At 39.0% G+C, this 72,089-nt stretch overlaps 1 pseudogene; it reads right to left on the minus strand.

Annotated features, from left to right (window-relative positions):
- Window positions 1-23,064: 23,064 nt before the first annotated feature.
- LOC149174248 ((E,E)-alpha-farnesene synthase-like) lies at window positions 23,065-42,914 on the minus strand (annotated as a pseudogene).
- Between the last annotated feature and the right edge of the window lie 29,175 nt (window positions 42,915-72,089).

Below are 72,089 nucleotides of genomic sequence, written 5' to 3' on the forward strand. Positions count from 1 at the left end.
CCAAATAGTTACAATCTTCATAGAAAGGCTCAAACTCCTAATATTTTACTGCCAGCCAAAGGAAAGTATTTGCTTAGATAGGTGTTCCCCCCAAACTAATATCAATATTTTTAAGTCTACTTCCAAAGTAGATCCTAGTTCCTCAAATAGCACTAAACAACCTATAGCTCTTCCACAGTGCACCAAGCCATCCACCTCAACACAAAGTAGTCAGCCTCCAACCTCTACTAATGGTAACTCTCTGGAATACAATATGATTGAGGACATGAAGAAGACTCGGGCTAACGTTCCTATTTACAATATTTGCAATTTACCATGCCAATGAGAACTTATCATGAAAACTTTCAGTCTTATTCTGAATCAAAGCCATCATTGAATTCTGAAACTTCAGGGAAATCTAATACTCCAACTCAGAGTGGAATAAATGTTGTCAAATTTGCTATGAATCTTGATAGTATTGGAAGTCATTAAAATTCCTAGGCTTTACCTTTCCTCTTAATGTTCAAGATTTTCAATCATAATGTTTACAATTGGCTCATTAATTCTGGAGTCTTATTTAATGTGATGTCATACTTTGTATGTAAAAATATTAATGCTAACCTAGCAAACACATATAACAATATTATTCAGTTGGACTCGAATAAAACTAAAGTCATTTGCAAGGTCAAGGATGTATTGGTAAAATTATCTTTTGCCCCTGGGGTACACCAAGTAATTAATATTATAGTGGTTGATATACATGAGGCATATGGTTTGTTGTTGAGAATAGATTGGTCACAAAAGTTACACATATATTTTGTTTTAGATTGGTCTAACCTTTGGCTAGCTTACAAAGGAAATAGCAACAAAATAAAGGTAGATATTGAACCACATGAAATATAAGGTGACAGAGATAGAGAGGCCGCGTGAACTAATTAATTTTGCACACTCCACTTTGGGAAATTTATTTTTGGAAGTTGATATTGGTTATTATCAAGCCCATCCATCTCTTTTTTCATCAAAAACCTAGTTTGATCTCCTTTAATGTTCACAGACTAATGAAAATTAATTAGTTGTAAATAAGAAATTTATACTAACCTAGGTGTAAATACTCACAATTTTATTGAGTTAGAATTTGATACTAACATTTCTACATTGTTTTTTGATTATTTTGAAACACAAGGTAATAATATAGCTATACTAACCTAGGTGTAAATGCTGACAATTTTATTTGATGGCGTTCCTCGCTGCCTGCTTTGTTGCACTTGAATAGGGGTAGAGGGAGTCACTATTGTTATAGCTCCAAATCTCACTCTTATGGTTTGTGATGTTTCACTCATGGCCTAGGGCAACCCCTCCTTCTAGACATGGTCCAAAAATTTAAAAAACAGTGTTTTATCCCTTATACGCGACATTGCCCTGAGTTAAACACGTGTATACGCGGGTAGGTGCATACCCAACCCACGTATATGTATTAAAACACTTAAAAAAATATAAAACTCCTTAATTTTGGGCGAGATCGTGGGTTTTACCTGTTGATCACCTATTAGTGCCCGTGGCCCAATTGTTCCCAACCAATTCCCAACTAAAAAACTACTTTGGGAGAAGTATAAAAAGGCTTCAATGGGAAGGCCTAAAGGAAGAGAGAAGAGAGAGAAAGGTTATTATCTGAGATTTCCCTGACCAGGTCTGAAGATCCTTGTGCCTCCTGCACTTCCCCTATTTTTACAGGAAACCCTTGTTTCCTTGTCTGTTGATGTCCATCCACTACTTGTGATATCATGGAGTAAGTCATGGAAGGAGTTTGTTAAAGGCTTGAGACTGGACGAATCCGGAGGAAGGCTTCACTTGGAGCCTGCGAAAGGACGACTCAGGTGAAATTATTCCTTTCTGTACTTTATTTGTCTATAATAAAAGAAACACATGTCTTTGTTCCTGATATAAATCTTCTTCATGTTTATGATATTCATGCTAGAATTCAAATGTGAATGGTTGTTTAATTGCATAACTAACTACCTTTCTTTATAATATGAAGATGGTTTCTTTATAATGTTTAGTCCATATACTGTTGTACTTTCTTGAATTGGTTGTTTTGCAGGTCAAAGGAGCAAAAGGAACTCCAAGAAGGGTTTGGACCCTAAAGGACCTTCTCAAATTTAGGACCTTAGGTGCGCCCCTTATCATAGAATTTGCTTATATTAGCATAATGGCTGTGTGGAATGTGTGTTTCTCTATATAGACAACTTTCAGTCTGCTAAGGTTTCAACCCAAAAGCCCTAGGGGAACATTTTCCTTAACAAAATTGGCGACTCCACTGGGGAAAACACTATTGTTGTTCCTAGTTTGGGTGTTTTCAAGCCAATCAGGGCTTAGCTGCCTGTTTGCTTGCTGTTGCTGTGTAGTCTGTTCTTGAATTGAAAGTTTTGTTAGTTTCTTCAGACTGTTTTTTGTTTTTCTTGAAATCTTTTATAAACGTTGTTTTTATTGCTTACAAAGGTGTATATACGCATGTTTCCTTAAGTTAACCCGCGTATACGTAGGTTTCCTTGGGCACAGTCACGTATACACGCAATCTGTACATCAGTACAGTCGCGTATACCTTGCAATTTTCAAGATTTTTTAAATCTTTTTGTCTCTGAAGGTTCGTCTGCTGGTTTGATTCAGTCCTGCACAATTATTTTCCAGTTTCAATTGTTAGTTTTACAGCGAGTATCTGATTTCAAATTCTCTCTGATTGTGAGAAGTGTTGGTCTTGTTTTTTTTTTCCAAGCGTCATCATTTTTTGCTTAAGCATGCAAGATTTCTTGCTGGGAATCTTGGCTGCTCTGATTCATCAAGGCAGGAAGATTGATCTCAATCTTTGTGTTAAATCTTGTTTTTGGTGACTTTTTGTTTGCTTGACAAAACCGCTTTTGTGACCATCTACTTTTCTTGTTTCATGAAAGTTGTTGATTGACACTTTCTTGAAATTTGTATTTTTGATCTTTTGGTCTTTGTTGCCAAAGCTTTCATTGCTGCTTTTGATTGTTAAGAGCATCTTTAAACACATTTCTTTTTGCTGAGTTTTCATCCAATGTGTGTTGTCAACTTGCAAAAGTGTTTGTTTCCTATTCTTCAATCACAAAGTTTCAGTCTTGTTGAGAGCATTTTTGAAAAGACATTTTTGTTTTTGCTTGTGAATAAAACTTTTTGAAAAACTTGGTTTTGCTTTCTTGAACTTTGTTTTGATTTGGTTTCCTTTTAGTCAATGGAAGTGCATTTTTGTTTGTCTTGAAACTTGTTTTTAGTTAGACGAAATGAATGGTAGCATCTCATATTCCATCTAAACATTTTAAGTGGCAATAAAAATTGATAAGCAAAGAAACTTTCATTTCTTGATTTAAGAGTAGTTTTGAGTCTTGCATCAGCATGTACTTGTTGCATTAGGATAGATTTGCACATGTTTTTAGGTATCCATAGCTTTGTTAACTTTTGCGAGTGTGAAGCGTGAATTAAAGAAAAGAAAAGAAAATTTGTTGTTTTCCTTGAAGTTCCTCTGAACCCTGCAGAAATTTATTTTCATCTAAAAACGAAAACAAGTGCATTTGCATGTAGTTTGGTTTTTATTAATTTCTTTTGCATCAAAACACCACTAGTTTCACTTCTGCTTATCCCGTGACTTAAAGAACAAACTATTTTAAAATCAAGCGCTAATTAAAATTCACTAAAACTTTTTATTATTAAGTTAGATACACCAACAAGTTTTAGGATTTTAGGGCCTTGGATTAGGCGAGTGGAGAGATAACTCTCCAAGGCCATTTAAACTGTCAAACATAGGAGTCTGAATAGTGAGTGAAAATCCAATAGCGTTAGGAAGACCAGGAAAGCTCCAAATCTAGGAGTTAAGCACGAGGGTCTGTGAAGAGAGGGAAGAGAGATACCCCCTCTCCTACTTGTCCGAACTTACCTCACGACTGTTTCGCCTGGCTTCTGCGACGAGTTGGTATCCATAGTTGCTACTCCTAGGGATCTACACAGGTGGCTGTGAAGGGGAATCCCGTGGCACCTGAGGTCAACGTTGCATCACTCTCAACGATACTACTGGAGGGCACCCTTGCGAAGCTTGGGGGCTTGCACCGGTGCAGGATGTTGTTAGGAGGTCAGCGTAACTTCCTCTGTTACCTTCGCTGATAGGACTAGGCAGTAATTATCCCAGACTATTTTCAGAGGGCCCCTTAATTCACTTTCTTGTATTTTGGTGTCCGGTCCTAAGCACCCGGAGCAGAAATACTTGGAAGTTGTTTGACTGGCTGATATCTTTAGGGACTTTATAGTGTGTGCTCTGTGCTCTTATTTGGCCTAGCTTTCAATTTTTTGAGTCTTTAGTTAGATCTTAACAAAAAATTCAAAGTGGCTGACCGATCACCTAGACGGTCTCGAAGACTTCGTGGTCTTTCACCACCAAGTTTAGAGCCTTCTCCTAGAAGGCGCAGAGGTAATACTGCCAGTGGATTTCGTTCCATGGCAGCTGACACATCGGGGATTGATCCTCCCCTCGGGGGCATTAGTGTTCAAGCAAGGCCTGGCACTTCCATAGAACAAGAGAGGAACACTCCAGTTCTTTCTCGAGTTCTCTTTCAAACAGAGAATAATATAGAGGTAGAAGAACTCTCAAAGTCGTTAGCGGCTCTGAATTCTCCCCTACCATCTAGCCATTCGGAAGTATTACAATATGTTGGGACTCCGACGCATAGACTGTCAAGTCCAGGTCACTTTACGCACTTACCATCGATGACCACTACTGGAAGCATGGCTTCTACTACAAGTGCTACAATTATGCAAACTCCAACATCGGTACAAGGGGGAGGAACGATTTCCATCTCCTCTGCTTCTTTGTTTGGGTCTTTTGCTAGCATGTCTTTAGTTGGGTCTCCCTCCATTCCTTCCACAAGTGGAAATTCCCAAACCAATGCTTTTAATTCTGGGTTCTTCCCATTTGGCACCCATTCACAGGGTATTCCGTCAGTTCTGTTTAGTGCCGCCACATCCATGATGGGTGGATCGGCTTCATTCCAGGGTTTTCCTTTCGGAAGTGGTCATATACCACATTCCAACCCAAAAATAGGATCTATGCCTTTTTCTTCTACAGGACAAAGCAGCAATCCTTTCCAAGGTTGGACTAACCTTGCGGTTAGTGGCATGGGAACTAGGAATCTGTTTTTTGGCCAACAAGGGAATAGGCCGTACTCCACAGTTAGTTCATTTCAAAGTATTCCTCCCTTAGCTTCTGCTTGGAATCTGTATCAGGGGTTATCAACTCCTTATAATCTTTTAGGAGGAAGCTTTACTGGTTATGGAGGTTTTGCGGCCGGAGTTGGTCAAACTCTGAATTTTGCTGGATCACAAGGCTTGCCTTTTGGTTCAGCTGGTTCTGCTAGTTATTTCAGGCAGCCTGGTGCCTTCCAAAATCTAGTCCAATCTTTTCAGAACTTTGGGAGCTCCGCCCAGTCTGGGTGGAATCCCCAAGGTCCTCCTAGGCTTCCGTTTCTGGTAACTTTGAACTTGCCAGATCTCACTAAGTTAACAAACAATCCAATCAAATACAATTCGGCCTGGACTCCAGTCCCAACCAAACTCCCTTCGGACATGCCAAAATTAGAAGGCAAGAGCGGTGAAGACCCAGGCGACCATGTAACCACATTCCATTTGTGGTGCTCATCTAACTCCCTTATCGATGACTCGATTAGGTTGAGACTTTTTCAACACACCTTGACTGGTAATGCGGCCAAATGGTATATAGAGTTTCCAGGGGGCAGCTTTACATCTTTCCCTGACTTAGCTAATATTTTCTTAAATCATTTCCAGTTGCCTGTTCGTTATGATGTCAGAACTGAATTTCTGGCCACTTTTCGTCAGGATAACTCACATTTTTGACCATATTCAGGAATGGAGACGAAGAAAGAGGCTCATTAAAGCCGAAATCCATCCAGAGTACCGTCTCTAATGGTTTTTGAAATCTTTACAACCTGAGATCTCTAAGGATGTCTCCATGTCTGGAGTTTATTTTGAGGAGCAAGCCATTTTTAGGGCCCAACAATTAGAATTGATCTACTCTCAGTCTGGGATCCTACAAAAATACTTTCCAGATGCTCTTGGATCTAAGGTTGATATAGCCAAGTCGAAGCCAGGTCCCCATGCGGATGGTATCGTTGGATCGGTAGACACAAATGCGGTGAACTTGTTGAGCCAATTGCAGCAGTTGTCTTTGAAAACTGCTTTTAACAACCAAGTCACATCGTCTAACCCTCCGCCTTCCCAAACCTCTTTGATTAATGCCGTCCAATCTGATAACCCTAAAGGAAATCAAAATTCCAATGGGAAAAAGAAAGGACGAGGTAAGAAAAAGAACCAGGATGGGAAGGCTGATGCAAATAAATCCGGCAATAATGCTGGTGGTGGTAGAAATGAGTCTAGAAAGAAAGTCAAGTTTCCATGCAAGCTATGCAGTGGAGACCATTTAACTCATCTTTGCCCAAATATTGAAGATGCTCAGTGCTTGTTAGGGCAGCAAGAGACTTCTAGTTCTTAGGCTGTGTTAACCAACCCTTTTCCCCAAGGGCAACAACTTCTTGCTCGCGCGAGTTCAAACCCTGGAACCTCCGCAGGGGGCAACCAGGAAGGAGAAAAATCATCAAATGTTTTCATGATGGGTTCTAACGTCCATGTGGCTACTCGGTCACATGATTACAGTGAAGCCGAAACTTCCAAGGACAAGACTGCTCCCGGAAATACCGACCTTCATGTTGAGTGACCCCCTGTCGAGACTATACCATGGATACCGAAAGGTTCCGCTAAACGCGCGACTATTAACCCTAATGCTAGGGCCGCCCAGAACTACTCCATTGTTGAGGATCTGGCTCAGAGTCCATGCACTATGTCCGCTTTAGAGGTTCTCCAGTCATGTTCGGCTCAGCGAAGTGCTTTACTTTCCGCGATTGGGGCAGTTGATCCAACTAACTCTTTAGTGCTCACTTTTGACATGTTAAATGTCAAAAAGCGACTCCTCATCATATGGCTTTCCAAATAAAGTCTACATACTGGAAAATTAACATTTTCGCACCGTTATTGATGAAGGAGCTTCCACGTGCATCATGTCGATGTCATGCTGGAAGGCTATTGGATCCCCTTCGGCTGTTCCTTCACCTACCATCCTGATTGCGTTTGATGGCCATTCTCATAAGCTGCATGGGATTATCCCGGCCATTCCTATATGTGTTGGGGGGAAGGTCGTCAATATTGAAGTAGAAGTCATAGATGATAACCTAGACTATAATCTCCTCTTAGGAAGGAACTGGGTATACGAAATGGACGCCGTTGTTTTGACTCTGTTTTGTATCATTTGCTTTCCTCATGAGGGGAAAATCGTTAAGGTTGATCAATTGGATTATTGTCCAGTCGATCCTCAAGCAATCTCTGACTCTACTGTTCCCTTAGTGGATAACCCTCATCCGTCGATTGAGAATTTAGGAGTTGGGATGTATTCCTCACTAATGGGTACCTTTGATCCTCCCTCTCCTATCGCTAGAATCAATGTCGTTTCATCATCTAAGGAGTCTCCTCGAGAAGAGTTCTTCCGAACTCATTATTTTTCAGACCATTGGACCTTGCCTTCACCTACAACCACATTAGCTAAAGGAAAAGTAAATGGAATGGAATTCCCTATGTCTACAGCTGAGCTTAGATATCATTCTATCGTTAACTCTGCAGACAACCAATCTACTCCTTTTTCCAAAGAGGAGTTAGATGGTGATGTGGCTCCGGCCTGGAGCCTTGATTCTACCTCTGCCTTGGACTGCTTAGATTCGGTTTTACCTTCTGAAGAAGCAATCCTCAAAGCAATGATGGGTATAGATCGACCTTGGGAAGACTTACACCATCGTTCATACTTTCTTCCTCCATTGCAGGAAGTAGAATCTAGGTTCTCAGAACTCTTTACTAGTGATGTTTGTACGGTCTCAAATTCTTTGGCTCCAGCACACTTTTGTGCCGAAGGTAATATGTCGGTGATTTCAAAAATGATACCTATAAACATCTCTAGGGACCCTAACGTGATCTAGAATCTCTTCGTCAGAATCGAATGTTCCCCTGAAGAAATTCAAGTTTACACTGACCTTTTCAAGGAATTTCAAGACGTATTCACTTGGTCTTATGAAGAAATGCCTGGCATTGATCCTTCTATAGTTCAACATGAGATCAAGACGTATGAAAACGCCAAACCGGTCTGTCAAAGGCTTCAACCGGCTAACCCTAGGAAGGCAGCAGCAATTAAAGCTGAAGTTGAGAAGCTACTCAAAGCGGGTTTTATATACCCTGTTCCTCTTATGGATTGGGTTTCGAATCCAGTCCCTGTGGATAAAAAGCAAGGAACAATCCGAGTATGCATCGATTTTAGGGACCTAAACAAGGCTTGTCACAAAGATAATTAACCCATGCCATTCATTGATCAGATTATCGACGAGTGTGCGGATAATGAGATTTTTTCCTTCATGGATGGTTTTTCCGGTTATAATCAAATTTCTATCCGTCCGGAAGATCAACATAAGACAACCTTTATATGTCCCTGGGGTACCTTTGCATACAGAAAGATACCTTTTGGTATTAAAAATGTTGGAGCCACTTTTCAGTGAGCCATGTCATATGCTTTCCACGACATTAAACATATCATCGAAGCATACTTGGATGATCTCGCTACTAGTTCTCGAAGAGAACTAATCACCCTAGTCATCTTCGAATGGTTTTTGAGCGATGTCATTTTTATAAAATCCGGTTGAATCCCAACAAGTTCGTTTTCGCGGTTACGTCTGGTCGGTTGTTAAGGTTCATCGTGTCAAATGAAGGGATTAGGGTTGATCCCTTCAAGGTTGAGGCAATAGTTCAGTTGCCTCCCCCGTCCTCAATTCGAAAACTTCAAAGTCTTCAGGGGAAGGCTAATTTCTTAAGACGGTTTATAGCGAACTATGCCGAGATCACTAAAGGGTTCATGCATTTGCTACGGAAAGGAGTTCCATTTGTGTGGGACGTTTTTGCGCAGCGGTCGTACAATGCTTTGAAAAAGGCATTAGTCTCTGCCCCGCTTTTGAGTCCACCGGATTATAGTAGGGACTTCCTTTTATATCTTGCTGCAGCAGAATCAACCATTTGTATGGTTCTCGTTCAGGAGGATGATGCTCTCACCGAGCATGTGATTTATTATTTGAGCCAAGGCTTAATAGGTCCTGAACTTCGCTACTCTCCAGTTGAGAAGTTGGCCTTGGCAGCTATCCATGTTGTCCAACGGCTCCGTCATTATATCCTACTACGCAAAACTTTTGTCTTAGCGGCGGTCAATCCATTTCAATTTTTCCTCAGTAGGCGAGTGATTGGGGGCAAATATAATCGATGGATAGTCATTTTGCAAGAATTTGATCTTGAGTTCTTGTCTGCCAAGTCTAAGAAATCCATGGTTTTTGCTGAGTTAATTTCTGAGCTGCCTTGTGGAGAGGATATTGTTTATGAGGAAAGTTTTATCAACCAACATTTATTCCTCATCTCTTCACTCGACCCTTGGTATGGAGATATCATTTTCTATCTCCAGACTTCAAATTTTCCCTCTACTTTATCCAAGGATGAACGTCAAAAATTACGTCACCTGGCTAAAAATTATGTTATCATTGGTGACACATTATACCGTCGAGGGGTTGATTCAATCATTCGGCGCTGTTTAACCTTAGAGGAAGCAGAGTCAGTGCTAAATGACTACCACAGTGGAGCTTGTGGTGGTCATCTATCAGGGCTTACTATAGCCCAGCGCATCTTGCGTGCCAGCTATTTTTGGCCTTCACTCTTTAAAGACTGTGTTGAAGCGATCAAACGCTTTCACCCCTGTCAAATTTATACTCGGAAGATGCGCGCACATCCAGCTCCTCTTTTTCCCATTGTCACCGTCGGTCCCTTTACTAAGTGGGGTATTGATTTTACAACTTGTAATCCGCCTTCAGAGGCGAATCACAGGTACATCGTGGCTCTAGACTACTTTACGAAGTGGGCAGAGGCCATGCCCACTTATAAAAATGATAGTGACACGGGAGCATTGTTCCTTTTTAATCAGATTATCTCAAGATTCGGTATCCCAAAAGAGATTGTCACTGATCATGGCAATCATTTCCAAAATCAACTGATGTCCGAATTGGCTCTCAAATTGGGTTTCTGGTAGGAGCATTCGTCTCCTTATTGTCCTCAGGCCAATGGACAGGTCGAGGCAGTCAATAAAACTCTTAAGACGATCCTCCAACAGACAATCGACAAAAATCGGTCCAATTGGAATCTTATGTTGTATCCGGCTCTTTGGGCATACTGGACCTCCGTAAAGACTGCTACTCGTTTTATAGTTGGTTTATGGGATGGAATCTATCTTTCCGGTTGAATGTGAAATTCCATCTCTTAAGTTAGCTATTGAGCTCCTTCCAGAGACTTCAAGTCTCGAAGAGCACCTCCTTCACTTGGAACATCTCGATGAGCAGCGTCGAGATGCTGCCACGATGAATGAGGCTCATAAGAAAAGGGTTAAAATGCAGTATGATAAAGCTGTCCGTCCTCAAGTCTTTTCTGAAGGTGACCTTGTCTTGGTCTATGACCAAGATAAGGACACCTTGGGGGTAGGCAAGTTTAAGCCTAGTGGTAAGGTCCTTTCATTATTAAACGAGTTTTAGAAAAAGGGTCGTATGAGTTAATCGATTTTGAGGGAAACAAGCTGGCGAAGCCCCGAAACAGGCTCTACCTAAAGAAGTAGTTTTCTTAAGTAGGAATTAGGCAATGGCTTCTTTGTACATTATGTATATTTGTACATATCTCATCGAGAGTTTTTTGATATCAACACTTTTTGGTCTGTTGTGGCAGGTGTTGATGGACGATTTGGTCTATTTTGGGTTCATCGATGGTGCTAGTCAGCACACTTGGAATCTTGCTTTCGCAGCTTGGGTACTCTATTATCCAACTGGTCAATTGATAGTATCAAGGGGAGTATGCATTGGTCCCGCTTCAAACAATATGGCTGAGTATACTGCCGTTATTAATTTACTATCCGAGGCAATTTCTCACGAAATCGACTCATTGGTAGTTTATCTTGATCCTCAATTGATAGTGTCACAATTAAACAACATTTATTAGGTAAGGGATCCATGTTTATATCGCCAGTATTTAAGGGTGAGGTTTTTGCAAAGATCATTCACTTATATTAATTATTTGCACATTCCAATATCTCATAACTGGTTAGCAGATTCTATCGCTAATCAAGCATTAGACTGGCACATCAATCATTCATCACAATAAAATCAAGCATCAAAAAGTCAAACTATATATATCTATCTATCTATATATATATATATATATATATAGATAGATAGATATATCATAAAACATCTCGAGTGTACATAACTTTGTCCAAAAAATATACAAAATTGGGACTCAAATGCCCATAATCATGTCCGGCATATCTAATGCCCCGGCTCAGGATGAGCGTCTAAGTAGGCAACTACTGCATTGGCCACACGCTGAAAAGTGCGAACCCAGTCACGTGGCATGCCAACCACATGATGCTGCATATCCTCAGGAAGGTCCTCTACGGCAGCCATCGGTACTCGGTGAGTCAGTCTCACCAAGTGTCACTGAACGGTATGTAGAAGTCGTTTTGTATCAGCAGCCGCCTCTTCAGCTCCTCGGCCGCACCGTCCATGCCGTGGGAACCCATCTGGTCGTACCGGCCCAATATCTGGAACATGATCATCATATTAGTCATTTGAATCCCATCAAAAATATTTTTCAAAATTCATTATTATATTTGAAAAATCCAAAAAAATCATAAAATCAAAAAATACTTACCAATGTCGCTCCATGCTGTGGTCGGTGGTAATGCTAGATCAGGATCTCCTCGGAAATCCAATCCAGCATAGGGGTAGTCATCTATGGCGATGATCTGTTGATCCCACCAGGTAAAGAAGTCATCGTCAAATGCAGTCCGTGAGACGTCCCCACCCCCTAGACGTTTCATCATATCGGCCCACCTGCCCATGCGTGGATCTCGTGGGGTGCTGATGGAAACTGCTACCTTAGGGTGGTGTGCTGGGACCCTCTCAAAAAAGAAAGAACACAGAATAGTCCCATATCCAAAGTTTTTGGTCTGTCCCCTCTTGAGAGAAGTGAGTTGGCTCTTCATGCTGGCCAGAAGAGGAGTACACCAGTCAAATACAGTGGTGAGACAATCAACTGCCACGCTCATGGTTAGTCGTGGGGCCTGGTGCAGAGAAGCTGATCCGTTCAATCGAGCTATGGTGAACAAGATTATCCTGAGCAGTAAACTCGCCACATGTGTGATGAAATCTGACTCCCAACCTTCTTTGGATGTCTCGGGAAATATATCTGTACGTAGTCCTTGATCGAGAGACTACTCCGTGTCCTGCCCCAGGAATGTACTACCTGTCCCCTTCGAGAAAGGCTCGTGACGAAATAGATATCTTCCACTTCTATCCTGAGCGGCATCTGGTCGATCATAAAGGCATCCTCCTCGATATTCCAGTAATCAATGAGCATCTCAAGCAGACATGTGTTTGCTTTCATATTCGGTAGTTTGAAGAATTTCAGAAAACCACATCCCCGTAGGGCATCCAAAGCATCAGGATCGTTCATGACCTCATCATCTACCGCGGCATGCTCTATTTCTCGCCAAGTGACCGACATCCTGAAGAAAAAATGATTTTCAACCGTTAGTTTTATGTTTAAAAATGTTCGCGGTGTACACACGGGTCCCTATGCACACAGTCGCGTATAGGGCCCGCGTGTACGTGGGTTTCATATTACCAACCCGCGTATACGTCGCAGTGAAATTTCTGGCAAAAAATTCAACGATAAAACATTAATGAAAAATTCTAAAACTAGTCACAATCAATTGCAAGACAAGTATAAGAGTTACCTGGAGGTTTTTGAAGAATCTGAACGGTTGAATTTGGCATATGGGAACTCCAATCTTTTGCTCTCAAACTCAAATGGTGAAAATGGTGAGTCCAAAACCTATTTTATAGGTTTTGAAAATGCAAAATTTTTTCAAAAATTTTATTTTGTTTGGCCTCATGTGACTTTTAACTTGGGAGCTTAGAATGTCGAGAACGGTGTGATTTTCAGGACATTTTGGACATTTTTCTGATAGTTTCGAGACAGTTCCATGACTGTTGACCCGTCATGGTAGGTATCGTTTTCTCACTGGCATATAGGTTAGGGAAGCCATTTTTCCGTTGCATTATGCATACTAGCCTCCATCTGTCGATGCACTAGCCATAGGGTCGATCCCATCGTGTTATGGTTCATAAGCCATCTTCACTCGCCATTTTTTTAAATCATGACACGATGGTAGAGCCATCCTTTACATGGGCATCGTAGTTAGCACCTCACTGACATTTGTTGCCCATGCTGCTCCGATTTGAGTAGGCTCGGGAGTCCTCTGTAGTCCCGCCATGACTTATGCATTGAAGACTCATTCCTCTCAGCTTCTTCGCTTCATTATAGCCTTATACCCTAGAGGCTCCTTTGTGTTGAGTTGTACTACTGCATTGCATGTCGACTACTTGCACCTTTTGGCCTAGAGCCGGCTTCACTTGGACTCGTGTTTAATCCAACTTTTGACCATAACGACTGCAAAATCAACCTTGCATACCTTTGACTTCTGTAGCTTGACAAACCTTGACGCATGGAAGGAACGCACCTTTCAGTGTCATTGACCAGTTTTCACCTCCTTGCATTGAGCATAGGAACGTTCCAATCCCAGGAACTAGATCATCTGTTTCACCGACACTCGTTTTTTCCGCTGTACTATATCATTCTTTTATTCTTTTTCCAGCTTAAAGAAAAATAGAAAAAAATTATATATTCCAAAAAGAGCGGGAACAGGACAGTGTTTCCATTTATTGTTGGCAGCTAGAGTCAGTCGTGTTGCCCTTGAACAAAGCACTCAAAGCAAAGTCTCCTTCGTTTGGGTGGGATTTAGTTTGACTTAGGTACGCCTTAACCTTGTTATTGAGTCAGTTCTCCCCCGATTGGTTATCTCTTCCAATCATATGGAGGGTTCGTTCGTGCCTCCTGCATGACGAACTTATACAGAGTCATCATATGCTGCCACATAGTCACATTGAGTCGTGCTTTTGTTCAAGGAAAGTTAGCCTAAGTCAGCCTCTCTGCAGTGTCTCTTGACTCATCTTTCAGTCGGTCATCCCTGGTTGTCACTGTCATGTCTATCATCACATCAGCTATATTGGTCCTTTACTCGTGCCGGTTTGAGAAGGTCTCCATTGAATTCTTGCTGGCGGGTCTTGTCCTTATCAATGACGACATCTTGCTCTGAGGAAAGGCCTAGAGCTGCACCCTGGCCCTATTTTCATTATTGATAGGTCACCTTGTGCTCAGCATCGATCAGTATCATGGGTCTTTGATTGAGTGGTTTCCCTTGTGTTCGACATCATCTTACATTATCACACATTGGGATTCATGCAATACCTTGGTTTCCATTTGACCCTATTGGTGGATACCTCGCCTCTGTGTCAGCTTCCATTATTGGTTGGTTCAGAGGGTTTCTGTCATGCGCTAGCCATATTTTGTGTACGCCGGAAACGTACATTGGTTGGGTTACTACATCTCTTTCATCCGATTCCTTCCACATTATTTGCCTACGGGTTACACTCGCGCTATATTGATGAAGGATGCCTTAATGCCTTCCTTCTAGCGGATCTTTCCCTGTCGACTCCGACTCATTGCTCTGGGGCAAAGATCTAGAGTCCATTTGGCAGTACCTTGGGGTTTGCAGTCATTAGTGGTAGATCCTTCGCTATCGACAGTGGGAAACCATCATTGTCTCCTGATCAATAGATTCTTACAAGTGTTCGACTCCCGCTCATCTATTCATACTTGTTAGATTGTACTGGGTACCTTGACGCTCATTATCATTATCGGTGAGTAGTCTCACATTTGTTAACGGTATACATAAATGACCGGTAATCAAACGATTTCTCACATGGTCGACTTCAGATCATTTATTCCCATGGTGTAGAAATGTACCACGACGGTTGGTGAAGACCTCAAGTTGTATCAACATTCATTCGTTCACTTGACAGTTGCTCCTGTTGCTGCTAGTTGATACCATTCCACCTTATATGTTGCAGTCAGTCATGGCGACATTCTATATGCTGGCACCTGAGTTTGCAGTGTAGTACCATCCTATTCCATCATGTTCAGTTGGTACCTTTTGGGATCAGTCTTTGATATCAGTGATCCGTTGCATCTTTCAGCATCAATGACAGTCTTATATGTGATATTCAGACATGTACTTGTTCGATCATGATCAGATGATCCATCATGTATTTTCCAGTCATTTATACTTGCATACTTAGTAGATCTGCTTGTACTTGATATGCAGACATGCTTTACTTTTTCTGAGCATGGGTATGCCCTCCTCAGATAGTGTTTCTTTCTGATCTCCTTTTGTGGCTTGGCAGGCTGAACTCTGGTGAAGTCCTTCTCGGTTTTTGATAGATTTCCTTTCTATGTACTTGCTTAATACATTTCGGCCATCATGTACCCCTTCTGACCTCATATATTAGGGGGCATCTGTTATAGCTCCAAATCTCACTCTTATGGTTTGTGATGTTGCACTCATGGCCTAGGGCAACCCCTCCTTCCAGACCTGGTCCAAAAATTTAAAAAACAGTGTTTTATCCCTTATACACGACATTTCCCTAAGTTAAACGTGTGTATACGCAGGTAGGTGTATACCCAACCTGCATATATGTATTAAAAAACTTAAAAAAATATAAAACTCCTTAATTTCGGGTGGAGATCGCGGGTTTTACCTGTTGACCACCTGTTAGTGCCCGTGGCCCAACTGTTCCCAACCAATTCCAAACTAAAAAACTACTTTGGGAGAAGTATAAAAAGGCTTCAATGGGAAGGCCTAAAGGAAGAGAGAAGAGAGAGAAAGTTTATTATGTGACATTTCCCTGACCAGGTCTGAAGATCCTTGTGCCTCCTGCACTTCCCCCATTTTTACAGGAAACCCTTGTTTCCTTGTGTGTTGATGTCCATCCACTACTTGTGATATCATGGAGTAAGTCATGGAAGGAGTTTGTTAAAGGCTTGAGACTGGACGAATATGGAGGAAGGCTTCGCTTGTAGCCTGCGAAAGGACGACTCAGGTGAAATTATTCCTTTCTGTACTTTATTTGTCTATAATAAAAGAAACACGTCTTTGTTCCCGATATAAATCTTCTTCATGTTTATGATATTCATGTTAGAATTCATATGTGAATGGTTGTTTAATTGCATAACTAACTACCTTTCTTTATAATATGAAGATGGTTTCTTTATAATGTTTAGTCCATATATTGTTGTACTTTCTTGAATTGGTTGTTGTGCAGGTCAAAGGAGCAAAAGGAACTCCAAGAAGGGTTTGGACCCTAAAGGACCTTCTCAAACGTAGGACCTTAGGTACGCCCCTTATCATAGAATTTGCTTATATTAGCATAATGGCTGTGTGGAATGTGTGTTTCTCTGTATAGAAAAATTTCATTCTGCTAGGGTTTCAACCCAAAAGCCCTAGGGGAACATTTCCCTTAACAATTGTTGAGGAATCACTTGTTTCTATTACTTCCTCTTTGTCCTCATGTGGTATATATGCTTTCACATTGACTGTCTTCTCTAAAATTCCATCCCATGCTTCCTCTTTTATGAACTGCACATCTCTGTTGATTATGACCTTCTTGGTTGATGGATTGTAGAGCTTGTATGCCTTGGATTCATCACTATATCCAAAAAATATAAATTTCTCCCACTTGTTTTCCAACTTCTTCCTCAACTCATCGAGGACATGTGCATAAGCCACACATCCAAAAACTCTCATGTGAGTGACACTATGTTTTCTTCCACTCCATGCCTCTTCAGGAACTACGTTCTGGATGCTTTTGGTTGGACATCTATTCAAGATATATGCTGCACAAGCGACAACTTCAGCCCAATAATCATTTGGCAAATGATTTGCCTTCAACATACTCCTTGCCATTTCCATAATGGTCTTATTCTTCCTTTCCGCCACACCATTTTGCTGAGGTGTATACCTTGTTGTAAATTTCTTGTGAATTCCATGCTCCCTACAAAATCGAAGGAAGTCATTTGAGATGTATTCGCCACCTCTGTCAGTCCTGAGGACTTTGATGTAGTGTCCGCTTTGCTTCTCAACAAGAGCCTTCTATTGGCGAAAGCGCTCAAACACTTCACTTTTCTGTTTTAGGAGATAGACCCATGTCTTCCTTGTGTAGTCATCTATGAAGGTCAATACATAGTTGCTGCCACCAATTGATGGTGTCTGCATTGATCCACATAAATCTGAGTGGACGATCTCCAAAGGTGTCTTTGCCCTTACTGACTTTCCTGCTGGAAATGTCTCTCTATGTTTCTTGCCCAAGGTACATCCTTCACATAGGCTGTTTGGTTTTTCTATGAGTGGCAAACCCTTCACCATGCCTTTCATATGCATCAAATTCAAACCTCAAAAGTTGAGATGTCCAAATCTCAAGTGCCATAACCAATTTTCATCTTTGACCTCTGACTGAAATTTCATTTGTGTGACAACTGCCCCTTTTCTTCCATCCTCTTGTGAGTTCATTGAGAGTTTTGCTTATGCACCTTCTTCCTTCAAATCCGATCTTATCTTTAGGGGAAACATTCTATTGTTTGTCATTTGAACCTTTGCAATCAGTTGTCTGCTTGGAGGCCTATCCAAAATTATGCACACATCATTTTTGAAGAAGACATTATAACCCTTTTGCATGAGTTGTCCAATGCTTATGAGGTTATGCTTCAGACCAGGGACAAAGTTAACATCTAAGATGTACTTCTTCTCCCCCTTCTTTGTTAGGATATTAACTCTTCCTTTTCCCATGACAGAGGCTTTTCTATTAGTCCCTAATGTCACTTCAAATTTCCCACTTTCATCTAGATTAGAAAATATTTCTATGTTTCCTGACATGTGGTTACTGCACCCTGAATCTAGATACCATATATCACTATGTTTTTCTTGTTCTACATTACAAGCTAAAAACATGCTATCATGGTTCTGATTTTCTTTTGTAAAATTTACACTTGGTTTGTTACTAATGTCATATTGCTTCCTTCTACATCCATTTGCATAATGACCATACTTCTTACAGTAATGACATTGAAATTGAGATTTATCATACCTCTGACCTTGTGCTTGATTTTGGCTTGGGCCTTGACTTGGATTTTGATTGCTGCCCCTTCCACTTGAGCTTGAAGGGCTGCTTCTTCCACCTTTGTGTGGGATTCTTCCTCTTCCTCTAGCATATGATCTTCCTCTGCCTCGACCTTGACCAAAGGAAACTTGTGTCTTGAAAGCATGCTCCAATGAGGAGCTTGTTGCTCTATTCAGTCTATGTTCATGAGAAATCAGTGATGCATGAAGCTCATCCACTGAGAACTGTGAGAGATCCTTTGTCTCTTCTATGGCCACAACAATGGCATCAAACCTTGCTGGCAGGCTTCTCAAAACTTTCTCAACTATTCTCCTTTCTTCAAGTGTCTCACCATGAGACCTAATTTGAGTAACCAACCCAATTACATGTGTAAAAAACGATTCTACATTCTCAGACTCTTTCATAAAAAGTGTTTCAAAATCTCTTCTCAACATTTGCAGCTTTGTTGTCTTGACTTTTTCCATCCCTTAATAGGCTTTCTAGAGGGTGTCCCATGCTTGCTTGGACTTCGTTGCTGCTGCAACCCTTGGGAAAATTCTTTCATGAACTTCTTGGAAAATATAGAACAGGGCTTTTGAATCCTTCTTCCTTTTGTCCCTTAACAAATCTTTTTCTTGTTGAGATAAGGCATTGTATGTTGCTGCATCTGTTAGTTCTTGAAAACCATTCTCTACCAAATCCCAAATGTCTTGAGATGAAAATAGGGCCTTCATTGTAATAGCCCAATAATCATAATTTTTGCCACTAAATTGAGGTATCCGAGGATTATTCAAGCTTGTGATTGATGTTGCCATTTCTTAGTATAAATAAAAATTTCTACCTGCTGGTAAATTCGCTCCAAAGGAAAAAACAATCTGCCCTCAATTTTTTTTTAAATTGCTAGTAAAAACACTTGTTTTTACACTAGCAATATTTAACCTGCTTTGTCAACCTCATTCGAGCCTGCATTTCAGGGCCATGAATCTCCCCTCTTGTAAATGGCAGACTTGGAGATGCTTTCCAATCCTCCAGAGGCCTCCGACAAGGTTGCCCCCTCTCACCTTATCTCTTCATTCTAATGGTTGAATCCTTTAGTAGAGCGTTGGACTTCAACAGAAGAGTTGGCTTAATCATAGGAATAAAATTTGGGGACGGGGTCAAGAACATAAATCATTCACAATTTGCCGATGACACCCTGCTGATTGGAGGGGCCTCCACCACAATAGCCAAGCGTTTCAAATCTCTCCTTGACAGTTACATGAGCTACTCTGGTGGAATGGTAAATAATTTGAAAAGCTACATATATGGCTGGAACACAACAGTACAGGTGCTTCACAATATCACCAACATCTTTGGAGTCACATGCAAGTATGATTGGACTCACTTCTCTTACTTGGGCATGCCTGTAAGTGCTAGACCTTTGAGAGCAGAAGTCTGGGACACAGTAGTTGAAAAAATGAAAAGAAAAGTATAGCAGTGGGGATCTATTTGGCTCAACCCAGCTGGTCACCTCACTCTTCTTAAGTCAGGTATATCTTCTCTCCCCCTATATCATTTTTCTCTTCTTCAAGCTCCGGCCTCCTTCCACAACAAAATGGAAATCGTCCTTCGCCAATTCCTATGGCAGGGGGGGAAAATGATAAAAAGAAATTCAACTTGATTAATTGGAAGCAGGTGATCCAGCCCCAAGACCGAGGAGGTCTTGGAATTAGATCTCCTAAATTTCTCAATTTAGCCTTTGGAGGCAAAATTGTCTGGAGACTCATTACTGGACTCCTAGCATGGTGGAAAAAAGTTCTGGAAATTAAATACCTCAATTTTCCTAGACAACAACTTCTTGATCGAGATATACCCAATAGAGAATCCTCCAAAATTTGACGATTATGGAAGAGAGAAATTCCACTAATCACTCAAAATACTTCAAAAATCCCCAAGGGAGGTGCAAGCATCAATATTGGAGCACACAGAATCATGGGTCAGCAGCCAATAAACAGACATGGGGGAGTCCACCCTATCCTTTCCTTTTTTGATAGAACAAGCATTCATTACCTGGACCAGATCTCCCAATGGGATCCTCACACCCTTCTTTGGTTAGGTTGGGCCTTCCCAGCCATACCCAACAGTCTTAACGCAAGTCTTTCTGTCCTTCAATCCCATTTGCATAGTAGAACCCCTGTCAAAAAGAAAGATCTTGGTGGGTTTCGTTGGGATCCATCCAGATCCTATTACACCATCCAAGCTGCTCACCATTATATTTGCAACATCAGCTACCCATGCCAAGTTGGCACCACTGGAAGGTGGTTTGGAAATCTAAGGCAATTCCAAAAATCAAGTTTTTTCTCTGGACCCTCCTCAAAGGGAAAGTCCTCACGGCCAAAAATTTGCAAAAGAGAGGAATTAATGGCCCCTCTCGTTGTCCTAACTGCTTAGCTGCTGAAGAATCAATGCATCATCTCTTTATTGAATTCCCTTTTGCCATCAATTGCTGGAGGAACTTGTCTCATAACAATCAAATCCCATGGAACACCCAAAACACCATAGGAGAAATTCTTTACAAATGGAAAAAAAACTACCCCTGGCAGCATAGGAAAAATAACACAGTGAAGAGAGTGTGGGACATACTTCCCCACAATATGCTATGGAATATTTGGCTGGCACGAAATCAGAAGGTTTTTAAGGATAAGGACTCAACTGTTAGAAGCCTTTTCACCAAGGCAAGGAGTCTCGCCCTTGAGATCATCTTAGTTAAGAATCTGAGAAGTATAAATGTCAGTGAACTTAGCATAGAAGAACACATTTTCATTGGACACCTGTTAGACCAAAACACCAACAATCAGAAGGGAAATGTTGCTAGCAACAGAGACAACAATGTCTCCCCTAATTGGAAGATTAGGCTAACAGAGGAAGAATTTGCAAGTTGGCTCAAAAACAGCAATAGGCATTATCACTGTTTCGATGGGGCCTCAAAGTCGGATCCTGGGGCAGCAGGGGCGGGAGGAGTGATTTTTAATGCTAATGGAGATACCATACACTCATACGAGTGGGGTCTTGGCCATACTTCCAATAACAGAGCAGAAGCCCTGGCCCTTTACCAAGGTCTTATCCAACTTGGGAAGCTTGGTATAGACACAGTCACGATTTTGGGAGACTCGGTGATAGTCGTCAATGCAATGGTTCAAAACAGGGATCTTCCCAATGCTCTCCTTCAGCAAATTATCAGACAGTGCCAAATTTTAGGACACCACATGAAATATGTGCGCTACTATCATGTTTTGCGATCGCTCAATAAAATTGCTGACAGTCAAGCCAACAAAGCTTGTGCCAGATCACTGGGCTGCCTTATCTGCAATGGCATGGAACCATTTCAGCATATACCATAATGAAGAGACCTCCTGGATCCGAACAACATCTCAGCTCATCCGATATACCTTTGGTTTTTGATGTTCCTTTTTCCCGAAGAAACAATAGAAAAGGAACAACAGAAAATACAGCAGAAAAGGAACAACAGAAAAAATGGAACAACAGAAAAGGAGTAGCAGAAAAGAAAAACGTAGCTCCAACAAGTTCTTCAAGCTTGAAGCAAGTCGGCACCGATGACAAACCTAAAGAGTCCACTACTCGACACATCAGCCATAGTAATATAGATTGATATGCTTTGTAAATGTTGTCATTTACTATTGTAGTTTGTTAGGATTTACCTTTGGTCTTTGGTTTTTAGAAGCCCAAAAGGCAAGATTAAGGAGGAATTTTGTTTAAGCTGTAACTCCTTCTTCCCTAGCTCTTCTTGGCACCTCAGCATGTTTTTTAGGAGCTCAGTCTCCCTCTTTTTTCAGATTTATAATAGCAACCAAATTTTTCAAAAAAAAAATATTTAACCTGCTCTGATACCATGTTAGAAAAATAAATTTTACGGGGTAGACGAACTTAGAAATTAGTTGCGGCAAAGTAGGCAAGGTCAACTTCAGTTGCGGGAAGGTAAATCTTTAGGTTGCGGCGAGGATATTGCAACCACACAGGGACTTAATTAAACGTGGGAAAAAACTCATGACAAAACAGAGTAAAATAAAAGAGGTTGTGGAAATTTACTTGTGTAAGATTAAAACCATAATGTAAGTGACCACACTTTATATTATATTTTAAAACATAAAGGAATTACATTCACGTGATAAATGGAGGCTGCAGCTCCAAGTGAAAAACACAACAAACTTACTGCAATTTACACATTATTGGGTTGCAGAGTAAAATTCTGTAAAACCCCATAAAACTGGTTTTCACGCGTCCACCAAAATTTCATCCACGATTTTCTCCTCACTACCTCATAGAGTCTTGCTCTCTAAATTGACCAACATGCCCAACATTACAAATGAATTTTACTTGCATATTTATCTTAACATACAAATTGACATTAATTACATGACAGAGAAAATATCTAAGATGCAACATGGGCGAATTTACATAGTAAATAATTTTCTAAACTTGCAGGTGTTGTGGAGTGTGGGCAACAATCGTGGAATGAATGTTTGCCCATATCTAATTAATAAACTTCATTAAATGCTTTAATCTGTGTGATGTGTTGCGGAATGGTCCGCTCTGAACTTCTGTTATGACTTCTGTCTTTCTGCCTGCAAACAAAATCACAACTATGTAGTAGTTGACTATGCAAACATAATGGTTGTTAGTGTGATTAAGGCAGTGGTTGGGATTATTATTTCCAACAACGACAGTGCCATGCCAACTTTCATAACCCGGAGATGCGCTTTCTAATTTGTAATTGTATTTGGGAGGGTTAGAGAGACACAGGTTCGAGGAGTGTTCACATGACCAAATTATTTGTTTCACTGTTGGCAATGCTAAAGCCATCTCGGTATTTGTAGAGGTGGTAGAAAGCTCTCAGAATGTCGAAAGCATGTTTCTTGGAGGAGATGGGAACATTGTTGTCTTGTTTCAAAAACTCCCAATTTATTTCTTTCATATTTTCCTCTATCAGGCTCTTTATGTGATTCAAAGCATCTTCTTCTATTGCTCCAGGGTTGTCCTTCATATAATAGGATATAGAAGAAGCTTCTTCACCATGGCTCTGCTTAGCCTACATTCAATATCATCCAATTTCATTTCAATTCCAAATCCAAACCAAAACCAAAACTAGTTTTGAAACCAATTAAATGCAGTACTTTAGGTTTGATTTTATATAGAAGCTGCAATGCCAATTTACCTGGTAGCCGCACATGTCACCTCTTAGTCGAAGGATGGAAGATGCCAAATCATTCAATCTCGATGGAAAATCAATCTCTTGCAAGACATGAAGGGGAAGGGGAATATCCAACGCAGTGTTGCCGGGTAGCGCCCCCCCCGCCCCCACAATCCTGCTCCCAATCAGCGCTCCGGGCGGGAGCGACTCGGGAGCAGGTCGGGAGCGTGCTCCCTAAAAAAAATGCTCCCTGCCTTTTCGGGAGCGTTTAGCCTTTTTTGCAAAAAAATTTTGCAGTAATGTTCTAAATGCAATTTTTTTTCAAAGAAACATATAAGTTTTGAGTGGGGCAACTTAATGATCAAGCCTATGGCCCTAGTATTGATATCCTTTTACTTAAATATTTAACATTACCATGAAATGACTCAAGATGTTTGAGAGTGGTTCTGACCTCATTGGATTTCATATGGAGAAAGTAGAATTTTAGATTTCATTCAAAATCCAGCAGACTTATCAGTTTTTCAGGATTTTAGGATTGCAATGTTTCCATTGAATTTTGTCATGTATTAGGGTATGGAACTCATATTTAATCAAGATCACCAATCCCTCTATGTACCTTGATGTTAGTGACATTGGTTGTCGAACTCCTCTATCATGACCCTCCTAAAAACATACGCATCACTCAAACAAATTCTTGACTTGACATGCTATGCTTTTTCTATCTTATGTTAATGCTTAGAGGGTGATATTAATGACAAAGATCCTTATACAGATACAAAGGTAATGACAAAGATACCTCTGGATATTAATGCTTAGAGGGTGATATTAATGACAAAGACCTTGATTTTCCAACAAGACTAAAAAATTAGACATTTCTCGTGGTGGCAAGAGGCCCAAGCATAAGCAATAGATAATAGATTTACTTGTCTATTCTAGTTTCTAGTAGTTTTTATAACTATTGACTCTTTCATATTGATTATGATATATTTTTAAACAATATATGGCAATTTAAGTTTGAAGTTGGCAATTATAACTCATTAGTAATGAATTATGAACATGATGCTTCATGAAAGTTGAAAGTTGTTTCATTTCATTTTATAACATTTCATTTCATGTTAGATATTATTTGTTGTAATGGTTACACTTAGCTTACAAGTACAACTTTGGTGATCAATGATGATAAATGTTATATATTGAATTTTGAAAGCTTTAAACTTTAAGATTGATGAATCACGAAACTCAATATGTTGTATGTTATTATGTTACTAACTTGTGGACGTGGTTGATGAAGATTATAACTTCTAGATGATTGTTGTTATATGGTTCAATCTATGTTTTTTTATGTTTTTTGTATCTAATTCATAATTCTACATGTTTTTGTTGACATATATGTATCAAAATATAAAAATATAAAAAGTATATATATTATAGAAAAAACGCTCCGGGATTAGCTCCCAAACTGGGAGTTTTTGAAAATGTAGCTCCCGCACCCGTTTTCGCTCCCGCTCCCAAGTAACATTGATCCAACGTGAGAATGGGTTGTAGTGTGGCTGCTCGATACCCAAAACTCACCTTCACGTTCTCCAAATACTCCTCAAACGTCGGTATATAACCGCTGGACATCCACTTTGCTTCTTCCAGAAACGCATCAAATACGGCTTCCCACTGCGCACCAGTACAGTGCATGCAATGCGAATTAAGTTAGCCTGAGTTTGGATGCCCCCATATTTTACAAACCTATTAATGTTATGAGAAGAAAATAAATATGTTTTTAACTGCAAATATATGTATGGGTTAATATTTTCCACATCGTATTTCGAGCATAGGTGAGCGTGTCTTGGCCTTGAGTCTTCTCCGCCTCTTGACCCATTTGATTAACGCAATTGTAAAACACCATATATATGCCTTTCATATATCCTGGAAGGCACTCCCTGGCGGACGGATCCCATCTAATCATCATAAGCACACACAATTAGTTGCTAATTTTTATTGGATTAAACCATCGATCTAAGCAAGCTAATTAGTCATCACCACCTCTTAATTGCGGCCACCCTTATCCTAATTGCAGGTTCGATAAACCCGCTGACATGGAAATGTGGACCCATCCTTTTATCTCTGTTTATACTGACGGACGTTAATATTAATTACGAAATTATTTTCACCGGAGAATGGTGCTGCCAGAAAATTTCTCAACGCCACCTCTTTCGCTTAAAGTGTATTACATCTGTATAGTCCTTCAGCTTTGATCGCGGAGCTTGAGAGATAAGATATGCACGTGCCTTCAACTTTAATCGTGGAGCTCGAGAGATAAGATATCCATGTGCCTTCACGTGGAGGGAGATTGAGGCTCTTCAAGTCTTCACTTTATAATTTAATGAAAGTCACTCCCCTTAGCTGCACAATTGGAATTAGATTTTGTTTTAAACTAACATATTTTATTTTCTTGGTTCCTAAGAGAATTCATTTAATTTTTATTTAAAAAAATATTAATATAATAGTATTTAAAAAAATATTTTATTTTTTGTTTATACATATCATTTATTTTTTATTTAAATAATTAATAATAATATTAAAAAAAATATTAACAATAACTTTTTATAACCGGTGCAACATATATAATGAAACATCCAGTTTAGGTTACGATGACTGACTGGACAAATCGGTTACACTATGGACGCTAACGTATTAGATTATAAGGAGTAAGTTGGGGATTGCGGGTGTGATAAGTCGAGTGGGAGGTGTTTCTTTATGGATGATTCCAGTAATTCGAGGGAAGAGGGAAGAGCGCTCAAACCTCCGAAATATATATAAAATATTATTAAATAATTTATAAATATCTAAATATTAAAAAAATATTAAACTTTTTTTTTATTATTTTTTAATTACTATAAATATAGATATATAAAATATAGTTTATTATATACTTAAAAAAACTGGTTAAAATTATACATTTCAACTTCTTTTTTTTTTTCTTTTTTTTTAAATTAATGTGGGAACATTATTGAGAACTAAATTTTATAAAGAGGATATTTCCACATTTAATTTTTTACAAATGTGTATATTGTTTATGTCATGTCATCATTATTTCTTTATTGTCTTTTTCAATTTTAAAAGGGAAAACCCAATATTTTCTTTTTCAACATTCCAAAAATAAAAATCTTATGGTTGTCAATTTTTATGTTTAAAAGACTATTCATTTTCTTTTTCCCTAGAATATTTATAACATTAAGATATATTTCTTATAAGTGCTGACCTATTTAATGATAACGATTGTGATAAGTATTAAAAATAGTTTTCTGATCCATGTATTAAATTTATTTAAAATTTTCATGTTTCATCTTCATTTAGTTTGGAAGACTTTTACAAAAGTCAATATTGATACAATTGTTTGCATACATGAACAATTCATAATGAATCATTTACATCATACTTTAAAAAGTTCGCCAAAGTGTTTCTAATGTCATTAAACATTGAGGGAGTCAAAAGAAAAAGTTGTATTAGAGATTTTGAAGCAATCTACCATTTTGAATACAATCCTCAAATATTTTATGGTAATCATCATGAATAAATTTTTTTACAAGAATAAATAATTTAACATAACTTCCATTCAATAAAGAAAAAGTTTTACATATTCATGATTCTTTACAAGATAGATTGCAAACAAGAGTAAGTATGTTCCACCAACGTCTGTCTCATGACATAATATATTGTAGTGTCAAATCATCAATCAAAAGAGAGTAGAGATGCATCCCTAACCACAACAAAAAAGGAAATAATAAACAGGCGAAACCAACAAAAATCCATTTAGTTCAATGCAAAAATGGAAACAAAAAAAACCAAAGATAGGGGAGGGAACTAGATCTAAAAAAAAGCCATGTCATTGCTTTGACCACCATAAAAGAGTTCAAAGAAAATGAACCCAAGGCAGATGGAGAGGCCAATAGTGGAAAGAGAATCTACCTCCAAATTTTGTTCCCGGTAGACATGCCTGGAGTTGATTTCCGGGATGAGAGGTAGGAAATTCCTAATTTGTAGCAACCAGTTGTAGAGATCGGGGACATCAAGAGATGAGATTCCTTTCACCTAGTTAATCATAGATAAGGAGTTTCCAATGATTAATATTTTGTCAATGCCAAGCGAGGAAGCACATTACGAGGCACCCCAAAGAGCTAATAACTCAGCCCTACCGTTGTGTCCTCTACCACCATACCAGGAGAAATGGAAGTGAACATCTAGGTCAAATTGAAGAACAATTGCACATTCATAGTCACCACCGGAGGAAGCCCCATCAAAGAAACATATTGGATAAATTGTCTCCACATCAGAATAAGAGATAGATCGACGAGGGATTTTTGGTTGCCAAGAGACAATCTCTTGGAATAATTCCAATATACCTATAGTAACTCATTTGATGTCCAGAGCTTTTCCTTAAAAAATAAGGGCATTACAAGCCCTCCAGATGCCCCATAGAACATCGAGAGGGACAATCTTGTAGGCCTTCATTCTGTAGTTCCAAAGGAGTATGCAATCATGGATGGAAGGTACATTACTAATAGTAGGGATTCCTAAACGAATTGATACCTCTGCCCACATTTTAGAGGCAAAATGATAGTGCAGGAATAGGTGTGAGCCATTCTCTGAATCCAACCTGCAAAGAAAGCACCATCGAGGGTCAGAAAAGACTCTCTTGAGAAGATTGTCCTAGGTCAATACTCTATTATGGATGGCGAGCCAAGAGAAGCATTTTAGCTTCAAGGGAGCATCCCATTTCCAAATGAGCAAGGTGAATTCTGTGAATGGTAGGGGAAGAGAGGTCGAAGTGATGTGGTCGTAGGCCTCCTTGAGAGGGATTCTATCATTGACCATTTCCCCCCTCCCCACCACCCCACACTAGCTTATCCAAACTCAGTGATAAGTGGATATCGACCATGCATAGACTACTGCAATAGTCTTCCCACTCAGTTGTCATGTCCTATAAACCAATCTTCCATGCATGTGACCAATCCTAAGAAACACAGACAAGTCTATATCTCTTCCACGGGCCAGCAAGGGTGTTCATCGCCATATAGGAGAGAGGTTTGATTATTTGTATTGGAAGAGAGTGGCATCCACTGAAACCCTTGATGGAATCCAAACCAATGTGGATCCTTTATCCATTTCCAATCACCCATCGAATGTTACTGCTTAGCCACGGTAGGACAACTCTAATACTGCTCCAAATCTTGGAACGTCGGCCAACAGGAGGTGCCCCCTCAACAATCCATTCCTCGATTATGCATTGAAGAGATTATTTGTATTCATACGCTCTATCAGAGCCCTTTCTCACAAAATAACCTCCACAAATTTGCTGCGAAAAGGGATAGGTTAAAGGATCGTGTGTCAATAATTCCCCAGCCTCCACATACAATTGACTTGGAAATGGACATTAACCTAATTCAATGGATCCTCTTTACTGTACCAAAAACCAAACCAAACAAACTTAGCCACCATTGAGTCTATCTTGTTAATGAAATATTGGGGAAGATGAAAAAGATGCATCTAGTAGATCGAGATGCCAGTCAAGACAACTTTTGTCATAATGACTCTTCCACCCAATGTCAACCATCTTTGGTCCCAACAAAATAGTCTTTTTTTTTAGAAAGAAGACATTCCCAATCATTAAATAAGTACTTGCTAAGCTTTAGAAAACATCCTAGGTATTTAAAACCATCTATCATAGAGAGTATTTTTATTCCAAATAGGGAAGCTATTTCAAGTACTTCTAGGTCATCCACCACCACATCTATCAGTTCCATTTTTGTCTTTTTTTTATGTAGAGCCCAAAAGATTTACCAAAATCCATGATGATCGTATGAAAATCGACCCACTTAGAGAGTATTGTTTCACAAGCCCACAGTGCGTCACAAGCATCAGCTGAGAAATTTTTCATCCTTTGGAGATTTTGCATCCATATATCAATGTTTCCTCAAACCTTGCCTTAACTCCCCTGTTGAAGGCATCCATGATCGGAATGAAAAGAAGCAGAGATAGTGCACATCATTGGCGAAGCTCCCTATAAATTTTGAAGAAATGAGTTGGCACCTCGTTGATGAGAAAAACCATAAACATTGATGTTATGGAAGATATTATCCACTTCACATGCTTGTGAAAAAAACCATTTTTATACAGGATCATTGAGAGAAATTCCCTATCCACATAGTCATACACCCTGTGGAGGTGAACTTTCATGTTCCTTTTTAATTTCTCTTCGATGGGAGAGTTTATAAAAAAAAAATGAACATAATAGATGTTGGTACATAATTCAAACTTCTTACTATAGTTGTTTCACTTGAAGTAATATTTAACAAGCTTTTTATATCCTCCATTACCAACCATAGAATTATCGAATTCTCTAGCATTGCTTTGTAAGTTTATATGAAACATGTTTTAAATAAATCATTTGATTTTAACCTACATGTTTGAGGTATATATTTCTCAACTTCACATGTTTGTATTTCTTTCATTGTCTTAAGTAACAGCTCTATCAATCTCATTAGCAATTTTTTTTTTTCCTTCTAGAACCCCGTGTTAGGGAGAAAAGTGTGCAGAGCTAGATGATGTATATGAGTGCTTATGAGTGACCATCCTCTCCAAGAAATCCCTTTCATACCCCAATGTATGTCCAAATCCATATTGGATTTTTTGGAAAGATGGACCAATTGGACAGCCCAACCTTAAAGTTGTTAATGTCAATGTTGTTTTGAACTTATTTGTGATGTCTTCCATCCATTTCTATAAGATTGGATATGTTTGTTTGTTGGGATATATGTTTTAATTATGAATAATTCAATTTTTTTGAATAAAAAGAATGCAACAATAGTTTTGAGAAATAATTTATGTGTCACTCAATGGAATTATTATTGTGATTTTGATTAAAGTAAAAAGAAAAAAATATATTAATGTTAAAGAAATATTATCATGACATTATGTATTTATGATTTTCTAGATCATTGTAAAATATAAATTATACTAAAAGTATATTTTCCAAGGATAAAAGTATATTTTCCATGGATGTAAGATTTCACTGACACAATTTTTTTTACATATAGAGAATGAGATATGGATTTTTTAAGATCAAAGAAATTTTGATTGAAAAATTGCTTGTACAGTGTTAAAAAAATAGGATTTCAAATTTATTCAAGTAATTTTTATTTGATATATTTTTCTTTAAAGGAAATTATTATAGTTTGGATTTTTTTGTTAAAATTCATATTTTTTTCTATGTAGAATTGTGAACTAACAAATGACATGATTATTTCAAAATTCAACAAAACTGTAATAAAGTTAAATAGGGGTTAGTATAATCATGGAGTATTCTAGCCAATAATATTTTTAAGAGAAAATGGGTTGTAACTAAAACACTAAGGTTTTGGATTAGTATTTCAAGATATTGAAAGCCCGACTTAACAAACACTAAGCCTATTGTTGAGAACAAAAATGTACCATGGAATCTTTAGGATATAGGGTGGCTAAAAAAAGAGATACTTATATAAATATAATACTCGATGCAAGAAGAAACACATAAATGTTGGAAACTAGCTTACAAGACGGGAATAAAAATGTCAACTTTTAATGATATTACAAAATTAGGGGAGAGGCATTTCGAGAATAAATATTTGGTAAATTATCTACAATTATTAGGAATATGAAAGGAAACTCATTGAAATAAATAAGTATAGAATGATGCTTTGTCTACATTATTTTGTGTGGCATTTCACAATGATATGATAAATCCCACTCATGATATGGGTTTTTATAGATTAAATGTTAAAATGATTTGTTATGAAGAAAATAAGAACCTTAAATAACTTTACAAGAGAAAAGCTACCTCCAAAACATTAGGAAGAGAAAGAATCTACGAATGTAACAAATTAAGGTTTAATTTATAATATGACATCAAAACTCATAATGAATTTTTTCGTAATGAATAAGTAGTCTAGAAGGCCTACATATGTTATGTAGAGTATACTCATGATATAGATATGTGCAGTTTTTTTTGTCAATACTTCATAAAATTTAATTATTAATAAATATTATCTATAATTTATAATATATTTCATTAATTAGGTATTATGATTAGCTTTATTCCTAAATTTAGGTAATTTAATATAAGATTGGAAATGTGATGTACTAATTCTTATCCAAAATAAAATATCTTCTAAACATTATAATACTTCATTTACTAAGTTTTGTAAACTATTATAATGGATAAAACCAAACTAAGTCAACATTTTAATCAAAATGTTTCTAGCCAAATAAAAATTATTCACATATTTTTTAGATAAAATATTCTAACTTAATTTAACAATGAATAAAAATACAATCCTAGTATACATAAACTCATCCATTATAATTTTCCCATTCAACTTATAATATGATAATATATTATATGAGTTTGATAATAAATAATTTATTATTAATTATCATATATGTTTAATTATAATGTATACTCTATACAAACATAACTCAATGTTGTTGCAACCACAATCATGTTAGAGAAAAAAAATTGTGTTGCTTTAAGGACTAGCTAGTTCACATTTTTCTTTAAAAAAAATTACATTAAACCCATAAGTTATCCTATTCCACTACAAAAGATGATATTATGGTATTCCGACCTTGTCATTATTGTGATATTTCCACAGCCGAAGATAATCAAGCTTTTATAGTATCCTGGGAAATGTTAATTAAATTAAATTGAAGTTACACTTAAATTAAATATGTTCTTAAATATCATTACTTTTAACAAATCCTTTGATAACATATAAAAATGCTAAATTTGGAATTTAAATAATACTGATATACTTATAATTTAATAAAAATAAATAAAAATAATTGATATTATCAAATATCATGATAAAAAATTACACCTATGATGAAATTTAAACATATATTCCCTTACTTTTATTGAAATGAAAATCCAAAAATAATGCCCAACCAAAAACATCTGAACGAATTAATTCATATAACAGAAAAATCAAATTAACTTTAATATAATAGAATTTTTAGAAGTTGCATTTAGATTCAAGGTCCACCAGATTCACACAAGCTATCTTGAGATAAAACATCTGAACGAATTAATTCATATAACAGAAAAATCAAATTAACTTTAATATAATAGAATTTTTAGAAGTTTGCATTTAGATTCAAGGCCCACCAACTTCACACAAGCTATCTTGAGATAAGATAATTCTCTCTTGCCAGATTTAGAGTTATAAGAGAATCTCCAAACTAGCATGTCTATTTTTAATTTTGAATTACACTGGATGGAGATTGTGTGGAATATAACTCGGGCCTCTAAATCAATCTAACCACTAAGCAAAATAATTACTTAACCAACAAAATTGCAAAGTAGGGAGTTAAAACACTCAATCTTCCATAGCTTTAATCTCTCCCATGCTGGCATTGCAAAGAAATAAAAACACTAAGAAAATTAATGAAATCAAAATACTAAGTAAATTAATGATATCTTTGTGCACATACTACACTTAAAACAAAGAGTTGCAACAAGGAAAGAAATACAAATGCAAGGAAAAACATCATGTTTACTAAAAAAATGAACATGATAGATGTTGGTTTACCAAAAAGATGAACATGATAGATGTTGGTACATAAGTCAAACTTCTTAGTTTAGTTATTCCATTTGAAACTATTTTAAAAAACTTTGTAGATCCTACATTACCAACCATATAATAAATAACTTCCTTGGCATTTCTTTGCAAGTTTAGATTATACATCTTTTAAATTAAAACATTTGAAACTAACATTCACATTTGAGATATATAATTCTCACATTCATATGTTTGTACTTCTTTCATTGTCTCTTGTAGCAGCTCTATCAAGCTCATTAGCAAATGTTTTTTTCCTTCTTGAACCTTGTGTTGGAGGAGGAAATTGTGCAGAGCTAGATGATGTATACGAGTGCTTACGAGTGACCATCCTCTCCAAGAAATCTCTTTCACGCCCAAGTGTATATCCAAATCCATCTTGCACTTGTTTGAAATATGGTGCAGTTGGATGGTCCAACCCCAACGTGGTTGATGTCAATGCTGTTTTGAATTCACTTGCAACATCTTCCATGTGTTTTTCTAAGAAGTGCAGATGTGACTCATCACCAGGTAACTGCAAAAAGTGACTCAAAAATATGCCTAATATTTTGTGAGATCTTTTCTCGTTTGTGACTTGGATCAACATTAGTGGAAGAATCCATGGAATAATTAACATTATCATTTACCTACAAAGAAAAAAAGAAAACAATCATAACAACAATAAACGAATGATAAAAAACATAATTAACATTATCATTTAACTACAAAACAAAACAAAAAATAGTCATAACAATAGTAAAAGAGTGATAAAAAACATAAAATTAACCAAGTTATGAAATCATTACCATGACATCAACATAAGAATCCATGGAAGCATTAACATTATCATTTACCTACAAAGAAAAAAAACAACTAGTCAGAACAATATTAAAAGAGTGATAACAAATATAAAATCTAGAGAGTTATTAAATTATTACCATGACATCAACATCCAAGTTATCCACACTTTCAAAGTCATCATTTTCACGTATTTGTGAACAAAACATTATATGGTATTAGATCACAATGACTATTATTTATTATTATTGATCTACATATTCAATGAAATACTCAAATCACCTGGTTTTGGGTTGTTGCATTGATTCTTGCTTCTAGATTTACTTGTTCCAAACTTATTTTTTCCCTCATTATGCTAACCTTGATGACATGTTTGCAAAGATATCCATTTTTCGCCTAATCACAATCACACATAGCAAAATTTGAACTTGAATGGCATACTATATATGATTTATCTATATCATGTTGGCTTTGCACCCATGCTAATGAAGAATCTGAGTGGTGCAGTGTCACATTACAATCTGGAATAGATTGTGCCCTTAGCCATGGATGAGCTTCTATTTTCTCCACCTTATAGTTTTTATGGAAACCATTTTCCTTTGCACATTGACGCCACCAGTAAACAAATGTGGACCACTAAACACAACTGATGCACCAACCAATCCACTCACATTACAATCTGGAATAGATTGTGCCCTTAGCCATGAATGAGTTTCTATTTTCTCCACCTTATAGTTTCTATGGAAACCATTTTCCTTTGCACATTGACGCCACCAATAAAAAATGTGGACCACTAAACACAACTGATGCACCAACCAATCCACTCACATTACAATCTAGAATAGATTGTGCCCTTGGCCATGAATGAACTTCTATTTTCTCCACCTTATAGTTTCAATGGAAACCATTTTCCTTTGCACATTGACGCCACCAATAAAAAATGTGGACCACTGAATATAACTGATGCACCAACCAATCCACTCGACGATGTGAAGTTGCTCGTATTGACTTCAAAAGAACTTGTTTCAAATGTGAATGGTAGGACTCAATAGCGCCATTTGTTTCTTTTTCGGCATGCTTTAAGTGACAACAACATTTTGCCCACACTTTTGATTAACACAAAATAAAGTATGTCAATAGTCAATACAATTATACCAAAAATATGAAAATTAAAGCTACAGAAATCAAACCTATTCTATCCAACCATCGTGCTCGAAAGTAGCCAACAAAGGTGGTTTCCTCTTGGAAGTCATTTAGAAATTTGTTGGTCTCCTCAAGTGCAGAATTTGCATTTTTGTGTTTGTGCATAATGTCACCCAGACGCTTAAATACAACGTTGCAAATAAATATCAACCTTTGATTTATGTATATTACTATATATATTACTAAAATTAAAAAAGGTTAAAAAAACTAATTAAATTATTTATTCATATGAACTAACTAAGTTCATATGACATTATTTTTAATCGATCAATTTAATTAAAAATACAAACCTTGCAAATAAATATTAACCTTCGATTTATGTATATTACTATAAATATTATGTAGATGTTAAATCTCTATCATCCACTTAATAATTATTAATAATTAAATAAACATTTTAGAAGTCTTATTTCAAATAAACAAGTCTATCAACATAATTAAATTGTTACTTAGTTCTTATTCTAATTCTCAAAAACAAAAATTATTAATTTCTCTTTTATAAATAAATTTTCTTTTAATCTAGTAATCTCTAATCTTAATATTTTATTATTTATTTAATTTCATTATTTTAAACATAAACCAAATATCAAATATTATTTTGTATTTTATAAATGAATTTTTTTTTAATCTAATAATCTCTAATCTTAATATTTTATTATTTATTTAATTTCATTTTTTAAAACATAAACCAAATATCATATATTATTTTATATTTTATTAAAATATATATTATTTATTTCAGTTAAGTTTTTTCAAACATAAACTAAATTTATATTTTATCAAAAATAAATAATAATTAAATACCAAATATTAAACATTAACGCATAACATAAAAGTAAAAAATTTGAAATTTATTAAAAGAAATGTGTCATACCAATAAAGACATCGTTAAGACAAGCGGATATAAGACAATGATAAATGAATGCATAATTTAGAAGTAAAAGAAGTCCAATGCACACTCTTGTGTTAACATCATAGTAACTCTAACGATTAAGCCATTCACAATATAGTAAGCGATCTGCCAATACTTCATCCCATATTTGCATCGCATGCAGCTTGAGATCTTGACTTGTTGTAACTGCTCTGTATAGTTGGTGATGTTCCTAGGTGATCAGTTCTCAGAGAGTAACAATTTTCGCTTCCTCTGAAAATAACAAAAAGAAGTCTATAGGCAACTTGTTCCTTTTGGATTCGCCATGAACCACTGGTGCTCTGGGCTGCAGTATTTGCCATTACTTCAAATGTGCCATTCAATTTTACATTAACTATTGTTTAAATATTCTTCTACAACCTAAGTCTAATTAATATTTAAATCAATATTTGTTTGAATACCCCTACAACCCTATTCTAATAGCCTGGAAAACAAAAAAATAATTTAGTTTCTCACCTCTAAAGAGTGACCTAATGATCCAAGAATGGTCTCGGTATCAACTCACTCTCCTTCCTTTGTTTGGATCTGGATCTGGAGGCCACCCATATCATCTTGTTATATCTTGGACAAGTATTTCTGGATCGTCTCTCTGCAAGACATGATAAAAACTATCAAACACTTATTATGGATATCGCTGACTTCATAAGTACAGCTTTTAATTTTTCATAACAGGAAAAAAATAAACATACTGAGATTTCTGGCCAAAACTTGGAAGATGATGCTTGCCGACTCGCGATTGATAATGTCACGCCCCTACACCTGCAGTAGTCTTCCAACCACTTATAGCGAGGTGCGGCACCACCGAACACTTTCTTTTCACCAATACTAATGTTCGTGGACTACGCCTATTACACTTTTTTCTTACTTAGTTTGTGTTTCGCAACCAAGCAATATTATGTTTATCCTTTATACTAATGAACACCCATACTCATTCATTATCATCAGCAATTATAAAAGAGAACAACAATTGCACAGTATAAAGGGAGGGGCAACTCCCTGAACAATGAGTCTGCCTGATAATATATTAAGAATATCAGTTTACAATATACAAGTATGTCTTGGCAAAACCAAGTCTCATACTTAACCAATTTTACAATCAGAGGCAACCCTGCCTTTTACAACCTTGTGCACACCTTGCACGATGGGCGGGTGCTCACCCGAGCCACCAAGACACCCTCGCCAAGTCCTGGCACAATATCACAACCGTACAACCAACCCGGGCACGTCTTGCCCAACACCTTCACCTCTCACCGTGAGCAATCTTCACAAGTGCGTCCTCAAGGAGTGCGCATGAGCTATGTGCTCAAGCCTCCTTCTAAACTGCGCACTTATCTCCAAGATCGTAGAAGATGTGTTGATCGAACTTGTTGAATGCAAATGAGCTCCAAAACGCTCCAATATATATGTGTTGTAAGTGTGGGTGGGGCTGCCCAGCCGACCGCCCACACACCCCTCCGTCGCATCGTTTGGGCGCTCATCAAGTCGGCCACACCCCCTCGTCGTAGGCCGGCCACCCCTTCACCGCGAATGCTCCACGGATGGTATAAACCCATCACACTTGCTTTCCATCGCAAGTTTCGTCGCATATGTTATGTCGCATTTCTGTCGTGAGTCGCCACCGTGTGCGCTCACTCGTAGGTCACACTGTGCCCACGCCCGTTCGCCGCGCCCGCACCCGTGTGCGCTCACCCGCGTCGCACTGCACGCCTGCGCCCGTTTACCGCACTTGCGCCCATGTCAACTCGCCCACTCGTCGCACCGCGCCCGTGTCAACTCACCCACTTGGCGCACCGCGCCCGCGCCCGTGTCAACTCGGGGACCTTACATCCTCCTCCACCTGAAATCGTTGTCGTCCTCGACAACATACCATCTCAGTAGCCATCCACCAAGATTGTCAATATCCATGATGTCAACTCCTCCACATAAGGCAAACATCCCTGCAACATATGTAGAACTCCATCTCCATCATGTCTCCAACTTAGTGACCAACTACCACCAAGCTCTCCATATCAAGGCATACACCTCAACGGTATGTATATCGGATATCATCTCGATCCATGATCATCGACCCCTCTGTCACAATCTCCACTGCAACATCTCGTGTCGACCTCATCATGTGTCATCAATGTGAACCTCTGTCATGATACTCCAACACAATGCTAACATATTTATGCACACTTCGCGACCCCATGTATGAACTAGTTGGGTAGCTAATCCAACTGTCACGCTCACACCATGAGAGTGAACATCCTCATGCCATCCTCAGTTGTTCCTCAAAACATCCTGCCACATTCTTGACTCATCAAGAATCGATCTCCATAATCCATGCTCAGGTCCATGGAAACTCCATCCATCTCATCTGCAACATGTCATGATGCTTGATGCCAAGCCATCCCTGCACCATCAATCATACCTGCCCAACATGTTTTAAGGACTCACTACCATGAGCAGCTAACAATGAGCCTCATCTTCTCATCCATCTAAGAAGATGTAGAGGGAGTAGAGCCTGAAGGCTCTCCCTCACTAATCAATTCGATCCATCTATCAGGATCCTCAATCTCCATCCTTTGTAGATAAGCAACCCGGTCTTCCTTCTGGACATCCGGCCTCACATACACCTCCTCATCATCATCATCATCCTCAACCAACTCTAGCCTTCTTGACAAATCCAAGATGCTATCTGAAAGTGACTTGATGACCAATGACTGCTCGGTAAGCTTTTCCTCAACAGTAGACAACCGCTTACTCATGTCTCCCATTCTCTTCTCATCCTCCATTTGCATCACTCCCAACCTACAATCAAGCCTTGTCACACCAATGGGTACATCTTCCCTTCCATCGTAAATATAGAGCTTCTTCAAATGTGGAACGATCATAGCATCAAATTGTTTCATGAACTCTATCCCCAATACAGCCTCATAGTCATCAATCCGCACTATAGTGAAGTCAACCTTCCCTATCCATTCACCAAGTGTAGTGTCCACCCTTTCAGCTATACCAAGAATTTCAATAGGAGGAGAATTCACTGTCTTCATTTGTGCCTTTGTAGGTACAAATTTCAGCCCAATTCTTCTCGCAGTATCCTCACCCATGAAGTTGTGAGAAGTCCCACTATCCACCATAGTGAGTACATCAGCACCTCCAACCTTCATTCAAACATACTCTAATCTGTTCCTCTCAGGGTCCCTCCTAGAGACCACCTCTGTAGTAGCAGAAGCACCAAGTATCTGCATCATCCCCATAGAAGCATCTTCATTCTTCTTATCTTTTGCAGCTTTCCCCTTACAAGTCAAAGCTATGGAACGCTTCACCTCAAGAGTTAGCCATTCCCACTTCTTTTGAATCAATTTCTGTCTTATCTCCAATTCCTTGAGTTCTGCTTCAAACAAGTCTACTTCTTTCGCAAGTCGATAGGCTTCGTCCCTATTCCTGTCAGAAATCCCTTCCTTGACCAAGGCATGGAGAGCATCCTTTGCTTTGAACAAGCCTTTGCCCCATTTTGCAAACTTTTTTTCAACCTCCCTTGACTCTTCAAGTAAACTCCCTTACTCTTACTTGAAGGTTGCAAAACCCGTTTCCATTGTCACGAGCAACCTTGCTCAATAGCTCCAAACTGAAGCTCTGATACCACTTGTCACGCCCCTACACCTGCAGTAGTCTTCCAACCGCTTATAGCGAGGTGCGGCACCACTGAACACTTTCTTTTCACCAATACTAATGTTCGTGGACTACGCCTATTACACTTTTTCCTTACTTAGTTTGTGTTTCGCAACCAAGCAATATTATGTTTATCCTTTATATTAATGAACTCCCATACTCATTCATTATTATCAGCAATTATAAAAGAGAACAACAATTGCACAGTATAAAGGGAGGGGCAACTCCCTGAACAATGATTCTGCCCAATAATATATTAAGAATATCAGTTTACAATATACAAGTATGTCTTGGCAAGACCAAGTCTCATACTTAACCAATTTTACAATCAGAGGCAACCCCGCCTTTTACAACCTTGTGCACCCCTTGCACGATGGGCGGGTGCTCACCCGAGCCACCAAGACACCCTCGCCAAGTCCTGGCACAATATCACAACCGTACAACCAACCCAGGCACGTCTTGCCCAACACCTTCACCTCTCACCGTGAGAAATCTTCACAAGTGCGTCCTCAAGGAGTGCGCATGAGCTATGCGCTCAAGCCTCCTTCTAAACTGCGCACTTATCTCCAAGATCGTAGAAGATGTGTTGATTGAACTTGTTGAATGCAAATGAGCTCCAAAACGCTCCAATATATATGTGTTGTAAGTGTGGGTGGGGCTGCCCAGCCAACCGCCCACACACCCCTCCGTCGCATCGTTTGGGCGCTCATCAAGTCGGCCACACCCCCTCGTCGTAGGTCGGCCACCCCTTCACTGCAAATGCTCCACGGATGGTATAAACCCATCGCACTTGCTTTCCATCGCAAGTTTCGTCGCATATGTTATGTCGCATTTATGTCGTGAGTCGCCACCACGTGCGCTCACCCGCAGGTCGCACCGCGCCCGCGTCTGTTTGCCGCGCCCGCGCCTGTGTGCGCTCACCCGCGTCGCACTGCACGCTCACACCTGTTTACCGTGCCTGCACCCGTGTCAACTCGCCCGCTCGTCGTACAGCGCCCGCGCCTGTGTCAACTCGCCCGCTCGTCGCACCGCTCCCGCGCCCGCGCCCGTGTCAACTCGGGGACCTTACAGATAATATGGAAGAAGCGCAATTCGCCGCAAGCGTCTCTCAGTTTCTTAAAGATCCATCTATTCATTGTTGCTTATTCCATATCGCTGCATAGAGTTGCAGGCCTCAGCTTTGAAGGAAGGATACCGCAAGAATTGAAAAACTGCCCCCCAAAAATAAAGGATTTGAATTCATCTAGGGGAAGTTGGGGATTGGAAAGGGATCTGGAAGGACACCCGGAAGAATTAAAAAATTGCCGCTGAAAATGGATGATTTGAATTCATTTTGGGGGGAAGTTTGGAATTGGAAAGAGACCGGGAGTCCTCGACTTGTCACGTGCAACATTAACTTGACAATTAATTCGACGTACACCGGCACTTACCCAACTCCCCGAAAAATTTCTAAAACTTTTCCACCACGAAACTGGATAGATTATTAACGAAGACCGAGAGTCCTGGACCTATCACCTACAACATTAACTTGACAATTAATTCGACGTACACCGGCACCTACCCAACTCCCCGGCAATAGAGATAAGCTCAGCGCTTAATTGTGGCTGTGAAGAGTTTGAGCTCCTCCTTCCTTCCGAAAGTGTCATAGCTGTCGTCCACAACTATTCCAAGGTAACACATTTTGGCAAAACTCGATCGGAATGCTGAATGTTTGGGCTCAATGGAAATGCAGGAGGCCAATGTGTATAATTCCACGTGACGATGCCGAGTGAATGTCAGTTGAGAGAAACCCGAATCTTTCCACCATTTTCACCCAAAATAAATTTTGAATATGAGACCAGTCAAATCCGAATTTGACTGTAAAAAAAGAAATGATAATCCTGGTGACAGCTGATCATTATCTGGAGAGCTGTTTTAACTCATTTTGTTGTAAGGAGTGAAAGATATTGAACTCCGATTTTGCAAGTTCTAAGAGCTTCTCGGTCTCAGTCGTCGTCCTGAAAAGGTAAATGCAAAGTGGATTTAACATAAAATTCATGTAATTTAGATGACTTTGATCAAATAAAATAATGGGCCTGGCATATACTGTACTTAATGCAGGGAATAGTGTCCTTAATGCAGGGAATAGTGTCCTTTCCAAATACGTCGATTTAATTCCTTGCTTCCAATCTCAGAAAATTTGTGAGCCAACCATATTCAATAACGTATTTGATCTTCCAGCCACAGTATTGTTGTTATTAAAAAATCTAAAAGGCATACAATAAAATACTCTATTTTGTGAATTTGAATTGGTATCGCTGGCTCACCTCTCGTGATAGATTATCATTGGAGATCGGAACCGTTTTTACGGCATCTTGTAAATATAATGTACAAAATATTTGAGCCTCTTCCAGGACTTTCTCCCCATGGAAGGCAACAAGGGAGGCCCTAAATAAATTGAGAATACCTCTCATCTCTACCTCTGTCTGAGCATTGGCAGAGCAGCCTGCAAACTTCCCATTTTGATCTTTGAAAACTTCCAAAACATCTGAGATGAAATAAAATGAAAACATTTATTAAAGCAGATCCATGAGAGAGACCGAAAAATTACAGATACTAGGATTCAACTTTTCTGAAACCACCGATTAGTAATAAAATGTACCTGAGGACACCGGAAATCCGTGTAGTCGAAGAGTTCGGAACCCCAAGGCAGTTGAGTTGAGATCAGTAACAACACTCTCTCTACCACATCCAATGCCTTTCTCGCTCCAATAGCTGCAGACCAAGATCGATAATTTATGGTTATAATCGCACGTACATTGTATTCCACATATAAATTAGCACAACAAAGAATGATGATAAGGCTACGGTGACCGACCTGTAAACATAATCAAAAGCTTATTTTATTTCATTTCTGAAATGCCTATCGATTCCCAGACGTTCAACGCTATCCACCATCCAAAGGCGTTGAAGGAGATCATTGAGGGGAGTGAGTACTGTAAGTGAATTGAACATCTCCTTTACTTCCCCAACGAGTCCATCAACACGTTCACGGTAAGAAGGTTCCTGAAGTAAATTGGAGAAATTTATTCAATTGTATTAATTCAATGTGATGAAGGAATCAACAAAAGAATAAATTGAATTGAATTGAATTAGTGATTACCCACCCCATAAGGCATTGAGAGGGACTGGACATCGTCGTCGCAGAGATTGGAATGGTAATCGCCTGTGCGTCTTTGTACACCAGATGAAGTCATGCTCACAGATTTGCTGCACAGCTCGGCTTGGTCGACGAGGGAGGCCATGGGTACAAGTGATGAGATAGAAAGAAGAGCCAATATTGCTACACTCTTTGGGACAAAATAGGCTACTATGTTTGTGTGGTACAACCTCGTTTCCGAATATATAGACGTCACTGCGTATGGACGATTTCAACGGTGTTACGCTGTGGTTGTTGGAGGAAGACAATTACCTACACACCAAGCGCTGCCTTTATCGACACCTGTAATGTGTGGCCAGAGTGAATATCAACAGTGACATCTAAAAATATCAACAAAGTCGAGTGGGGAGTCTCGTTTGGAGGCGGATATGTTAAATCTTATTTGTACCCAATAATATTATTAATGAAGTCACGTAGCCATTGTACTTTGTAGCCTCCCATCCTTCCTTTCATGTCTCTTTTGTTAACCAATATTATTCCAATGTCGTATGGGGCATGAAAGTCTTGTTTTGCTAAAAACAACTAATATCGATTGACAGGTAGTTGGATGTACTCTTGATGTTATAGTGGCAGCTATGAGAATTGATCCTGGATCTCCCATAGATTAAGACTAGCAGTTACAAATTCACCATGTAATTAAAAAAGAAAATATTGTTCCAATATGACTTTGCTTTTTTAAGTCAAGTGTCCTTTACACACTCAAATTATTTTAACACCAGCGTCGCTCAAATTAGTCTTTTATTATTTGAATGAAGTGGCACACACGTTTCGCTTTAAACTATAATGCGTTTCAAAAACTCAATTGACTTCCGTGTAAGGATCAAATCGGACTGAAAGGGTTATATTTCATTTTAAACTATTACCTTTATATGATTATTTATTTAAATTTTATATCTGAATTATATGGAGGAAATTTAATAATTTAGGGCATTTAATCAAACTATTCACTGGTTCATCTCATAAATGTTATTATGAAATACAATGGAATTATAGCCAAATCATTCAAATAAGTGCAATCATAAATGTTATTATGAAATACAATGAATGGAATTATAGCCTAATCATTCAAATAAGTGTAATGAAGTTTTTTTAAAGTAATTAAAATACAAAGTTATTATATGAATAGCATTTCCATTTCTAATAGAAGAGAATCGACAACAATTATTTAAAATCTTTAACAACAAATTTTCATTAAAAAATACAACTTACATGAATTTTTTGCCATAAGAATTATAGGCCTAATGATTAGTCTAACATGAACAAAAACTACTTATTTAGCATTGAATTTCTAACAATAAGGAATTATACCTGCATCAAGAATCAATTTTGACGCCTAGTAGCTATTGTCCTCTCTTCATCTTATATATGAATAAAAAAGACATGCATGCAATATTCATAAATGCAAGCAAATGAAGGTAATATTCATAAATCCAATCATTCGTAAATGCAAGAAAAAGAAGTAGGCACGAAATACAAGCAATTGGAGTAGGAAGTGAGAAGATCTACAAGTGGAGTTATGAAGGATTGGTAGGTACTGTTTATAAATCCAAGGAGCAAGAGGATGGGAGGCTAATTCGAACTAGATATGTTTATAGGATTCACCAAAACCAAAGCTTTTGATCTTCAATGCCGACTACTAAGATTTATTTTCAATAAATAGATGATACACGGTTTCCTGGGCTCCATAACAATAGGATTATATTGTATGAATATGATCAAAATTGTTAACCTTCTATTTTTTTTAATTATTATGGTATACAGAAAAATTATTGATAAAGAACAAAAAACTATAAAAATAATGACAAGGAGACATTATTATGAAAATTCCCTTTTTGTTCTTGTTCTCTGGCTCCTTCTCCTTGTCTTTTGCTTAGTCTTCTTGCTTGTTTTATCCACTACAAGTGAATGGTCCTTGGAAAACTTAAGAGCCCCGTGAGTATGAGCTTGCTCTTCTCTTATATTAGAGGCTCAATAAAATCATCCATTGATGGCATATTCCAGTTTTTACCCATATATAATTTTGCAACATGGAAACATGAGACAAGAATAGAGTACTCAAGTCCTAGCTTAGAAAACACCAAAATACTGAGTTAACCTTATTTTCTATCTATGCTATAAGCCTTTACATAAGCCATTAGTGTCTTGAATCTATAGCAATACTCCTTTAGAGTCTCACACTTGGATACATTCATTGTGATCATATCATTCTCAAGATGGTGTCACCTCAACCCATTTTTCTTGCTAAATAATTCCTCCCATACTGATCTTACAAAGCCCCTTGTTATGCAGTAACATAAGGATCTTATGCTTATAGTCAAAATAGTTGAAAGGAGTGAGGTTAACTAAGAATATCTGATCCATGCTCTCTGTTAGCAATTATAACTTGTTAAATTTGCAATAAATAAAAAAACAATATTCTTCAAAAACACTTATGCTCTAATACCACGTAGAATTTTAATCATAGGCACAAAATCTAGATGTGAGAAAATGATAAACTAGCTACTTGCGAAACAAGAGACAAGAGAGAAAAATCACTAGAAGATTCACAAAGCAACCAAAGAGAAAATTTTAGTTATTAAAAGCACATGAGATGAATACTTGATGACCAATTGACGATATATTACCATTGAACATCAATATGATATAGAGATTCTTCAAGAGGCAAACCAATTTGATCTAGGTTTGGATTTTTTGTGTATGAACTTAATTTCAGTCAAAGGCACTTTCCCTAGTTCACAAAAATATCAAAATTAGACAAGGAGACCTAAAATTAGAAAAATATCCTAAAATGGAGTCAACTAGAAGTAAGTGGAGCTATAGATTAGTTAAAAATGATTAATAACTCACACATGCAAAAGAATTAACGAGTTAAACTCCAAAGATAGGAATAAATTTCAACTTAACAAGAGATGGAGAAACAAAAGTGGCAGCTAACTGCTACAAAATAGGGAGGAACTATGAATTCACTCTAGGAAGGCCTATGCACGAGGTAGTATAACTTTATGGAGAGGAAATAGCCATGTCATCCTCCAACAGGTGTCAATTTAGTACTGAATGTTATACTAGGTGGCACCCCCTGTCAAAATTAGACTTGCTAAAAATAAAAATAAAAAGCTTTCAAAATATAAAATATGAGAAATGATAGGGAATGTCTAGTAATGAACGAACTGGTCATATGTTCCATTAATATTATATGGAAGACGGATTAATGATGGGCAAAGTGTAGGTCTTAATGAGGTCTTAATGAACTATTGAGTGCAACGTACCCAAACATGCACAATGATCAAAAGAATAGCCACACGTGTTTTCTTAAACTTAGCTCACATATAGACAGATCGTTGTAACTCTCATGACCAATCCCACGTGTGTCTTCATTTCATCAATTTAGGATGATTTTTTTTTTTTTCGTTTTTGAGTTGGGAGGTGGCAATAATATTCTTCCCCCACTTCTGATATGCTATAGGTTAGGTAGTGTGCAATAATGTTTTCAACTTGGATGGACTTTTATTTCTTATTAGTTTCCTTTTTTTCACATATATCAATTTGGGAGTAGAAAGTGGAAATTTCCATCTCTGGGAATGCTCTTCCTTTTGCACTCATTATGATTTAGGGGGATTGATTTTTTTTTTTTGGGAATCTTTCTTCACCTCTCTTAGAATTAGACAAAAAACACCTAGATTAATTAGTAGGAAAGTAATTGTCACATCATATGAACGTATTCTTATTTCAATAAGGAATTATTGATGATGTTGGAAATTTGTCAACCAATGGGTGATGTGAAGTCCCAATTAGACCTCACACTATTTAGTGTAGAAGCCCCATCCAGAATATTGACCCGGTTGCCATATATCTTAAAGATATTCCTTGGCTATAACTGTCAGCAAGAGAGATATGGATGCAATGGTGTCTTCGAAAAGCAAGAAGGTGTGCCTCGTGAGGGTTCAGTTGTAACGTGTCAAGGTTCTTCTACTGTGGAGAGGGGAGAAAAGTGAGCCTCTAAGTGAGAGGTAGTAGTACCACCCAAGGCGAGACACACCTGAACCGGAAGGATCCGTCTAACATCCAGTGGAATTGTCCACAGAGGATGTGATGCTCCTTATGACCAACAAATGAAGAAATATTTGTCTAATATCCTGTGGAATAGTCCACAAGGATGGAACAACAATGACAACCATTATAGTGCATTCTTAATAATATAAGCAATGAAACAACCGAAATATTTCAAGTATATTAGCACATGTGTAACCAAACATGAAATACAAACATCCGTGTAACAGTCTTACAAACATTCATAATCCATGCATGAAGAACATGTTTGCCTTGAACGCGTCTGTTATTAAGTAAAAGTTCCACGACACATGTTTACAATGTACATCATTAGCTCCAGTAGTGGATAAATGGAGCCACTCCTTGCTCCTCAAAGAACTAGCTTATCTCTCTAATTCCTTACGGGAGGAGCCAAGATGAAAAGTCCTTTGCTCATATAATGAGGGAGTATAAATAACCAAGGGTGACTCTTTGACTACCCTCATGATTGTTTAACTTCCTATGACTTTTCAACTTACATGACTCTTTACATTCCATGTGTGTCCTTTGGAGTTCCACTTTACAATACATTTTGAATACAATATACATGATATACAATAGTGATGTGGCATATGACCACTCATGACATGACATGACACTACTAACATGGACTGCGTGATGATGTCGCAATGTCAAGTCAATGTTGTTGTGAAGTGTTGGATGTCTTCTTGAAGATTCTTTCTTTTCACCTCCAATCCAACATTAGCATAATATCAATTCGAATCCATTGTATGTTAAGACCCATGTGATAGCCGAAGTGATGTAGGCCTATGTTGTTTGCTCGGAGGTCGCAGGTTCACCTCCCCCCCTCCCCCCGTTGCTGCTTAGACCTTTGACCCATTTTGGTGGCCCTCGAGCTACCAAGTGGCAACCCCTGGCCCTGCCATGTGGCAGCCTATAATTGACCACCACCAAACATTGTGCACCAATCAAAACTCGCCATCTTGGTCCAGTCGAACTATGCCACTTGGCACCCTTCCATTCACCGAAGGAAAAATCCACCATTTTCACATTCATGCCTCCACATAGGAATGTACAGTTAGCACCACGTCAGTAGTATTGACTGATGACTGGGTTGTCATATTTTGCAAAAATTTGCATGTTTGTGAAAGCGAACATAACATGATTATGGGAGCATATGGTGTCCATTTCGCACGAAACAAGTTGCAACAAATTCAGGATGACAAGCACTAGGCAGTCATTTAGGTTCCACACCAATCTAATAACTTTTAATTTTGAGCATCTGATCATTCCTCCCCACTGGAAGCCTTTTGGACCCTAAAAGATCACTTTCATATGTTCAGCAGATGAGGGTATAGTTCCCTCACCTTTCCAATCTCAATCCATTTGGCCTTGGAAGGATTTGTCCCTTTGAGCACCACATGAAGGTAATCCACATTCCCTTGTTTTGAAGACCTTTTTCTTCTGTTAAGAATGGTGTCTTTTTGTAGTTCATAAAGGTATTTGGGAGAGAAATATTCAATGAATATAATTTAAACAATCTCTTCTTGATCTTCAATCAAAGGAGGCTCATACAGCCTTAAATTTTCCACATTAACAACATCATAAATTTGCATATATGAAGATAAATCCAACCTGAAGGCATTGCCACCAATCTTTTCTGTAATTCTAAATGGACCATATCTGATTGGTTTCAACCTTTTACCTTCTCCTTGGAGCCTCTCTTTGCTAATGTGAAGCCAAATTTCATCACTGACTTGGAACTTGTGATATGCTCAATGTTTTTCATGCCTTGACTTTTAGTTGCCTTAGCTCTTTTCAAGCTGATCTCGAATTGTTTGAGGTATCATTTGTAATCGTTCAATGAACTTCTTCGCTTTTTCCATGTCACCATCAATAGAAACATCCTTCTTACCAAGATGGTACAACAAATTATGACGCCAATGGTAATCAAATTCCCCTACTTGGTTCTCTTGACTCAAGCTTAAATGTATTGAACATAACTTTCATGCAAAACAAAATTATTCTTAAGTAAAGTAGTTGCACTAACATTCGGCCTAGAAAAAATATCATCAACTTTGTTGTATATGCCTTTCGTATTCCTGCTGACCAATTGGAATTATTGTAAGGATCCCATTCGTCAAAAGTGCCTTGATTGCTGCAACTTTTTCACTGCACCATTGAAAATTTCTGAATGATATGAAATGGGATTACCATATTGCATGATGACTATGCCCATGGCATAGTCACTTGCAAGTACATGAGCTGAACAAATGCTTTCTTTCAATACATCAAATTCCTTTTGTTGTTTGCCTTCCCACTGGAAGACCTTTCCCAAACTATTCAATGCATTCAAATGAGCTATGACAGAAGAAATATTAGCAATAAACTTTCTCCAATATTGGGATGCTCCCAAAAAACTTCATACTCCTGTGAATGGATTGGGTGTTGGCCAATTCATCATGAAATCTACCTTGGAGGGGTCTATCTTCAACTCACCGCCTCTAACAATATGCCTCAAGCACACCAAAGAAGTTTTACCAATTTCACACTTTAACATCTTCAAAAACAATTGTTCTTTCTTCAAGACATCAAGTACTTTTCTCACATGCATGACATGTTCATCAAGACATTTTCTGAAAACTAAGTTTTCATCTAAATAGATTATCTCACCTAGAAATGGCTCCAATACATCATTCATCATACGCATGAAAGTACTAGGAGCATGGAAAAGACCAAAAATCATAATTAGGCATTCAAACAAACCTTGTTTTGTCTTCAGTGTTGTCTTCCAAATGTCTCCTTTAGCAATTCTACTTTGATGATAGTCACTCCTTAATTTCCATTTAGTGACATGCCTTCCATTCTTCTTTGGCACCAAAACAATAGGTGACTCGTATAGCGAAGGAGATGGTCAAATGATCCCTTTATTCAAAAACTCTTGGGTTTGCTTTTGTATTTATGCATTTTCCATTATTGACATCCTGTACATGCCAATGTTAGAAAGATGGCAATATTGCTCCAATGGTATTTCATGTTGGATTCCTGTCTTGGGGGTCAACCCATTTGGTTCCTGAAACTTCTCATCATATTGGTTAACTACATCAACACAATTAGATTTCAAGTTTGTATCACAACATTCAAATGCTTCATAATCAACATCATTCTTTAGTTTTCTCATAAGAAGCACTAAATTCTTGCTTGAATTCACTAGTCTTTTCATTTTCCCTGCATTAACTAATGAAATATTTAGTTTCTTGTGATGAGCTCTCACAATATAATCCACACAATATTTGAACAAGTGGTACTTGTTTTCATGACAATAGAATCTTTATTTTCAATCATAGCGGTAAGGACTACCCAAAGAAATTCATAAAATATCAAGCACTACAACATCTAATTCAACTTCGTCAATGAAGTTCGCTGTGATTGAAAACCGAAGAATACATTTTCTTGTAACCTGTAAATTTGTGTCCTTTCATTTCCAACCCAATGGATGTGGCTTGGGACGTAGAATGTTTTCAAGATTAATTTTCTTGACTAAGTCTTCAGATATCAAGCTGGCTTGAGACCCACTATCAAATAGTGTGTCGATTTTTATATGTTTTGTAATAATCCTCACATGAAATAATTCAATCCTTGTTTCTTCATTTGGAGAGCTAGTGTGAAAATTTGATGTATTAGTGCTAGCAATGGATTCTTTTCCTTTTACACCCATGGCTGTAATTTTAGTTTCATCACCCGAATCAGATTCTAAATCCTCTTGAATGATTGCAGTTGTTTTTTCTTTTCCTTTGTTGTCTGGCCTAGACCTTCTAGATATGATCATTAAGTGTCAAATGTGCCTTAGGTTAATTGAATTCATTTTAAAGTTTATCTTGAGTTATTTTTCAGTTTTCAGGTCTTAGCGATGCGACTCAAAAAATCTTAAATGCAACTAAATGAGACAAGACCCTTTCAACTCGATGAAATGCCTACACTAGAGAGGGTAGAAACTACACAATCAAATGAAAACAACCAAGCAACTGAAAGCGAAATGATATTTCACTACCTTACTTTTTCGAAAAATAAACTAATGAAAAATGCATTCAAATTCCTAATTTCCTCACAAGCACATATCTAACAGTCCTTTCAAAAGCAAAAAGAGTTCTTTTCCTTTTTCAAATGCCAATGCAATTCTAGTCTTTTAGTGATGCAAGCTATCGTAGCACAATGATGCAACAAACTAAAATTTCATACTTTTTCATGAAACAACGAAATAAACTTTTCGCATACAACACTTCAATGAAAAATATTTCGAGACAATCAACTCTTCAAGGAAATGAAAACATGAAAAGAAAGGCTCATTCAAACTAATGAAGAACCGACTTTACCAACAACAAGACAAGCAATGTGATCCATGCTGGAAAAGAAACGTTTAGAAAAGCAAACAAAATTTTTTCAAACTTGTGTAATAGAGGTCAAAGTCGCAAAAGGACCGCAAACAAAATGCAAGGAGTAAGTACACCTACAACCCGACTCACTGAGTTCACAAACAACTGAATGGACGCCAATATAGATGCCCTAATGTCACTGACCACCCAATGACTCAAGCAATCAAGCAGAAAGATGATAAGGCAACAAGCAAACAAAACCAAATTAAAAGCAACTTTCTAGTCGGGAGAAAACGATCTAAAATGCTTACGGGATCAAAATCATAAGAGCATAACACACTGGCCAAGATTGGGGACAAACCCTGATCTTCACTTACAGGCATCTGCATTACTACCTAACTGATAACAGGCACCAGAGGCTGGTCGACGTGACTATCTCTTAGCAAATCGCATTGTTTGGCGTGACTGTCAGCGGATTAAGCTCCCTGATCGAGGGAGCCAAGAAAAAAATAAAAAATTTTGAAACAGAGACTAGATCTGCTACTATGAATTTCAAACTCAGGCCAGTAAGTAGGAGAAAAGAAACAGAACCAAAGGAAAAAAGTGGAACTAGAAAAGTTCACATGAAATCATGAAATCCAAGACAAACAAAAGGATGGGTTCCCCAGCGGAGTCGCCAATTTGTGGTGAAGTAAAATTATAAGTGCGGACACAAACAAATTCCTCTAGCCCGATAATGGGTCCAGCCACAACTGATACATTCTATGGAGGATTTCCTTAGGTTAGAACTAATTAAGAGGGCCTACCTCTTATTATGCTTATCCCATTTGATGATGTCCTTGCTTGCTTGCTCCAGCTATCTCTCGCTTCCTTCTTCAAGCACCTGAAACAAGTAAACAACAACAAACAACAACTGTGATAATAGACAAATTGTAATTCAAACTACTTAACAAGTCAAGAAACATTAAGCCATGAATATGTAAGATGACAAATCATGTAGGAAATCAATCGATAGTTGCATATATATTGAATCAAAGAAGAGATTACAACCATTGTCTTGATGTTACTGTTCTCCTCTAACAAGACCAGGTTCCCACACACTTCTACTAGCATTCCATGGTGGCTTCAATCAATAACAGTTTTAAGGCTTTTTCTTTTAGGCTTCACTTCAAACCAAATCACACTTCTCACTCACACAACTAGAGAGTGACAACTATGAATAGCTTGTTGTTTACTCCAAACCAAAATAGCACTAGCACACCAACATTAACACTTAACACTAGCTTGTGCTTGGGAAGAAGGGAGGCTTATATAGGATGAATGGATGGGAGATGGATCATCTTCTCATGGGAGAAGGTCGTATCCCTTGAGGTAGTTCCGTCATTATAGGGGAAAGGAGCCCAAACTGACATCCTTGACCCCATTCGGCCAAACCATTTACCAGACTTCCATTAAAAAGCTTCTAGAGCTAGAAGCTTCGGTTCTTAATTTAAAAAACTTTCCATAACAGGACTGATGTGATTGGAACACAGCTCAGTCGCTCCGGTCAGTGCTAGGGACAATGCTAATCTCTACACATCAGCGCGGGGAAGACAAGGGTCATTAGCGCCGGTCTTGTAAACTGGGCAAAACAAAAGTTTCCGAGGAAATGGTGCAAAAGGGAATTGATCTGCTCATGAAGAGGGACACAATGGGGGTTTCTTCGTGAAGGGAAAGCATGTAGGGTTCACTATAGAGGTCCTCCAGGATCAAGGAACGGGGAGTACAGGGACAGTGACAAAATGTTGTGTAATAGTCAGCAACTGTGATATTAAATAGATTATGGGTAAGATTAAACCAGTATGGGAGGCTCACGAAAACTTAATGACTCAACATGGAGCCTCACTCCTCTAGACAGTAAAGGACCGCCGAGACAGGCACTTGCAACGACCCACTCCCCATTCCACATAACTAGTCACTCACGCAATAAAGGAAAACATGATAGAAAATGACCCCGCAGTAAAGGAACACATCACAGCAGGTATGTAACTTGATCAGGGGCCTCCACTAGAACAACAGGGGGACACCTCCTCCTTCATCTTTCCTTTTTCCTCCTTTTTTTCATTAGTTCTATAATTAGCATTTATTTCTGAGAAAGGGAGCATATCACTATTGTAATCTTTGGGTAGCATGATCTATCACAGGCCAGGGCATTTAGTACATCAGGTAGCTGGCCTTTGGCTGAGATATCCTGTAACAACTATTCTAACTACCCCTCTTCTTATAAATAGGGGGAAGAAATATTATATAGGGGTTTCAGAATTTCTCACCTGATGGGTCTGAACTTTGTGATATCAATTTGGATCATAAATCTGGAAGAGAATGACTTGTATTTCAGACTGTATTACTTTAACTACCCCTCTTCTTATAAATGGGGGGAAGAAATATTATACAGGGGTTTCAGAATTTCTCACCTGATGGGTCTGAACTTTGTGATACCAATTTGGATCGTAAATCTGGAAGAGAATGACTTGTATTTCAGACTGTATTACTTTACACAGGCAAATCTTTCAGACTATCAAATAAATGGTGGTGATTCCCCCTTTTTAGTATTAAAGTATGTTATCCTCCTTTTTAATTCCATTATGTTCATGTTCTTCTCTGCATTCATGCTATAATAGTTGTTAGAAATTATTTCATGCTTCCTTACAGATCCATGTGTGTTGATTTATTAATGCATAATGCCTGTATGAAGGGAAGAAGTTATATCTTTAAACTACTCTATATGAATCATAGCACCCATCCTCTCTTCATTCCATTAGCTCTGCTTGTAAATCAAACAAGTGTAGAATTTCCCATGGCTTGCAGCTCTATGTGTTCAATATAGAATTATGGATGCTTTGGGCTCTATATGATGAGTTATGCTTTCTACTGATCCTCTCTCTTTTACTCTACAAGCTTATTAAGTTGTAAGACACTTTGAAGTAATTGGCGTCCACTATTCTATGTGATACTCCTGGGAACTATGTGTGTGAGGAAACACCAAAAATACATAACTCATACCTTTGGAGGAATGAACCAAACCCCCTTATTATCTTTCATTATGTGACAATTTGAGTGCTGCAAACCCCTCACATATAATATTTCATGCACTCCTCTATTTAAGATGTCCTAGGCACTGGTCTACTATTAACCCAGAGGTTGTCTCTAAGAGGCTTTCTATCTCCCCTGTAGCACTTGTGCCATGGGGTGCTATATTTAGCCACAACATCTTTTTGGCGTCATTGTCGGGGAATGGATTAGAATATTTTTCCCTCGATACGACAAAGCATTACATTTCCTCTGTTAGGTGAGCTAGGGAAGTGTGAGTTGAAGATCTCTCACCTTGGCGACTCCACTGTCAAATTTATGGTAAACATCCTAGCGACTCCACTGTCCATATCTCTATTTGATCATCCTGTCTTTCAGGTAGCCCCATACTCACTCTAATGCTACAATATCTGAAACTCCCTGCTTTTGAAGTTGAAATCACTCCTATAGGGAGGTTTTCAAGATGGCCCTTCTTGCATTCTTGGTCAACAAATTCACCCCACTGGATCTTTCTTCTCTTGTTGGTTCTGCCTATCATGTCCCTTCATTTCGTGAGTGGGATAGCTACTTGCCTAGATTCAGTGGGAGCACAAAGAAAAGGCCTGACCAACACCTAGAAGAGTTTCATGAATGTATCAAACAACAAGGTATCTCCCTTCAAGATGTACAAATGAAGTTATTCATGTATTATTTAGAGGGGTATGCTAGAATTTGGTACAAAACCATACCTCGTGGTAACATATCTTCCTTAAAGAGTTTCCATATGGAATTCAACCACTATTGCAAAAGACTATATCCACTCAATTCTCTATTTGAAGATTGTTGTGAATATTTTAATGATGAAGACATTCCCAAGGTTGAATACCATGCTGAAGATGGTTCCAGATCTCTAGTCCAAGAAAACATCTACTCACGTCAAGAGGCATCACCTAATGAGAAAGAAAGAGAGTAAGGAAACATCATTGAGCTACCAAAAAACCCTCATGGGCCTAATTTAGCCGAATAGGATGTTTCTCCTTCCTCTGATGAATAAGACTCTGTTGGAGAGTCAAGTGATGTAAAGCCACCACGATTTCAGTTATGGGACGTTGCACAAGAAAAGCAGGCCCATCAGGAGGTTAGCAAAGAGGCTCCAGTCCACGATACATACCCTTCACCACGAGAACAAGATCAAGATCCTCCTCTAATTTACAACTCATACTATTCAAAGAAGGAAGAGATGGTCGTGGAGGTCCAGAAGGATCTGTTTACCAAGAAGTGGGGAGAAAGCTCCCAACAACAAGTTTTTCAAGAAGAACCCAAAGCTAAAAGACCACGCAGACTCTGTTGTTCCTACTGCAGAAAGATTCCTACCAAGAATTCTCAACAAACCCTCCAATCTATGATTCTTATAGTTCAAACATTGGAGAGTTTGTTGCAGATTTCCATGAAGATTGCCCAATTGAAAAATGGGCAGTAAAAGATCAGTAACTAGTTTTTCATGAAAAGGCTGAAGTTGAGGTGCTTGAAACTCGAAAGTGTTTGTGCCTACCCTGGCCAAAAGGATATTGGCCAGCAGACTTCTTATGAAATTAAGAAAACTTCAAACTCTCCTTTTCTATTCCATGACCCTGTGGTTGAATACATGAGCCTATTCTTAAGCCAGCAACAGAGGTTATGCCAACAACATGCATCAAACCTTTCATTTGCAGATTTTTCATGTTGCATGGTTGTTTTAATTTTTAATTTGTAGCAGTATGAAGGCATAAGGTCCAGTAATCAAATCCTGGCCTGGCTCCATTGGAGGGTTGAACTCACCTAGGTGAATTAAGCTCTAGTGCATAAGTAGGAATGTACATAAATAAGCTCACAAGCTGAGCATTTTCTTTTCAGTTATTAGAATTTTTATTTCTGTGCTTTTTTGATGAGGAAAGTCCCATGGAGATTTTGTTGGTTACAAAGTTCATATATTACTGAATCCATGCCCAATAGTGAAGGATGCTGGTCTGCAGGTTCTCAGCACCTTGCCAGCAAGGCATTGTCCCCAGTTGGAGCCAATGTTGTCACTCACTGCTTTACAAGTTGTCAGTTGTCCAGAATGCCTAACAACAGTGAAGTTGAAGCCATTTACAATGCCACAAAAGCTCTCAGAGATAAATCAAACCCTCTCCATTTCCTAGTGCTCGGAAAGATATTTCCAACGGTATATGGAAGTCCAAAAATGGATTCCTAGCGAAGAAGTTAGAGCATGTTGAAGTTACCCTTAAGAAAGCTGGAAAACAAAGAGAAAAAACCAAAGGAGCAAAGCAAATCATAATCGGAGATCCGGGGGAAATCACAATCTCAATCGGCCATCAGCGGGTATCGGGGCACAAACTTAAGGTTATCGGCGGTTCACGGTGTTGAACGCCGATATTGCAGCCCCACAGTCCTATGATATCAGCGATCGACAGATCAACGAGGTTCTAAACATAAAGGACTTGCGAACTTCCGATTTTGCGATATAGTGTTACATCGTTGGGGGAGGCCGAGAATCATTAACAAAGGAATTTCATGGAAAAACCAAGGCAGTGATGCCCCCTTTCTCTCTCCTCCACGTGGCGATACATCTTAATAGTTTATCGGCGGTGGGCAGTCCCGTAGTCCCGGATATTCACAGTCCCATAGTCCTATATCCCATAGTTCCGCAATCCTGTGATATCAACAATTGACGATCGATGGAGTAAAGGGGTTATCACTATAAAGACTTTGTGATCTCGCCGATTTACGATGCAAGGTTAAAGTGCCGGTGGAGGCCGAAATCAGTTTATAAAGGAAATGCTTACGAAAACAGGCTAGGCAGGCCATTTTCTCGCTCTTCTAGGGGGGCCATGTGCTGGCATATGATTGCTCCTCAGAGTTGACATGGCAACTGATGTCAATGCTAACATGGCAGTATGGGTGGACACGTGTCACTCAATTTCGATGTTTTCAGGGGCCTTATGGGGCCATTTTCGGGTGACATGTGTCACCACTCACCAGGTGATATGTGGCAGTGATGACTTCACCCCGCAGATCGGCGATCGACGATCACACAAAGTGTAAGATTCTTTCCGCCACTAATACTCCTCCCTGACTGTGATTGTGACAAGGAAAAGGGTCCTCGGATGCGATGTTTTATAGGTTATATTTTCTAAGGATTTCGTGTCTAGGATATCGGCCGATGCAATATAAATAGCTATCAAAGGTGTTCCATGTTACAAAGGAAAAGGCTCCTCAGACAACAGTTGAGAGCCTTAGCCCCTGAGGGCTAAGCACTCGGTCACAACCTGCGGTCAGGTGATATGAATAAGCAGAAAGTGGCTAAAGCAAAGGGGGCTCAAGGAGAAATCAGAGTGCACCTGTTTCATGACATTTTAGCGATAGAGGCCCACATCCAAAGGAATACTTGTTACGTCGTAAACGCAACCCTAGGTGCATCAGAGCACTGAAAGGATTGTGCAGAGCTCTTAAGGTGAATGGGTCAGCAACTGTGATATTAAATAGAGTATGGGAAGCATTAAACCAATATGGGAGGCTCACGAAAACTTAATGACTTGGCATGGAGCCTCACTCCTCTACACAACAAAGGATTGTCGAGATAGGCACTTGCAACGACCCACTCCCCATTCCACAAAATTGGTCGTTCATGTAGTAAAGGTAGAAATGATAGAAAATGGCCCCGCAGTAGAGGAACGCATCAAAACAGGGATGTGGCTTGATTAGGGGCCTCCACTAGAACAACAGGGAGACACCTCCTCCTTCATCTTTCCTTTTTCCTCCTTTTTTCATTAGTTATGCAATTAGCATTTATTTCCAAGAAAGGGAGCAGATCCCTATTGTAATATTTTGGCAGCAGGAGCTATCACAGGCCAGGGCAGCTAGTACATCAGGTAGCTGGCCTTTGGCTAAGATATTTTGTTATAGCTTTTCCAGCTGTTATCACCCTAAGAAACTCTCCTAGGTTGTATCTTAGAGATGCTCGGGAACATTACGAACTCAACAAAGTGTTGGAAATGGATGAATGGAAGGAATGATGCATATTCAAGCTAGATAACCACTTCTACTATGCTTTACTCCAGACATGGGTGAACACCCCCAGACTGCAAGGCTTTAGACCACCAATTAGTCACAGTTTGAGGATTAAGTGAACATGGAGAATATTGATCACACCAGTAGATGCAAAAGACCATGTGACGGCTAGCTGCAACTAGTAAAGAGGCCTGCAAATCTATTTTCTAATGCACAGACAGGATGACAGCTCTCTGGCACTAAGTAAATAGAAACCTGCATAACACATTCAATGATACATACTAGACTTCAACACAGAGGTGGGATGACAGCCCCTCTAATGCTAAATATCAAGAGCACATGAAAAATACATAACAGGCACAGCCTAGAATAGAGAAGAAGTGGAAAGTGAGCAATTAACAGCAAAATAAGCTTGTATTAGCTGAAAATGAAGACCAGACACTGCAAGTATCACAATAGTTACAGTCTCCAGAAGTTGAACCTTACATCAAAACTACAACCATCAACCCTGATTACATCTGTGTTCTGGGTATATATAGAGTTTGTTTACAAAGATATTCTGTTGCTGTGCTATGCGTGGAGGGGTCATAATGGACCACCAACCACCTTAACTCTCTGATGGAGTCTTTGCTACAATCTGCTGGCTTTAATGAACAAATTGACCTTCTATGATGCTCTGTTGTCCTTCTAAAGTAGGTGAAGTGTTGTATGAGTGAAACTCCATAACTGGTAAATGTGTTTATCTCCTCGAGGCTCTATACTTTCCTTCCTTGGCCATGCTTTCTTTTAAATGCGGCTGTTGAGGGTTAATTGTGCAGGGTGATGAATTTTGGCCTCCTTCCTCCTTCGAGTGTATGATACAGGTCAAAGACACAAGTACAGCATGGCAGAGGCATGGCTACGATGGGGACAAAGCTCAGCCATTGGATCATGTGGATCGATGGCGGGGATCGTATGATAAGGAGCATCGGGAGGTATGCGAGTGGGGTAAATGACAACCGTCGGATCTTATACGGGCAGATCCGACGGTGATCGGGAGGTGAAAGTACGCAGATGATAGTGAGCAGGGAACATACGAGTGGGTGGTAAGCAGTATTCCCCGCCTGCTTACGAGGTCGGGCGGAATTCGTACATGGGGGGAGTGATGCGATTCAGCGAGTGACATGTGTCAGATGTGATAGCAGGGAAACTGGTTTCCCACGTGTTAACATGTGGTTAAGCTATGGGCGCGGGGCGAGCGATCACTGTTGGATCTCACGGTGGATGCGATCGAAGGTGGAGGAAATGAACAGGGTTAAGCGCGTGGGAAAAAGGGCTGTGGTGGCGAGGAAAGTTGGTGAATGCGCGTGGTCACACAAATACAGTTATATGACAGTTTAAGCTCCGCTCTCGAGGTTAATAGCCTTATATGGATTTTAACGAGTGACCCAGGAAATGGAGGTGAAAGGGAGACAGGTGAGGCAGAAGGGAAGGTTAAAGAGACCATTAAGAATCTTCTTTCTGCATAACCAAGCACCAAGTCCACCTCAGCTCCTCGAACGGTAGTAGAGCTAACACTGGCTCCTTCTGGGGATGAGATCTTCCCTGTGAGGTCTCAAGAACTGCAGACCAATGCCTTCATACAAAACCAACTTAAAAACATTGCCTAGTATTCCATTGGGCATGGAGTCAAATTAAGTCTACACTACAACCTGTAAAAGAAAATGCTTACAATCATTAAGGCTTGAAAACCTTAAAGAACATAAATATTCAAAAACTAGCCATCTACATGGCCATCAAAACTGTTTCTCCTCCTCTTGACCAGTTCATCATAGATCTACAAAATTGGATTTATTTGATCATCTACCTCAAAAAGTTTAGGACATTTGAGCTTAATAGGTAGAGATGATTTGTCCTTTGTCCCCTTTCTGTATGCTCTCCTCCTTGGATGTTCTTCATGGGAGCTTTTGTACACCTACTGAATAACTATAGTTGTTGTGCACTTCTCTGTGTCCTCTGTGGCTTGCACAATTAGTATGAATGGTGAACCATGGTATTCTTGTGCGGGGGACATAGAGACATCATCTGCTCTTGCATCTTTTTTAGAACAATCCACATCCAAGGAGAAGTCCCAAAATTGTGCATCCTCTTCCTCTATCATCTGACAAGCTGCCTTTTCAATCTGTGTGGAGGCCACCTGAGCAAGAATCAAAATATCAAGACTGAGATGATCAGTATCAGCCTTGGGCTTTGAATCATGGCCTACCTCAGAGTTCAGGGGGCAACTTTAAGGGATTATCTTTTGAGAGGGACAAAAGATGATAGGGAGATTTCTTCTCCCTTATTGATCACTGGGCTGGGGATAATAGTAGGCTGGTGAATTTGCAGATCTACATAGTCATTAGAAGATTTGCTGGCTTTAGGCTCGGATTCTTGGAGGATGGTAGGACCTGCTGCTAGCTGCTTCTGCTGATCAGCTTGTTATTCTGCAGGTATAAAAAACTGGTGAGCAGTTCCTATAGATAATGACCTCTCATAGGCAGCTTTGGTTAGGAAAGGGGCATTGCCCTTATCTTCCAAACCGTGGACCTCCTCCTCTTCTTCAGACAGCTCTTTCTCCATGACTACACTCTAAAAAGGGCCTTCACCCTTTGGTCTTCGTTTGTATCTCTGCTTCTTTGCAGAATCAAGGTCTTCACACTTTGGTCTTCGTTTGTATCTCTGCTTCTTTGCAAAATCTGCAACTACTCCTTCGCTCCTTTATATGGATTTGAAATTGAAAGAGTAAATGTATTAGGAGCTCCTGCTTCCTCAGAATACTGCTCAGCTTTTAATTTGGAAAATTCAGAGGCTAATGAATCTATCATCTTGGCAAAATTGTCGATCTTAAGATCTGAGGATGATGAGGACTCACCCCCCTGTCTTCTGCTTTCAGCATTATCTTCGAGCCTTTCTACAGCAATGATATTTGCTTCCACTTCAAAGGCTGCATTTTGCATGTCATCCAAAGAAACACATCTTCTTTCTCTTAACAGCAGGCAGAACTGAGAATCAAAGGCATTGGCATAAGTAATCATAGCAGAAGTAGGGGTAGGCTTTATTTCACATGGTATTCTGTTGTACATATGATTGAATCTCTTGTTGAAAACATAGAGCAGTTCAACATCTTCTCTCTGCAAGTTCCTAAATCTAGTATGATAATAGAGCAGATCTTTCTTATCCCCCCAGTGCTTTAGGAACACATCATCTAGGTCCTCAATGTCTGCAATAGATCTAGGGGGTAATTCTCTGAACCATTTTCTAGCTTCTCCCTCTAGGCTTTGGACAAAAACCCTCATCCACACATCCTCTTCATTAATATCTAGATTATCAGCATAACAATAAAAAGACTCTAAATGCTCTTCAGCTGATACTCATTATGTACCAGTAAACATAGGCATATACTCTTGATAATCTCTTGCAGGCATGGCATTCAAAGGGACAAGCAAGACCAAGGGTCCATACCTAGCAGCAACGATTTTTTCTATCTTTGTAAGAGCTTGCTGACCTGCCATGACTGGGGTATATGAAAGGATACTGGTAGAATGAGTGGTATGGATCAATGAAAAGGATAGCAGAGACAGAGGAACATGATGGACAGCATGGGATGCCTTCTTTGGACTAAGATCCGAAAGGGAAATGAATAAACAGGAGCTTTATGAATCTCTGAAGGTATTTCTACACTGGCAGAGATACATGGGACCTTTAAGGCTTACCTAATCCTAATTCTCCTTACTACGAAATTTTCTTCTGCTTAACGATCTTCTCAGGGTCAGGCACTGGTTCAGCTGGTGATGTCTGAGGATTTCTTCGAGTATGTCTCACAAACTGAGCCAAGACTATACTGTGGAGTTGCCAAAGGTTGGTCTTCCTCCAGTGGAGTTGCCAGATAAATGATTACAACCAGAAATGTGTCCAGACCTTGTCTATCATCAAAATCTGGAACTGTGTCGTTTTCCCAGGGAAGCTGAGCTTCAATCCCCTCTCCCCGGCAATGGTGCCAATTAATGTTATCACCCCAAGAAACTCTCCTAGGTTGTATCTCAGAGATGCTCGGGAACATTACAAACTCAACAAAGTGTTGGAAATGGATGAATGGAAGGAATGATGCATATTCAAGCTAGATAAACACTTCTACTATGCTTAACTCCAGACATGGGTGAACACCCCCAAACTACAAGGCTTTAGACCACCAATTACTCACAATTTGAGGATTAAGTGAACATGGAGAATATTGATCACACCAGCAGATGCACAAGACCATGTGATGGCCATCTGCAACCAGTAAAGAGGCCTGCAAATCTATTTCATAATGCATAGACAGGATGACAGCTCTCTGGCACTAAGCAAACAGAAACCTGCATAACACATTCAATGATACATACTAGACTTCAACACAGAGGTGGGATGACAGCCCCTCTAATGATAAATATCAAGAGCACATGAAAAATACATAACAGGCATAACCTAGAACAGAGAAGAAGTGGAAAGTGAGAAATTAACAGCAAAAGAAGCTTGTATTAGCTGAAAATGAAGACCAGACGCTGCAAGTATCATAGTAGTTACAGTCTCCAAAAGTTGAACCTTACATCAAAACTACAACCATCAACCCTGATTACATCTGTGTTCTGGGTATATATAGAGTTTGTTTACAAATATATTCTGCTGATGTGCTATGCGTGGAGGGGTCATCATGGACCACCAACCATCTTAACTCTCTAATGGAGTCTCTGCTACAATCTGTTGGCTTTAATGAACAAATTGACCTTCTCTGATGCTCTGTTGTCCTTCTCAAGCAGGTGGAGTGTTGTATGAGTGAAACTCCATAACTGGTAAATGTGTTTATCTGCTCGAGGCTCTGTACTTTCCTTCCTTGGCCATGCTTTCTTTTAAATGCGGTTGTTGAGGGTTAACTGTGCAGGGTGCTGAATTCTGGCCTCCTTCCTCCTTCGAGTGTATGATACAGGTCAAAGAAACAAGTACAGCATGGCAGAGGCATGGCTATGATGGGGACAAAGCTCAGCCGTTGGACCGCATGGATCGACGGCGGGGATCGTTTGAAAAGGAGCATCGGGAGGTATGCGAGCAGGGTAAACAAGGGCCATTGGATCTTATACAGGTAGATCCGACGGTGATCAAGAGGCGAAAGTATGCAGACGATAGTGAGCAAGGAACGTACGAGTGGGCGGTAAGCAGTATTCCCCGCACCACTTATGGGGTCGGGCGGAATTCGTACATAGGGGGAGCGATGCAAGTCAGCGAGTGACACATGTTAGATGTGATAGCAGGGAAATCGCTTTCCCCACACGTTAACATGTGGTTAAGTTATGGGCGCGGGGCGAGCGATCACCGTTGGATCTCACGGTGGATGCGATCGAAGGTGGAGGAAATGAATAGGGTTAAGCGCACAAGAAAAATGGTTGTGGTGGCGGGGAAAGTTGGTGAACACGCGCGGTCACACAAATACAGTTATATGATAGTTTAAGCTCCGCTCTCGAGGTTAAGAGCCTTATATGGATTTTAACAAGTGACCCGGGAAATGGAGGTGAAAGGGAGATAGGTGAGGCAGAGGGGAAGGTTAAAGCGACCATTAAGAATCTTCTTTCAGCAAAACCAAGCACCGAGTCCACCTCAGCTCCTCGAACAGTAGCAGAGCTAACACCAGCTCCTCCTCTTCTTGTAAATAGGGGGAAACAATATTATACAAGGGTTTCAGAATTTCTCACCCGATAGATCTGAACTCCGTGATACCAATTTGGCTCGTAAATCTATAAGAGAATGACTTGTATTTGAGACTGTATTTCTTTACATAGGCATATCTTTCAGACTATCAAAGAAATGGTGGTGATTCCCCCTTCTTAGTATTACAGCATGTTATCGTCCTGTTTAATTCCATTATGTTCATATTCTTCTCTCCATTCATACTATAATAGTTGTTAGAAATTATTTCATGCTTCCTTACAAACCCATGTGTGTTGATTTATTAATGCATAATGCCTGTATGAAGGTCTGAAGTTATATCTTTAAATTTCTCTATATGAATCATAGCACCCATTCTCTTTTCAGTCCATTAGCTCTTCTTGTAACTCAAACAAGTGTAGAATTTCCCATGGCTTGCAGCTCTATGTGTTCAATATAGAATTCTGGATGCTTTGGGCTCTATATGATGAGTTACGATTTCTACCAATCCTCTCTCATTTACTCTACAATCTTATTAAGCTGTAAGACCCTTTGAAGTAATCGGCCTCTGCTATTCTATGTGATACTCCTGGGAACTGTGTGTGTGGAAACACCAGAAATACATAAGTCATACCTTTGGAGGAATGAACCAAGCCCCCTTATTATCTTCCATTACGTGACAATTGGAGTGTTGCAAAACCCTCACATATAATCTTTCATGCACTAGTCTATTTAAGATGTCCTAGGCACTAGTCTACAATCAACACAGAGGCTATCTCTAGGAGGTTTTCTATCTCCCCTACAACACTCGTGCCACAGGGTGCTAGATTTAGCCACAACATTATGCATAACCAATTAATGAACAAAGTGGCATAATTTAAATTGGTAGTTCTCGACGTTCTTCGGTGCGAAGATAACATATCACTAATTTGATTATGTGAGTTTGTTATAAGTTGATGGGTGCTGTTTTTCTTCAGTGCTTCAAGAGGATTAGCTACAGGTTATATTTTATGTGTATGTAAGTGTGCATGTGAAGAAAGGTTAATTGCATAATTGATTGTTGATATGTTGAGTATCTAGACTACTTACCTATATAATTGTCAAAAATGTAGTTAGTTGCATTTTGGTAGATGAAAGTAAGTCCATAGAGAAATTTAGTATTGAGATTGTTGTTTGGGAAGTCAAGAAGTGTCAATTCGAAAAGTACTTCATTGACGGTTAGAAGTGGTAGTACTTTAAATGGGTCAAGTCATAACTCTAAGTTGTGGTGGTGAATAAAGAGTGGTGTCTATGAGATTCCAGAGTGGGTGTAATTGTTGATGAAGACTAGTGAGATAAAAAGACTAGTATTGTAGATAAAAAGACTAGTATTGTAATTAATGTGACATATAATCATTAAGGTAGACACTTAGAGATAATGTTTTCTTATTGAGTTTAGAATTGGTTTGAAATTTTGTTGAGAGAATATCTCAACCTCCATGTCTATGTTTGGAATTAGTTAGATCTAAACCCAACTATATAAATGTGTGATAATTAGATGCAAATATATGCAATAAAAAATATTAATTTGCGTCTATTTCTAAACACTATTTCTACAATTTATTTGTAACTTAATATCAATGAAATCAATATATTATTTCTTAAAAAATATATTATCTTTATAAAACAATATTCCCTACCATTCAATAATACTTCAAGTGAAAAGGAATATGAGATTAGGGGGAAGAAGGGGGCTCGGGAGGAGGTGATTTTTGAGCTAGGGTTACAGGTTTACAGAATTTGATCTCCATGGAGGGACGCAAATGAGGGAGCTCTACTCCCCCCTACAAACAGGCAGTGGCCAGCAGAGGTAAAAAACTGATAGAAGATAATAGAGGTCCTTCAGATGTAAGGCAATGAAACAGGGAAGAGGAGCAGGATGGCTCTAAATCGATGGAGAATAATAACGCTACAGAAAGCAAGGAAGTGCACAAGGAACAGGGAACAAAAGACAAGGCACAAAAGGGACCATGCAAGCCCAAAACTACAATCACGCCCAGAGTAGTTTTGAATGATCCTACTTTGCAGGTGCATAGGGACCACATGCAGACTTATGCAATCATTTGTAAATTCATGGGCTTATGGCCCACTGAAACAACTTCACAAACATGGATTAAATACCACTGGAAACCAAAAGGAAGCATAGAACTGCATCTGGGGTCAAAAGGATTCTTTACTGTTGTTTTTGCAAATATTGAGGATAAGGACAGAGTGTTTGAAGGAGGGCCCTACTTTTATGTAGCAACAGGCCTGTACATGCAACCATGGGTTATGAATTTTGTCCCAAAACGAGAAAATTTCGCCTCGGTACCGGTTTGGGTTAGACTCTACTCTCTAGCTTTGGATTATTGGCAACTGGAATCCTTATCTACCATAGGAAATAAGCTAGGGAATTTTGTCAAAGCCTCTGAGGCTACCAGAAGGGGAAAATACACATCCTTTGCAAGAATATGTGTGGAAATGGATCTTTCTGGAGCTTTGCTGGATGAGGTAATCTTGGAAGTGTTTGATGAAGAATGGGTGCAAACAGTGGATTATGAACATATCCCATTCAAATGTCATAAATGCCATGAGCATGGGCACCTATTCAGAGATTGCCCTCTCAGTAAAACAGAAAACAAGGGTAAAGCAAACACCATGAAAGATACTGAAAGCTTTCATAAGGTGGTCCAGAAAGGAAAAGGAAGCAAAAGGGGATCGAAGCAACTTCAATCAGAAAAGCAACGAGCCAGTCAAAACAGGTTTCAAGCCCTAGAAGAGGAGGATGTGATAATGGAAGCAGATTAGGTCAAGGGAGACAGTCCAGTGGAGGAGGGGAATGAAAAAAATGATGAGCAAACCCAAAAAAACAATAAACAGAAAGAAGAAATGATAAGTGACACAGAACTGGAGATGGACCAGGAAATGACCCAAAGTGAGATGGAAATGGAGGATAACGAACTATAGGAGATTCTTGAAAAAGAGAACCTAGATCTAGAAGGATTCTTGAAACAAGGAACTAGGAAGGGAGTGGATTCATTACCACCATAAGAGTTCCACAGAGTTCAACAGCTGTTCTTATGGAAAACTCAGACCAAAGGACTGGAAAAGCAAGGGAAAAATGTAAGACAGGGTAGCGAAGGTGTGAAAGCTATGAAAACCACCCCAGGATTAGCACCTAGAATCCTAGGAAAGAAAATAGGCCGAAAAAAGCAGAACGAACTGTTGATGGAATGTGGAAAGCTAATGATAGACTCAGGTAAGATGAAAGACCTATCCAGTTACTCCTTTACAAATCTTTAATAATGAAGTTCACTTCTTGGAATATAAGAGGTCTAGGCAATAAAAGAAAACAAACATTACTTAGTAATAGGATGAAACAAGCAGCTCCGAATGTGATCTTCATTCAGGAAACAAAATGTTCCATGCAAAAAATAAAAGATATTCACAGCAAATGGCTCAATAAATTTGAGTTTTTGGAAGTCAAAGCAGAGAATACAGTAGGAGGAATTCTCAAGCTTTGGAACCCCCAAAAATTGACATCATAGATGCAAAGGCATCTAGAGACAATCTTTGAGTGGTCATTCAACCAGTGGGAGATAAAGAAATTTACCTGGTCACAAATGAGTACGGCCCCCAAAGGTTTGATGGTAAACTAAAGCTTCTAGACTCCCTGTAGGATCTTAGGGAAAGACATGCAAGAATCCCTTGGATCTTAGGGGGTGATTTCAACATGATCAAATCGCTGTCAGAGAAGAAAGAGGGTACCAGGATTCTAAACAAGGACTCTTGTGCATTTCAATCCTTCATAGACAATATGAAGCTAGTGGATATTGTAATGAACAATGGTACCTATACTTGGAAAAATAAAAGAGGAGTGTCGCAGGTTGCCTCCAAATTATATAGATTCATAATCTCAGAAGATCTTATGATCAAGGATAAGGACATAGTTGCAAGAGTTCTCCCCTTTGGAGGCTCTAATCACTGGCTGGTGCAACTGGAAATTCAGGGAATTGGTACTCCCAGGAATCGACCTTTCATATTTGAAAACATCTGGCTCTCCCACCCAGATTTCAACAACAACATTGCCATCTGGTGGGCAGAAGATCTGAATATTCAGGGCACAAGAATGTTCCTTCTTCAAAAAAGACTCAAACATATCAAACTCCAGCTCAAGGAGTGGAACAAGAAGGAATTTGGCAACATTTTTGAAGCAAAAAAAACTGTTGAGGGAAAAATGCAGGAGCTCAACCAAACCCTTATCATGGAGGGTTTTGATAAAGATAGAAATGATCAGGCAACTCTATATCATCAAGAATGGGAGAACTTATGTAAACAAGAGGAAATTTTTTGGAGGCAAAAATCCAGAGTTCAATGGCTAAAAGAAGGAGAATGTAACACTAAATTCTTCCACAGATCTACTATGGTGAACAGAGTTCACAATAGGATTTATTCGATTAAGGACGAAGAAGGTAACCTGCTCAACTCCCATGAAGAAATAGAAGCAGTTTTGGTTCAACACTTTCGGGGTATTGCACAGGAAACTGGTTCAGACAGAGATCAATCCATCAGGGTTATTTCAAGACATATACCTAAGCTGGTTTCTAGAGAGGACAACTTCAACCTCAATAGACCAGTATCGGAAGAGGAGGTCAGTGAGGTCCTAAAAGAAATGCAAAATGGTAAGGCACCGGGCCCAGATGGATTTAATGTAGATTTCTTTAAATCTTGCTGGAACCCAGTGAAGCAGGACATTCTGGAAGTAGTGGAAGACTCCAGGAGGGACAAAAACATTTTGAAGGCTCTTAATACCACCTTTATATCCCTCATCCCTAAACAGGATGTGGCTCAAACTCCTAATAGGTTTAGACCCATTGCCTTATGCAATGTGGTCTACAAGATTATATCCAAAGTTGTGGCCAATAGACTCAAACCTCTTCTCCCCACCCTGGTGTCAGTTGAACAGTCTGGATATGTGGAAGGAAGAAAAATCCTCGACAAAATCATTCAAGCTCACGAGGTGGTGCACTCATTGATAATCAATAGGAAATCAGGAATGATCATGCAATTGGATATAGCAAAAGCTTATGACAAGCTAAATTGGACCTATATAAGAAAAGTTCTCACAGCTTTTGGGTTTGATCATAACTGGATCAGATGGGTAATGGCCCTGGTTACTTCTCCCAATTTTTCTATTCTTGTTAATGGTTCTCCCTCGGAGACTTTTACTCCTTCAAGAGACCTCAGGCAGGGAGATCCACTCTCTCCCTTTCTCTTCGTACTCATGATGGAAGGGCTGGGTCGAGCGATCAAGCAAGCTAAATTAGATGGTGAAGTCAAAGGTATATAACTTTCTGAAGATGGCCAGGCCTTAACTCATTAGCAATTCATTAATGATACCATGCTATAGGGTATCCCCACAGTCAAAGAAGCTCTAGCTTATAGGAAAATCCTGAGAGACTTTGCTATGGCTTCAGGTATGGAAGTTAATCTCTCCAAATCTAAGATTTTTTTCTTTAATACTCACATTGATATTTAGAGAAATATTTCTAGAATTTTGGGCTTTCAAAGGGATTCCTTCCCTTCAAAATATTTGGCAGTTCCTCTAACAGCCAAGCCTTTACACAAGAGCATCTGGGAGCCAGTGATTAACAAACTGCAAGATAAAATCAGGAAATGGACTACCAGATCTTTAAATTTGGCTGGTAGGTTAGTGCTAACCAAGGCGGTCCTACAATCAATCCCAGTCTTCATGCTATCTGCTCTTCCAGCACCAAAAGATGTTCTGCAGCAACTCAGAACCATTCAAAGAGATTTTCTTTGCGCAAGGGGGAAGAATGAAAGAAATGGGCCTTGGTAGCATGGGAAAAAATATGCAAACCTAAAATCTATGGTGGGCTTGGATTGGATGATCCTGAGATTCTAAGCAGGGTTTTAGGAGCTAAATTATGGTGGTGATGGGCTAAAGACCTAGAGGCTTAGTGGGAAATGATATGGAAAGAAAAATATGCCAGCACTTGGCAAAACAATGATCTAATAAGAATGTCAGGACTTAGAAAGGGCTCATACCTTTGGAATAAGGCCTGCAAAAATAGGGGCTTAATCCAAGGAACCAGCTTCTGGGAAATCAGAGATGGAAACCTAGCCCTATTCTGGAAGGATAGATGGCAAAAAGAACCCATACTGTTAAAAGAAGACTGGATGGATCTCAAGGAAGAAACAGAAACCAAAGGGTTATCTAAAGTAAAAGACTTTTGGGATCAAACCAATAGTAATGGAAAATGGAGAACCTGGAGGAACTTGGATTTTAGGGATGACAGCCCCCTAAAAGCTAAAGCAGAGACTCTACAAAAAATGTTAGACCAAAGGAAGATTTTAAAGTCAGAGGGGCAAGATCAGCTAAGATGGGGCTACAAGAATGAGGGTTCCTTTAATCTCAAGGAAGCAAAACTCATTCTCCTTGACCTGAACTCATAAGCTCCAGACAAGATTTGGCCTGAGCTATGGAGACACCAAGGCTGGATGAAAATCAAAATATTCATGTGGCTCGTTCAGCATAGGAAAATTCTAACCTGGGATAACATTAGGAAAAGGGGTATGCTAGGGCCTTCCAGATGTCAGCTCTGTGAAGCTCAAGAGGAAACTATGGAGCACCTTCTCAACAATTGCATTTTCACCTCCAATTTGTGGGATTCTTTTGCCACCATTTTCTGCCAGACTGACAGAGACAAAAGGAACATCATCAATACCCTAAACAATTGGAGAAGAAACTTTTCAGATAATGAAGTTCTTGGCTTAGCATGGACCATCTTTCCAAGCTTCATCATCTGGAATGTCTGGAAAGAAAGGAACAACAGAATCTTCAAGAATGAAAAGAGGCCATCCCAATACATTTTTAAGCTGATCTTAAAACAACTCAAAGAAACAGTTGGCACTGTTGTGAGAAATCTTCCTAAGAACCCTCCTTCTGCAGCTGATTTGAGAATTCTCTGTGATTTAGGTATGCAGGATCTTACTCCCCTGGGACTGGAAAGGAAAGTAATCTCCATGGTGTCTGAGCATGATTTATGGTATCGTCCCCCTAAGGGCTTTTTGAAATTCAACATTGATGGGGCTTCAAAAGGCAACCCGAGCATGGCTAGTTATGGAGGTGTGTTAAGAGATGAGAATGGAAGTGTCCTTTACATATTCCATAGTCATTTAGGAAAAGCCACCAATAACATGGTAGAATTGATGGCTATGGAGCAATGTTTAGATCTCCTGAAACAGGAAAACCAACAAAATGTGATAGTTGAGGTTGATTCTGAGCTTATCATCAACTCGGTCAAGAGGATCAGCTGGGGTACTAAGCCAGAAAACGTCTCAAAGAACTGGAGGTTGACCAGGGCTTTCAATGGATTCAGATTCACATCCAAAGCAGCAGATCTTCTAGCCAATCAAGGTGTTATCAGCACACAGAATAGGATTGTGTTGAAATGGCAAGAGCTGCCTCCGAGCGGGCTAAAAATGATTTGTCATGAGCAGGCAGAAGAAGATAGAGTCGTGTTTCAAAGTAGAGCTCTGGATATGGATTCCAGGTGATTTAGATAATCCGATTGGTAGCCAGTTGAATGGCTCTGGTTTTGAGAAGTTTGGCAGTTTGGGGGGAGTCTCTTCTTTCCTTAGTTCCGGAAGAAAAAACACTTCGGAAAGCACTCTCGGCGGCCACAATACCATGAGTTTTCTATCCGGGTTCGGAATACTGGGTTGGGGATAGTTTTCTAGTGATCACGGGCCTCAAGCGAAAAACAGTTTTTTAGATTTTGAAGCGATCACATACAAAGAGCAACATGTGGTGGTCGGATCGGTTTAAAACCGCCCTCATCGCACGCTAATGTTTGGGGACATTGGTCGGTGTGATATGATCGTCGACCGTTGGATCTTTCGAAGTGGATCGACGGTTGGGAATGATTGAGCTAGTTGGTGGTCGGGATGGGTAA

The sequence above is a fragment of the Pinus tabuliformis genome, chromosome 4_1 (assembly GCF_031772625.1).
Source record: "Pinus tabuliformis cultivar Carrire ecotype Pingquan chromosome 4_1, CPIR1, whole genome shotgun sequence".
Classification (NCBI taxonomy): Eukaryota; Viridiplantae; Streptophyta; class Pinopsida; order Pinales; family Pinaceae; genus Pinus; species Pinus tabuliformis.